Here is a 65571-nt window from a genome sequence, read left to right as displayed (position 1 = left end):
CATTTTCTCAGCATACTCCATCCTTTACTCTCGTCTAGATGCGATCAAACTTGAAATAAATGGCACAGCGACGCTTAGGAGCGGTAAAAGAAACCCACCGGTCTGATTAAAGACTTTTTTCTTAGCCGCTATGTTGATTTTTTTATTAGCAAGGAATTTTATCTCCTGCCTCTCTTCTTTTCAACTTTCTGTATTGCTGTCTGTTGATTGGGATGACTCCGTATAAGATGTTGAGAGCGAGTTCACACAACGCTAAAATGAGATCGTCAGACGCTGACTGTAGAATAAGTCGTCTTTGTTTTGGACTAGATTTATGTAACATTTTTAATACAGGTAGATGCTTACATAACCTCGCGGACATGGTTCGTTATTACGCTCTTCTTTTTTTCTGGAGATAGACCACCTGGCGATCTGAAAACAATCCTGTTCTGAGACGAAATTGCTCCGGAGTTTTGGCTTTATAGTCTATCATGAGATACCCGAAAGGACTCTTGACGGCATCTTGGTAGGATTCCATAAAATATTTTGTGTTACCAGGATACATCTGGCGACCCAACACCGCTACTTGATTTGCATCACGTGGATTTTTAAACAAAATTAAATAATTTGTGTTTAAACTGATGGTTCTGCTGGATTTGCCTTGAACAAACAAATTTTGTACGATAAGAATTGCAGAGAGATTACGATGGTGGACATATTGTGTGAAGACTTTTTCAATCTCTGAATTTCCACTAGCTTCTTTCATCATATCGTCGATAATTAACAAGTTTGTTTTATCACATGGTAGTAAATAATCATCATTCAGACTCTGAGGTATACCTTCAATAAATTTAATGTCATACAATTTCAGCAATTCATCATACAAAGGCTGCCAACAGTCATACAAAAAAAGAACATTATCAATTTTTTTAGAAACCGTATTTACAGCATTTTCCAAAAGCATTTTTACAAAAAAGGACTTTCCAGAATTGGATGGTCCGCTTATAACACATGAAAACGGATGTTGAAGCCTGAAATCAAAATCAACCGCTTCACGCATTCCTCTGTACGTTGAATTAAAAGCCATAAGGCAGAGTCGTGTAATCCGGTAAAAGTCTACGTTTGTTATACACCACCTTGAACTTTTTAACGACTGATTTGTTGTGCAGCGTGAGGTGTTTTTTATTCCTGACAATGTTGTCAGCTTGAGCTAAAATGTATTGGGTGTCATCACCGGATGTCACATACCCTTCAACCAGACCAATCAATGTGTCTAATCTTATTGCTTGGGAATTTTTAGCATTCAGAGTTATACCCTTAGCTTTCATGCAAACCTTACCGGCGGCGGTACGGTACCCGTATGATTTGGGACCGCTGGAACAAAACTCAGTAATATAATCACCGTCACCTATTTCATCCGTCAGCTCCCCCAAATGATCACCAAGAGGCGGCATCCAGTCGCCGTCCTTAGATACAAAAATAACGCTATCTGTGTCAGAGTATAACACACGATCGCCGAGTTTGTCCATCAGATTGTACAATTCCAACCTGGCAAACGTTGTTGTGAACGCCCCTATGAACACATTAATGTCGCGAGTAGTACTAGGAGTGTCTTGAGGTAGTTGATACTGGACGAGCGCTACATCATCCGAGACGAATGTGAAATATTTCAAATTATCGGTTGTACCAAAAACGATCCTGGTGAAATCTTCAGGGTCATACACAAGCCTTGTGCACGGCAGGTTCTCGCGCATGGAGAACCTCCCCCACAACGAATTTAACAACAGCTTGTTTATGGACCGCTGGGCGGGGTTATGACAAATCATTGTGGGGTCAAGTTGAATCCCCTCTTTCTCGTAGTACTCGCGGATATAAGACTCTTTTTCAGCATCGGTGACGACGTTTGAAGGGTAACCAGACGCTTGCTGTTTCAAACGTAAAAACGTTTTAACGTATTCGCTAAACAACATGTCCGTCCTCTCAGGAAAATTCCAAACTTCATCGACTTTGGCTACAACATAACCTTTCTCTATCGCTTTTAAAAGTTCAATACTGACCCAACACCCAGAAAGAGCCCTCTCATCATCCGTGTGACCACAGCTTGATGTCTGGTTTTCAGTATGTGCGCAGGTTCTGCATAAGGGGAACATGAGTTTACCGCCGCATCTGTAAGGGAGGACCGGATGTAGTAATTTACGTGGCGGATACACAGTGGCTTTGATAAGACCGTAATAATTTTCAATCGGTTGAAAATCATTGAAAATTATTTCCGGGTGTCCTATAGGGTAGCTCTTTTTTGATTGGCAGTACGGGTATAGAGATGTAAAATCAAGATAGCTAATTTTCTCCCCATCGGCCACTTTGTGATACAACTTGTAAGCATTCGTGCGACCACCAAAAAGAGCATCTCTTGGTTTCAGTCTCTCGGGAGCCGAATAAGTGTTCATAAATTCCATCACTGAAGCGTCTGTCTGTTTCATCTTAGTCCATTCACACTCCCAGATAACCTCTACTTTCATACCATAAACACTTTGTAGAATTTCAACCTTTTCGTCAGACCGAGTTCTGAGAACGCCATATGGGATAGCCGAGAGCGGGTTCAGTCTGTGGGGTTCATACTGGCAATGATGACCGTGGTGAAAACAACCGTTAAATTCGAGAGCATACCTGGATCCGGCCTGTTCATAGTACCCGTCTAAGAAAAATTTACCGATTTGCATTTCACCATGATTCAGAGCATGGTGGACGTCAACGTTTCTAGACTTTTTTACATATTCCAGCCATTCGATCGATACGCTTGAGAATGTCTTATTTTGGTGAATGTACGCATTATTATGGGTTAGAGCCACCGTGTCGTATCTGAGATAATGAGTTTTGAAGACACCCATACAACAACTTGCAAGAGTCGTGTAACTGAACGGATCAATTTGAGTACACTCTATGAAGGATTCTCGATATTTCATACACGCCTCGCGTAGTAAGATAACGTCATTTTCACCATAGTGGTACAACTGCTCCCTAAAGTTAAAGACTGATTGTGAAGCAGTGGTATACCATGCATCGAACTTTGCCTGATCTTTTTCAGATAGGTTGTCATAACCATAGAACTTTTTGTCTGGGATTGGACCGACATAGTTCTCGTTTTCTTCTCTATTGAAATGATGCGGAAAGTAACCTTTTTCTGTCGTGGTGAGATTTAATGCAGAGGGCATCTTAGACAGAGCCATCGGTATGAAGGATATGCTATCGATGTAACGATGTTTAAACGTATCATCGAACATGAATATTAATTTGCATCCTTGCATGATGATGTCCATTTGAAGTCCTGCCTTGCAGAAATATTCAAGAATTAGAAACGAATCAAATCTGGACGCATTATGAGCTATGAAACAGTAGCCTTTGTATTTGGGTTTTCTGAAATGTGTGATCATTTTTTCCACACAGTCAGTTCCTGCGGCTACAAATCGTGCACCGTGGAATGTCATCGCGCAGACAAAATTAGCCACGTGTCTCCCGTTTTCATAACGGGTCTCAAAATCGTAAAAAATATATTTATTCTGAGGGATTTTAATTATTTCAGGGTTAATGAAACAATTATGTATCCCAGCGTCGGTAAGTTCTTCATGACATGCATCGCATCGGATCGGGGCGCATTTGTGCTGAGACTTATACTTTTCGTAACGTCTACCACAATCCTTGCAGTATTTTATAACGTCACAAGGTACTTTTTCTCTTTCAAGCACAGGTTTCTTATGAGCATCGTAGCAGAAAGACTATTTGCAATAACGCAAACAATCGGGGCAATGGATGGTTTTTTTAGGATATTTGTAACATTCGCTGTCGAAACAGACGTTGCAGACGTAATCGCATTGATGGTGTCTAAGGTGCGCAAACCCTTTATAGCAGAATTCACATACATAGCTAGCGCCTATAAAAGACTTCAAATTAAGAATCATGTAGTAATGATCATCTTGTAAATAAAGGAACACCGTTTTAAGGTGTGGCTCTCTGTTATTTACGTAGGTTTGTAACACACCCGCATTAGTCCTATAAAAAACTACTATTTTTATATCAAACAGTCGTTCAAATCTAGCTATGTCGTGAAGGCCTACCTCGTCTTGGATAGTAAGACCAGCTTTATTGTGTATGATCGATGCACGGTTTTCTAATTCACACTCTGGTAATTGAGGATCTAGAAAATGTGCTAGACATATAGAGAAGCATAGTTTGTTTGATATGTTTGTAGGTATGAATAAACTCGTCTTTTTTCTTTTGATTACCTGATCAAATGCCAAATCAGTAAGTTTACGACGAGGTCGACCACCTCCTAGTCTGTTCATTACAACATCTGCTTCAATCTCAACAGCATCGTTAGCGGCTAACTGGTCATCGCTCTGTAGAATATTTACAATTTGGTCTGTAAAAAGATTGACGTCATAATTATTACTCTGTGTTAAAACAGCATTTACATCGGATTTCAGAGCCGGGGATCTAAGGCATAAATTGATAACACTACCATCACCACCAATATGTCTAGCGAATGACACTATGTCATCCATGGTTTCGTGTAAACGTATGTGGTACGTCGCTAAATCCTGAGATCTTATTTCTCTCATATTCAAAGACCTACGCAACGACACGCTGTTGAAACGAGGTCTTGGTAAAACATGATATTCGTTTACGTCACCACCCTCTCGCAACAATGTATCAATGTCGATATGTCGTTGACCTAAAGGATCAACAATATCGGATGTTGATGGTTGCAGATCATCGTCAACTGACGGATGCGTTGTTTTATCTATCACACTACTAGTCGTTGGTTGATCATAGTCAATCGGGATATCTGACGGCCTACTGCTAGCATCCTGAGTTAGTGCACCACCGCCCTGTTCGCTAGATAATATCAATCGGTCGTATTCTGTCAAATTTAATTCATTTTCCTGATCCATGACATCTATATTTGGACTTTGTAAAATAGGATTGATGTTAAACGCATCGTCTCTAGAATTCAACTGGAAATCGTCTAAGAATATAGTTGTAGGCGTCTCGATAGGTCTTGTGTTGTAACTGATAATGATTGATCTGGCTGGTTTTTGTGTGTATCATCCGTGGTATTTACGTTACCCATTACAGTTATTTTATTTACTTGATTCCTATTTTTGAATTTTTAATGATTATTTTACTTTTTTTTTTTTATAATTTAATGAATTCTTTTATTGAATATTTTACTTTACTATTTATTTAACCTTTCAGTTTATTTTTTAGTTTATTTTGAAAGTATTATTTATAGTTAAATTTGTTTTGGTTTTATTAATAATTTATTTCTAACTTTTATTTTTAATGAATACACTTATTTTTATTCTTTACTTTATTTTTAGATTTATTTTATTTATTTTTTATTTTGAAATTATTTCTTTTATTGATCATTTATAGTTAAATTTGTTTTGGTTTTATTAATAATTTATTTCTAACTTTTATTTTTAATGAATACACTTATTTTTATTCTTTACTTTATTTTTAGATTTATTTTATTTTAGTTATTTCTATATTAATCTTGTTTTATTATTTATTTATTGTTAAGTTTATTCTAGTTTTATTAATAATTTATTTCTAACTTTTATTTTTAATGAATACACTTATTTTTATTCTTTACTTTATTTTTTGATTTATTTTATTTATTTTTTATTTTGAAATTATTTCTTTTATTGATCATTTATAGTTAAATTTGTTTTGGTTTTATTAATAATTTATTTCTAACTTTTATTTTTAATGAATACACTTATTTTTATTCTTTACTTTATTTTTAGATTTATTTTATTTTAGTTATTTCTATATTAATCTTGTTTTATTATTTATTTATTGTTAAGTTTATTCTAGTTTTATTAATAATTTATTTCTAACTTTTATTTTTAATGAATACACTTATTTTTATTCTTTACTTTATTTTTTGATTTATTTTATTTTAGTTATTTCTATATTAATCTTGTTTTATTATTTATTTATTGTTTTATTTTTTCATATGAAAATAGAAACAAACTAGATCTATTTTATTAGAAATACATTAGCGACAATAACAGTAATGGAATAACATGATAATTGTACAGAAATACAAAGTATGAATGGACAGAAATACAAAGTATGAATGGACAGAATTAAACAATATTGAATAAATTTTTAAAAATGTATGACTCAAGCAGCATAAAATAATATTGAAGACAGTTTTAAAATGTAAAACACAAACAGAATTAAGCAAAATCACATAATTTTTTTAAATGTATAGGTGAAACAGTATTAAACATACCAAATACATTTTTCAATGTAAAAACTCAGATAGAAATATACAAAATTGAATACATCTTTTTAAAATGTAAAATCAAAAACAAATTAAACATAATTGAATACAAGTTTAATATGTAAAACTCTATCGGTAAACACGCAAGTGAATTGACAAGAAGAAATAAAAACTTAATAGGATTGATCAAAAATCTTTAACTAAATCACCAAACATAATGTTCTCATTTATCTAACATCTAAAAATCTAACAATGGGGAGATAAAACCAACCATTCTTATTCAGGAATCATTTATGTACCAGCGAATTTTTAATTGAACAAACCATAGAACTCAAGATGTGGCAATCGCGTTCACCCTTGCACAGTATATTCTGGACTTCAGTCAGTTTCTCAATGGTGGCCCTCTGCTGTTCATCTATAGATCGCAACTGATTTACAACATATTCGGATATCTGATTAATTTTTACCTCATTTCGGTCCAGATACTGTTGAATTAGATCATAACCAGCAGAGTGCTGGTTAAAACACCGGCTGTGTTTTCTTTGTTTACATCCGGGTCCTCTTCCAACACGTGTTCTTCTTCTTCTTCTTCTTCTAATGGTTGTTGAGGGGTATATGCAGGACTGCTATCGCCACCCAGCGTTGAGTCGTAGCCATCGGCGGATCCACCGTTATCACTCCAGAGTTCTGAGGTCATCTCTGAAACAGCATTAAAAAAGTAATGTTATTAATATATTGTTTAGAAACTAGTAGTAAGTAAAATATAAACAATACATTATATTATTTTTAAGTAAAACTGTTTAATGTAATTTTACATTGATAAAATAACACTCACGTTGATGAATCTCAAAAATAGTTTCATTAGGTCCAAGCGGGCTGGTAGCTGGCGACCGCGGAACTACAGAAGAAAACAGATATCAGTACATATTAGCAAATAAAAATTAAGCTAATAAATTAAGCATTCAGAGCGTTCGTGCACGAAACATACGTGTACGGCTGTGTACGCTTGGGACGGCCGCGTAGACGCACACACAAATCACCAGTAATAAACGACATAACTTTAAACCGTATAAAACAAGATGATACATTACCTAAATCCCGTTCGTCTTCATCGTCGCCGTCGTATTCAGTTTGCTGTTCCTGTACGCGTGTATAAATTATCCGTCTCTTGTTTAAAACAGGGGTGTATTCAATGCTTCTTTTTTCCGGCCGCGTGGAACTCACCGACGGCGCTTGAACCACCTCGGGCGCTTCTTGTTCATCCTCTAAGGTTAAATCAATAACCTCAATTAGATCTAAATCAGAAAAGTGAAAATAGTTTATTAATAACAGATTCAGGGCCCGTACGGCAGAGCCCTTCTACAGACATTAAAGAGCTCTGAATATACATCCGAATGCTGTGGCCTGTATGTAAAGCGCTCGTCTCCGAGCCACGTGCATTTTCAATACAGGTTCGAATCCACACACTGTAACAATGGACCATGATTAATTCATTTAAATAAAATATTTACCTTCTTGACTCAGGTTATCAGCAGTGGGCCGAGGATGCACTACGTGATAAAGCAGAAATGTATGAATTAAAAACAAACGATTATAAAACATGTAAAATATCCATATATAATAATATTTACTCACAGTATTGGTTGATGGCATTAAAAGCAGCAGTCTCTGTAGAATTTAATTCTGTAACATAAAAGCTGATAGATTGAAAATATTGCAGGATGCAGTTTGGTCGACGAAGTATTACAAAAATATTGAATTACATGATAATAGTATTTTACTTACGACAAGCCATAACTCCTAAAAAGAGTATTGTAGAGGAGTTGATCAAGGAGACGAGTTACTTCGACCGCGTGTTGTCCAGATGAATAGATTTTGTGGGGTGACCCTCGTAATGACCGTAGTATTTAAGTAAGAAAAGATGGGGGTTGAACCAGGTGTCAGAGAACGATAAGGGGCAATAAAAATGGCATGAAAGTCTTACTTTAAGAAACACACACAAATATATATATATATATATATATATATATATATATATATATATATATATATATATATATATATATAGAAAATAGTAGAAATATAGACAACCTTATATGACCAGGTAGATTATAATTATTTGATTTATTAATGAGTATCGTTAAAACCATGTATATCGTAATGAAATAAGCTGGATATATACATATCTTTAACGAAACATTTAACTATATATGCATGAAATATAAAAACATTGATAATATCTATTATTGTAACCGGAAAATATATAAATAAATATCCGGAAACAGTTTTAATTGTAATATTACTGTTTTAATGATGTTATAAATGTCTTGTAATTTTAATTAAAATATCAGTTGTGTTTGGATAAAAGATCTAATATGATTATTGTAACTAATACGGTGTTTTAGACTATTGAATGTACACTGATGTAATATAAACGTTTGTTATTCAGACCATGCTAAATATCATTCATTTCAATATCATTTAATAGGGTTAAACCAAATAAATATATAAAAATAGATAAATACATATTTGTCGAGTATCCACTAGATGGTGCTAGAGGTCTATGTTTGTGCTCAGAGATGTCAGGAGCGCAGGTCACTTTCAACTTCAAAAGGATATTGCGGAACAACCCGCTGTTTGTTTTCACAGATCTCTCTGGAAAATACCGTTGTTTATTACGGCGGACAAACACCTTTTACCTTATCACCGAGACCTGCTGGCGCTTCAAGCTGCGATGCGGAAATCTGACCGAGGTGTCGTGCGGGTGTTTGTTGATTCGCATAACAGACAGCCAAATTCACAGAAACGTATATTGGTGGTTAATGTTAATATCAAATAAAATTAAATAGACTAAAATAAGGCGGTCAATACAGATTTTCTGTCGTATACCATATTATTATTGTAAACATAATGTGTTCGGGACAATCATTAAAATAACGTTACTGGTGATCCTTTGCCTCTCTTAATATATATGTGAACTAATGTGAAAACCTATTAATGAGCAATAATAAAGGCAGATTCATTAAATACAATGTCGTGAATTCAAAATTTAAACAGTATGAACCAATATATTTATATTGTGTCAAAATAATATGTATGTGTAGGATTTTAAATTATTTGTGATTGAACATTTAACCGGGAATAATCATCAGGCTGTATCATAGATTAAAAAATTGTATGAGATATATTACATTAGAAATGGGTCATTCAACATAGCTGATCGTTTATTGTTTATTATAACCTTAAAATAAAGTTAAACATCCATGATATTCATGGTAATAAAATATTCGCCTATGTTGATCAATCAACCTCTCTCACACGCAAACAGAGACACACACACACACACACACACACACACACACACACACACACACACACACACACACACACACACACACACACACACTCACAGATGCCTAAACAGCCGGACAGAACCACACTGAACAATAGACCTGTAGCCGAACGTTTGCGTTTATTAAAGGCGCTTACTTCGAAGGCCGACATGGCTTTGACATAACAGTCACTGTGTTACTAGGTCTATATATATTTATATACACATAGAGCGATACCATCTACAGATGACACACCCCACGTTCTGGCAGTTGTATGTCGTGTCAGCAATTTCCTATCATTATTTAACATTAGGACAAAGATTGACTCATCATTCTATCGTTCTGAAGCATCTGACTGGTTGTGGTCTAACGACCAACAATTTTTCCTTATCTCCTAACACCATATAGAAAATATGATGTAACAGTCATCAGATATGCCTTCTATCTTTCACAAGCAGACTTCAAACGTCTTCAAATTACCAAGACCCAGCCCAACACCCATACCAGAGACACACACACACACACACACACACACACACACACACACACACACACACATCGAGCCAGTATGGTCATACCAGAGCGCAGGCAAGACCAGGTGGGAGATACTAATAGTTTATTAATTATATTAAAATATAATAAAATATATTAGTATAATATAATAGTGTATAATAGTATATAATTATAATACTTTATTGCAATAATTAAAATATAATGTATTACAATAATTAAAATATAATATAATGTAGTACAATAATTAAAATATAATATAATGTAGTACAATATTTAAAATATAATATAATGTAGTACAATAATTAAAATATGGTTTTAATAACGGTTGATATATTTTATTTCATTTGATTACAATCTAAATAATTATAATACTTTATTGCAATAATTAAAATATAATGTATTACAATAATTAAAATATAATATAATGTAGTACAATAATTAAAATATAATATAATGTAGTACAATATTTAAAATATAATATAATGTAGTACAATAATTAAAATATGGTTTTAATAACGGTTGATATATTTTATTTCATTTGATTACAATCTAATTAATAATATTATAATATCTATTTTTATAATTAATATTACAATTAAGATTTAATTACAGGAATTAATAATAATTTAATTAAACTGATAAGAATATAATTACCGGAATTATTGTTTAATTACCGGAATTATAATTTAATTACCGGAATTATAATTTAATTACCGGAATTATTCATTTAATTAAACTGATAAGAATCTATTTACCGGAATTATTATTTTAATTAAACTGATAAGAATCTAATTACCGGAATTATTAAATGTATATTAAAAAGGGGCGGGGCTTAAACCGGAAGTCCCGCCTAAAAGGGGCGTGGCCGTCATCAATCAAATTTCTTGACACAAGCCGCCCCATATTCCTCTCTCTCAGGCAAAATATCTGCTGGGCTTTAGGATAACTTCATCACACCCATTAACTCAATTAAATCATTTAGTGTAATGGGAAAAAGAGTCCAGAATTGGAGGGCTGTGATTTGAAACACTATAAGGGGCAGCTGATGGCACAATGCTTGCTCTGACAGTATTCACATTGTTGACAAAATGAAACAGAAAGCGATTACAATCCTCATTCGAAAACACTGGTATAACAGAAGTAGTAGGAAGTGACACAATATTGTTAATATTGAACCATAATATTAATATTAAATCATAAAAAAGGGGCAAACTATGTGCCCTTTAACAGCAAATCCATTTGCGCCACTTTGTAGACTCTTTGTAGACTAAAACAGACTGTGCAATAGGCCAGCTGAAAGCAGGTCTAAAGTCCAGCACAGATCGCGTCAGTTGTGCGCCTCGCTTACACATTGCTTAATACACACAGAATGTACAGCAATACACAAATATCTTTACAAATGAAAAACAATTAAAAGATAAAATATTACAAAATTATTATTTACATAAATATAAAACCACTGCCTCCATGCCATCTTCATCTCGGGAGCTTTTTTCAACTTATTCATGACAACTGGCTTTTGTATAATGTTATTTTTATTATTAGTAGTATTATTTATTATTAGCATATTTATATTTGCTTTATTACAAATAAGCTTAGATTTGTTCACCTGTCAGGTTTTGGACCATATGGGGCATTGCACGGGTGTTTGGATATAATTCAGTTTTTTTGACCACACTTCGTTATTATTGCTCATTTATTTGTTTGCCGGAAATTAGAACTGAATTTAGAAATAGTTTTGTGCGCTTAAACAAAATTAATTATGTAGGCTAATGGATGTCTTCAGTGGAGTGCCTTATCCACGAAAGAGAGAAAAAGAAAGTGGAAGTAAAGGCTGATTGGAGGAGGCTCATTCTTTATCCTTGCACTGCAGATGCTCTGCTTAACTGTTTTCTTGCTAGTGAAGCATTCAGTTTTTCCACTTACAAAGTCTGCCATGTAAATAGCAAATGCGCCATGGTGGGACACAACTGACTCTTAAAGGGAATGGGAGATGAGCCTCACCCATAACTTATTAATAGACTAAGAACAACCCTGTTAAATGCTAAATGCCCCTGATAGGGTCTCCAAAAGTAAAAAGGTTCAGTTGACAGGTCACACTAAGTGGGGTCCAAAAAACCTTATGAGTCTAATGAAATGAAGGACCATTACGTAGCCTGAGATGTTGCAGTACGGGCCCTACCCTGGAGTAAGGACTTGGATTTCTGTGCTAGTCATAGTTTGTCCATAACAAACACCATGTTTAAGCAGAAGGAGGTCCATCACTGCACATGACACCAGAACACCCTAGGCCGGAGGTTGATGATTGATTTTGTGGTTGTTTCATATAATCTCCAGCTGTATTTCTTGGACACTTGGACAAAAAAAAGAGGCAGAGCTGTCAACTGTTCACTACCTGGTGGTGAGTTGGATCTACTGGCAAAGGAGGAGGCCAGACAGACCAACAGGCCTAAACGCTTTGTGAGGGTTATCTGGGAACATCTTGCTGAACCAGATGTCAGAGGGCTTTCCAACTCTCACCTTCAGAAAAACTTTAAATAGATTCCGAGGGAGGCTAGAGACACTGAGTCTGAGTGGTCCATGTTCTCCAACTCCATTGTTGATGCAGCCATGAGGAACTGTCGATGCAAGGCCTGTGGTGCCTGTGGTGGTAAGGGATGCTGTCAAGCTAAAGAAGGTTTCCTACCAGGCATGGCTGGCTTGTGGGACTCCTGAGGCAACTGATGGGTACTGAGGAGTCAACGGTGCTGGAATCCAGGCGGTTGTGGAAGCAAAAACACAGGCACAGGAAGAGTTCAAGTAGACCATTGAGGAAGACTACTAGTGTGCTTATGATGTGCTTATGTGTGCTCCAGAGATGGATTTAACCTTCTTTCTTGATAATCTTAAGTGTTGTATTGGAGGCAAAAAAAAAAGGAAAAAAGAATTTTAGATTTTTGAAACTGGCTATGGCTGCTTCATACTGTCATGAGTCAGGTTTGATCATATCTTCTCTGTTGTTCACTTTAGTTGTTCCCTCTTACAATCAGCACTGATGCGCATGCATTACTCACCTGTTTCTATTTGATCCATTTCACCTCTCTACTTATACCTGCCCTGTCTTGTCACATTTGCCAAATTATTGTGTTCATTAAAGCTTACGGACATTCTCTCATTTGAAGAAGACCTTACTTTAATTCCAGTCTAGTCTAATCGAGTTACCTGATTTCTTATTTAACTTTATTTTTCTTTCCTGTGATCTGCGCAGTCTTCTCGCTGTTGAAACCGATTGAGCCGAGGCAGATTTTCCTTTGCTTATCTACCAGTCTGCGTTCTCCCATGGGTGGTTAAAGAACGGCATCTGCCTTTGTTCATCATTATACTGAATAAACTCTCTTTATTTGAACTGCAACCTCTCTGTTTTTCTGTCCGAGCCTGACAGAATAATCTGGCCACACATACCGGATGAAACAGTCTAGGGATTCTCCTATTCGCTCTGCTATGGAGTTGCAGGGCATTATGCTGGGCCGGCATGAGGAGGAGCTGGCAACTGCGAGACACGCAGTTGAGAGCTTATCCGCTCCAGTCACCGAGCTCACTGCTCAGCTAGAAAGCCTGCGTCACGAGTCCACTCCGCACCTGACTCCCATCCACCACCGGAGCCATAGATCAACAATCCCCCGCACTACTCAGGTCAGTCCACTGAGTATCGGTCCTTCTTGACTTAGTGCGAGGTGGCCAACCCAACACCTACTCTAATGATCGCGCCAGAGTGGCGTCTGTTATTTCCCTGCTAACCGGGCAAGCCAGAGACAGGGGAGATAGTGGGAGGCCAAGTCTGATTGTTGTTATCACTTCCCCAGTTTCAAGCAGGAGATGATAAAGGTGTTCGATCGATCAGTCCATGGATGCGAGGCTTCACGTCGCCTCTCCACTCTTCGCCAGGGAAGAAGATCAGCAGCCGACTATGCAATTGAGTTCCGCACTCTGGCAGCCACCTGCGACTCGAACGAGCCCGCTCTCGCAGCCCGTTGTCTGGATGGTCTCAACGTCGAGGTTAAGGACGAGCTGCTGGCTCACAATCTCCCCACCCATTTCGACCCATTAGTGGAATTGGCTCACTGAGTGGACAGACGCCTCGATCAACGCAAATGTTTCCACAGCTCATCTCCTACTTTTACTCTTCCTTGTCCGGGTCCTTCACCACTGATGTCTTTCTCCGACGCGAAGCCCATGCAACTGGGTGCTATGCGTCTCTCACACGCGGAGAGACAGCATCACGGCGAGATTATGTATGTACTGTGTAGGCGCTGGACATCTCGCCCAAAGACGCTCAGTAAAAGACCTGGCTCATCAGTAGATAGGGGAGTACTGGCGAGGGCATCAACTTCTTCCCCGTTCATCGCTGAACGTCACGTTACACACTATGGATTCATCCATTTTCTGCACGGCATTCGTCGATTCTGGTGCAGAGGGGAAATTTCTGGATGAGAAATGGGCCAAAGACATTAAGGTACCTTTTCAGATACTCAACCCTCCTCTCACCATGGACTCCCTCGATGGACGACCTCTCAACAGATCTTTCTGTGAATCTCACCGTCTCTGGCAATCACAAAGAGACAATTACATTCAAGTTATTTCACTGTCCTTTCACTCCCTTAGTATTGGGTCATCCCTGGCTTATCCAACATAACCCACACATAGACTGGTCCAAGGGGACAATATTATCATGGAGTGTACCTTGTCATGTCAAATGCCTCATTTCTGCTGTACCTACTGTGTCTGTTTCTGTGTTACAGGAGGAGCCCAGAGATTTATCTGGTGTTCCAGAGGAGTACCACGATCTGCAATTGGTGTTTAGCCGCTCCCGGGCCGCCTCTCTCCCTTCGCATGACTGCAGCATCGATCTCATTCTAGGGATTACTCCTCCCCATGGTAAGCTCTATTCTTTGTCTGCTCCTGAACGCAAAGCACCCAAGAAATATCTTACCGAATCACTCGCAGCAGGAACCACAGTCCCGTCTACCTCTCTGGCTGAAGCAGAGTTTTTCTTCGTAAAGAAGAAGGACGGATCCTTGCGCCCCTGCACAGATTATAGAGGGTTAAATAGCATTACCATCAAGAACCACTACCCATTACCACTCATGGCATCAGCCTTCGATGTCCTGGAGGGCGCTAAGGTTTTCACAAAGTTGGATTTATGTAACGCTTATCACTTAATCCGGAGGTCCAAGCAGCTTTTAGACGTCTTAAGGAGTTATTCTCCTCTGCTCCCATCCTTGTAAACCCTACATTCAATCGGCCAAACAACTTAATGCCAGACAAGTGCGATGGGCTCTTTTCTTTAGCCGTTGTGATTTCATGATCTCCTATAGAACCGGTAGCAAAAACGTTAAATTATTTATCTCGTCAATTTATTACCACAGAATACGAGCAGCCTACCGAAACTATTCTTCCCATGGGGAATACCGTTATTCTCACTGTGGTCGATCGGTTCTCTAAGGCTGCGCACTTCATCCCTCTACTCAAACTCCCGTCGGCGAAAGAGACAGCTTGAATCGTATTTGATAATGTATTCAAGATCCATGGCTTACCCTCTGATGTTGTTTCCGATCGTGGACCCCAGTTCGCATCTCAATTCTGGAAGGAATTCTGCCGCCAGATTGGAGCTATGGTTAGTTTATCTTCCGGGTTTCATCCCCAAATGAACGGGCAGGCCGAACTCATTAACCAGATTCTTGGCCATCTTCTCCGCACATTAGTCGCCCACAATCCAGCCTCCTGGTGCGAGCAGTTGGGATAGGCTGAATACGCTTATAACTCACTGCCCACATCAGCTACTGGTCTCTTCCCTTTCCACAGTTGCTTGGGTTATCAACCTTCCTTATTCCTATTACAAGAATTCAAAGCATCACTACCCTCAGTACAAGTTTTCATTAGATGCTGCCGACGTACTTGGCAGAGAGCGAGCAAATCATTACTCAAAACTAGCGAACGAACACGTCGCAGTGCAAATCAGCATTGTATCAAGGCTCCCCGTTGTGTCTGCGGTCAGAAGGTCTGGCTTTCTACTCGTAACCTTCCTTTACAGTCTCCCTCTCGTAAACTCACTCAGAGATTTATTGGTCCCTTTTCTATCACCAAGATAATCAATACAGCGGCTGTTCGCCTCTGATTACTCGCTCGATGCAGCGCGTTCACCCCGTTTTCCACGTCTCATGTATCAAACCCATTATTCGCGCACCCTCCAGACCTTCCCCCTCCTCCATCCCGCTCTTGTCGATAATGCCCCTATCTTTACAGTCAAGAAAAGTCTTGCCGCATGTCCCCGTGGCAGGGGTTTTCAGTCTATGGTCGATTGGGAGGGATACGTTCCGGAGGAGAGGAGCTGGGTGGCGGCCCGGAACATTTTAGACCGCTCGCTCATCGAGGACTTTTCTCGCTCTCGACAGTCTCTCTCTCTCTCTCTGGGAGCGCCAGGGGGTGCTCCTTGGGGGAGGGGTACTGTCATGAGTCAGGTTTGATCATATCTGCTCTGTTGTTCACTTCAGCTGTTCCCTTTTACAATCAGCGCTGGCGCGCATGCATTACCTGTTTCTATTTGATCCAATTCACCTCTTTACTAATACCTGCCCTGTCTTGTCACAGTTTTCCAGATTTTTGTGTTGATTAAAGCTTATGGACATTCTCTCATTTGAAGAAGACCTTACTTTAATACCAGTCTAATCTAGTCCAGTTACCTGATTTCTTATTTAACTTTATTTTCCTTACCTGTAATCTGTGCAGTCTTCTCGTCGGCTCCAGCCCTCGCGGCGGATTTTCTGTTGCTCGTCTACCAGTCTGCGTTCTCCTGCGGGTGGTTGAAGAACGGCAGCTGTCTTTGTTCATCATTATACTGAATAAACTCTCTTTATTTGAATTGCAACCTCTGTTTTTCTGTCCGAGCCGGACACATACCTTTCAAACAGCAACTCTTGCTCAGTGCCTGCGAACTGCTTTTATTTTTTATATATACTGTGATCTGGATGACACCTATGCATAAAGTGGCCAAAGAAAGACTGGTCTTACATACTGCCTCCCTTCCTTACCAAGAAATCACAGCAAGCTTATTATTCCATTGAGCCCCCAAACAATGATGACTATTATACCCTAAAAGGAGAAATATTTGAACTGGTGAGGCTGTATTCTGTATGGGCTGCCAAACAATTTACTATATTGACTTTTGATGACACAGCCCCACCTTAGCTCGCGATGCAGAAGAGAGAAAGAAGCTAATCTGCCCCGGAGGCTGATTAACCCATGGTGACCAGCAGAGGGCACCCCAAGACCAGTTAGCAGACCAGTGGTCCCCAGCCCAGCAGATGAACACATGCTGACTGAACCTGGTTGGCCAGCTGCATAGTGCATTGTACCATGCTTCCAGGCACCCCATCATGATAGGTCACAGTAGATGGAAAGATGGTGACAGCCACCCTGTATGCAGGAAGTTCCATCACTCTCATCCAGTCTGGCATGGTTTGCTTTAGAGCAGAGTACAGCCAGCATCCCAATAACATAATAACAAAGTGCTGCATAAAATAATCCTTAAAGGTGCAGTATGTAAGTTTGACACCCAGTGGTAGAACTAGGTATTGCACTCCTGGATCAAAACACATTTTTACTTGGCTCCTCCTCTGAGTCCACACAAGAGCAGGTTGCCAGATTGAGGTAAGTGGGTCTGACTATCAAGCCTAAAGTCTGATTTAAGGCTGATTTGAACCGTTTTCTAACTAAAAACAATGACACGCGATGGAAGAAATATTTTCCATACTAAAAAGGGTTTTTGTCCAAACCAACACCTGAAATTTCTATTTTAGAAACAACTTCTCACAACCCCACCCCCCTTGATTCTCATTTTTGTCAGCGACACCCCCCTTCCCCAACCTTCATTTTACAAAGGGTATGGCTATCTAAAAAAGATCTGAGATCTTTTCTAAAAACAATGGAAGAGTTTTGAAATGTTATGTATAATATTTGGCTAATTATTCATCAGATCTTTAAAAACAGGTGATCTTGTTAAAGTGAAACCATCAGCAATCCCCTGCTTTTCTGTTATTTTGTAGTATATAACGTTTTACTATTTATATATTATTAAATTATTTATATTGTTGTTCTATATTATAGGTGGAGTCATCGCCCTTCCGTTATTGGTGAGATCACTCGATGCACAATGGTCGACAAGTAAACAAATATAATAAATAAAAATACATGGTATCTGTGTATAGACAATTAAATGTTGTACAGCAACCTGTAATTTGTGTGCTTCAGTTGTTGTGTTCTTGACCATTTTAAGATGATGCGATGCTATTGGCCCTACAGTGAAAACGTGATATGATTTCAGCCTCATTGCTCAAGCTCCTGGGCTATTGGCCAGCCTGATGACAGCCCTGGCTCGCACTGGCCCGACAGTGACTAGTGCCTGCACTAAAATCTCTCTACAACAATGAATCAGTTTAAGTTCTGTCACTATACATCTGGATTATATATTTTTTCTTAATGCAATTTCAGTCTCTGTGCTTAATTAACAGAGACTACCAGTTAAAGAGAGTACCAAAAAAACACAACAAAACAGGAAACTGTGAGCTGAAAAGTTTACAGCGGCATACCCTAATAAAGTCCACAGGTCAAAGTGTGCTGTAAAAGTTCCAAAGCAATAGCCCACCAGTGTACTAAATACAGTCCCAAAATAGTGAGGGGTCCTGGAACTGCTATTGCCACCCGTGCTGGGCCAATGTTGGCCACATTTCAGGGCAAGTGTGGGCTTCCTGGGGGCTAGATCAGGGCTGTCCATGCAGGGGCAGTACTAAAAGGCCAATAATTTGCCAATAAGCAAACTCTCACGGGTCCTGCACTAGGTCTGAATGCACTGGACCACACCAGGCCTTTGTGGGAATCATGTGGGCTGTCTGCAATTCAGGGCTAATCACAATGAGTCGATAGTAAGCCCACTGCTGTGAGTCAGCCATAGCTCACAGTGCCTGCAAAAAGCTAGCAAGAGCCTGTAGGAGTATGTTTGCCGAGTACTCTGCTGGACTTCACAGCTAATCGCTACAAATTTATAGTGACCTCATATCATGTGACTTTGCATCAACTTTAGTTTCAAACTATAAAATTTAAATTGTTTAGAAAAATACTTAAACAATGTTTATTGCTGATAAAATTATGATTGATATTACTGTTTTTCAGCATTGTGTAATCCATATACACACATCTTACAATCTCAACAAAAAAATTTGTCTAAGCCACGGTCAGCTTCTCACCATTTCCATTTTTCAGTAAAGTAGTCCCAGTCTCTCTCAGTTTCAGTAACAGCGTATCCTGTAGACTGGACAAAGGTTTTTGCGACAGGACAAGCTTCCTCCAACAGACCCAGACCCCAGGTTGTGATTGGTCTGCGCTGGACTGCATAGGCAGTGAATAATGCTGACGCCACTGCTCCAAGGAAACCAATTGGATGAGAATGAGTCATTCTTCCAGTCTCCACAGCAACTCCAACTAGTGAGGACAGCTGACAAGGATGAGGATATCTGTGAAGCAAAAACAATTACATTTCCCTAACACTACTGATACTGTAAATATCTGCAAAAAAAAAAAAAAAAAGAAATATATTTGCTCCTCACCTAAGGCCTATGCACATGGACCTCATAGCTGCCCCACAACCTGTGGCTTCTGGGTTATAAGGTACTCTATAACCCCCTTCAGTGCCCGGCCGCAACTGTGAAATACCTTTAGGCATAAAAGAAAATTAAGATATACAACCTCAAAACAGAAAAATTTGAAACAGTATGAAAAACGCAAATTAAAAGAAAGAAAGAAGTGATTTCTAAATTTACTTTGACTTGTATTTCATTTCATACAATATAACAGCATATTATTTAATGTCCTCATGATTTTTTATAATTTTTTTTTAAATAAACACATTTTCCAATTTTGGTTCTTGTAACACATTAAAAAAAGTTTGAGCAGTAAAGCATTTACTGCTTTGTAATGTTGCCATTCCTTTTCACAACACTTAAAGATGTTTATGGACTGAAGATACCATATGTGGTATGATAACTGTATGTGAAAAGTTTTTTTTTATGAAAATGTCTCTTTAAAAAGTAACTAAATGTAATTTAAGTTGTTTCTGGATGTTGATCTAGGTGTTAGATGTAGAATTCTGCCATCTGTTGGTTGGTGAGGAGCCCAAAAAAAAATGTTTTGTCCAGCAGAGGGCCATAGAAAGCCATTCATTTCTCTGAATGTGGCCAACAGCTCATACCAAAACATGTGTAATACATTGTAGTGATTGTATGAATATATAAACATTAGAAAAGACATTTAGAATCATTCTTTTTTTTAAATGGTATATTTATTTGCTTTTATATCATGTCTGTTTTCACAAAATAATGGCACAGAAATTTGACAGATAGGGGGCCTGTTTATATGTGTGTTTTTGTATGTGCCTGCTTGGTTGTGTATGTATGTGCCTACCTGCTTGGTTGTGTGTGTGTGTGTGTGTGTGTAAGCATTAGATCTCATACCATTTTACTGTTGTTATGCAAATGAAACATTTTTTTTTGCATTTCCTATTCATTCCAATATGGCAGTCATGCATATGTGTACAGTACAGTGTGTGTGAGTGAGAATGAATTTTCTACATTACATTTGTGCTCTAGTAACAGGTCATAATTTCTCTTTTTTTTTTTTAGATTTATTGATTGTCTTTGACAAATGAAAATATATAAATACCCCCCCCCCCCCCACCCGATTTCATTTAGCTAACATTAGTTTGTCTGAAAACTAATGAGAAAAGTTATTTACAAGTCTCTCAAAACCATAACTAACATGATGTGGAGGATTAGTGAGTTTGTTAACCATAGCAAATAAAGATTTTGCACTGCACATATAATTATTTATATTGTAATTTATTTAATTTATTTAACAGGGACAATGCTCATTAATAAACAGTGAAACTGTAAATAAGCCAGAGTTAGCCACAAGGGCTAATTTTCATCTGTTGCCCCTGGCCAGATTTTAAACTTAAAAATTAAAAAACATAAAATCAAAAAACACATCATCACACATACAAAAACAGTTACATATGACAACAGGATAAAACATGTAATAAGAATTTCTTAAAATGTTAGACAAAATAATTACACATGATAACAAACTTGATTTGCTTTTAGCCATTTCTTTAACATATTTAAAAGTTGAATAATTTGTAACACCCCTTAAATCAATGGGAAGTGTGTTCCAAAAATGACTGGCTCTAACTGAGAAGACTGATTGTGCAAAAGTTGTACATCTGAACTGCACAACACAGTCTCCCCTGGTAACAGATCGTGTTGCTTGACCAATATTGTTCTTGTGTGTTACAAACTCACATAAAGGGGGTGGAGCATATCCATTTAAATTTTTAAAAATCATACAAGCATCAGCCAAATATTTCATATTATTAGAGCTCAATAAATAATGTTTTTGTATTATATTACAATGATGATACCTAACAGACTTCTGATCAAATACTTTAAGTGCCCTTTTATAAAGTGATTCAACTGATTTTAAAACTGTTTTACTTGCGTGTGACCAACTATTAAGACAATCTGAATATGAGAAAAAATCATGGAGTGCATAAAAAGTTTTGCTGCTTCATTAGTCAAGTAAGGTCATATATGCCTTAAGTTGGCCAGATTAAATGTAACAATTTTAGTGACTTTCTTGGCATGCTTTTGGAATATCAATTGTGAATTTAAAATTAGACCTAAATATTTCAAATCAGAGACAACCCTGAGCTTTTCTCCTTTAACGAATACATCAGGATGATGGGTAAATGTCAATGATTGTAAGAAAAACATACAAACCGTTTTACTTGTATTCAAATTAAGATATGATTCACACCAATCAGACACATGAACTAATGCCTCTGTTAAATAATTTGCTGCCAGTTGTTTGTTTTTCATGTGCACATATAGAACTGTGTCATCAGCATACATCTGAATATTAATATTAGGACAGACTTGTGGGAGGTCATTTATATACAGACTAAACAGAATAGGGCCCAGAATGGATCCTTGAGGAACTCCACAATTACTGATTCTGTATACTGATTGACTATTACCAAGTCACACACATTGTTTCCTATTTGTTAGATATGAAGTCATCCACATAATTGCCTCTGATGAAAAGTTAAAAAGAGTGAGCTTTGAAAGGAGTACCTCATGATTTACTGTGTCAAATGCTGTTTTTTAAATCTAAAAAAAACTGCTCCTATTACTCCACCTCTGTCAAGTTTGGATTTCATATTCTCTATAAGATAACAAGTAGCAGATTCGGTTGAGTGATTAGTTCTAAATCCAAACTGCATTGGATGTAAAGGGGTATGTCCCGCATTTAAGTAAGCAATCAATTGCTGTGCTACCCATTTCTCTGCTACTTTGGCAACTGTAGGCAATATACTAATTGGCCTATAGTTTTGTACATTTGTTTGCTCGCCAGCTTTAAAAATCGGTGTCACTATGGTTAATTTCCAAGCATCTGGGTATATACCTTGTGTAATTGAAAGCTTTATTAGATGGGTGATAGAGCCAGCTAGTATATCCTTTTATGTTTTTAAAAACATAGAATCTAATCCATAAGCGTCTTTTGCTTTTAAAGTTCTAAGTGAGTCTATAATGTTTAAAACCTCGGATTCAGATATATCATCTATTTTAAAAATTGGTTTATTATAATTTATTGGACTGCGTATCGTATTTTAGAAGACAGATATGAGCATCTTGCAGTATTTGGGTCTGTAAGATAATTTTTATAATTATTACTGCTTTGAATAGCACAAACTATAGCATAAAAATGTCTGTTAAATGTAACAGCCAATCAGAGGTGTTTAAGTTTGTCTGTTATGTATTTCTTCAATGCCTTTGTGTGCAGTCGCATACCTAAAATGCTTGATGGTCCTGGCTTCCTCCCTTCCATGTCCTTCATTCCCTCCACATAGCGGAAGGCAACCTCATGCAGCAACTCCTCACCATCTTTTGCTTCAAGGCAACAATGACAAATACTATTTATTGAATTTCAGAATTATCACTAACATTCTGTAAAGTTAAATTCAATTCACCCACTTCCTGGACCCACCTGTTGCTAGAGCCTCAGCAGTTGCCAAGTGAAGTACTGTATCATCACTAACTGGCCAATCAGGAAGCTCCACCTTGATGTTTTTCAGCCCTCCAAGCTCTTGTAGCTCCTAGTATGACATAATAAATTATGGTGCTTACCATGAACTGTAAACTTATAAAAAAAATTAAAAAAAAGTGGTATGATTCACAGCAGGGGTCACCAACTCTGTTTCTGGAGAGCTACCTTCCAGCAGAATTCAGGTCCAACCCTGATCAAACACACCTGAACCAATCAATAGAACCTGAAGCAGCACTTGATAATTACAGACAGGTGTGTTTGGTCAGGGTTGCAACTGAAATCCTCTGGAAGGTAGCTCTCCAGAAACTTGGTTGGTGCATGTATAGTGGTATAGTGTATGCCTGTTTCTTATTTCCAAGAACGCAGAGAATGGACTTGCGTTCTTGTGAAGACCGGTCTTGCTAGGTCACCTCGGAAGAACAAACTCGGGAGACCACGAGAACAGCGAACGTGTCCTGTGAGAAATGAGATGCTGCGTTCTTTCTGATGGTCACATGACCCTCGCGCATCTTTAACCAAAAGTTATTTAAACATAACAGCATTCATACAGTGACTGTTTTTACCCTTTTCACAAAATATACAATGCATAAAGACTTAACAAATATACGTTGCACAATACAAACAAAACAGATTTTAATACAAATCAGCAAATAAACACCCTTAATGTGTTTATGCCTTTATTAAGATTTTCATGATAATGTTTACTTACATCGTTTCATTTAGGGAAACTCCTGAGATAAATAAGTTATATCTCTGAACTTTTAATATTAAATCTATATAAAATGCTGCGCTTCCCACCTCCAGTCGCAATGACTTATGGAACTTCTAGAGCGATATCAAGAACACATCTGAGAAGTTTCACCCATTCTCCATTCTTGCAGTCTTGAGTATTGGAACTGAGCTTTGGCTATTGATGATGACATTACACGAGACCATGAGGACGCAAGATCGCTAAAGCACGTATATTGAGAAACAGCCCATGTCCTTGGACTGTGGGGGAAACTGGAGCACCCAGAGGAAATACACGCCAACATGGGGAGAACATGCAAACTCCACACAGAAATGCCAACTGGCCTAAATGGGACCAAAGGTTGGAAGCACTGTCTTATGCTAGAGAATCATTTAAATACTAGTTCTAAAGTGACTTTTGTGGATTAGTAACGGTTTCTGCTGTTTTGAAGTCTGCAGATGTGTAAGAATGGCAGAAGAAAGTAGTTCCTATTACAAAAGCGTTTTCGAGACTCTCCGTGTTTGATTTCTGACAGATTTCACACAGATATGTGTGACAGTGGTTTGCACACTGGAGGGTGGTATCGGGTTCGCTCTGTCATGTGAACATGAGAGCTCGCCCTCTGATGTTGCGATGGGTATCTGATCTCCAGTGAGCGGAAACGCAGGCACCACAGGGGATGAACCGCCACAAGTACTTGAAGCTTGTATAGGGTGCGGTGTGGAGGAGTGTGGGTCTGCGGGTCCAGAGGGGACAGATAAGCCCCCACCGTAATCCTTAGATCTGCCTGAGTGCTCATCGCTTTCGTGGGGAACAACAGGGGTGGCTCACACTTTTGCAAGTGCAAGCCGCGGTCTCAGCTGTGCAACAGTCATGGCCTCACAGTAAGCACACAGGGATCGAAGAATCACCCATCTCAACCACCGCTGTCTGCGTCATCACCTACATTGGGTGCATGAACCTTGATCTCTCTGCATTCAACTCAGTAGATGTTATCTATTCAGTCACGTGAGGCTTCCGAAGCAATAAGTCTGAAGCACTCTCCTACACATGCTGGTTATATACTCTGCTAATGATTAATGACCAGCACCTGTAGAGCTGTGCTCTGCCAACTCATAGTCCATGCTTTTATGACTTCTAGGCTGGACTACTGTAATGCACTGTTTGCTGGCTGCCCAGCATCCTCTATTAACAAACTTCAATTAGTACAAAATGCAGCTGCCAGAGTTCTTACCAGGTCTAAAAAATTTGATCACATCACCCCAATTTTATCCTCCTTACACTGGCTGCCTGTTAAGTTTCGTATTGAATTTAAAATATTGCTTCTTACCTATAAAGCTTTGAATAATCTAGCTCCTGTTTATCTAACCAATCTTCTGTCTCCTACAATCCAACTCGCTCTTTAAGGTCTCAAAACTCAGGGCTTCTGGTAGTACCTAGAATAGCAAAGTCGAGTAAAGGAGGTCGAGCCTTCTCATTTATAGCTCCTAAACTCTGGAATAGCCTTCCTGATAACGTCCGAGGCTCAGACACACTCTCCCCATTCAAAACTAGATTAAAGACCTATCTGTTCAGTAAAGCATACACTTAGTGCACCACTTAGGGGGCTTCCACACATGTTATGCATCTTGTTGATATACACTGTGAACATCAGCTACGCTAATTATTTTCTTTATTCTCCATTTCCACCTGGGGATACTCTTCCCGAGGCCCTCAGACTATGCAGAGTCACTGATTCGATCCAAGACCAATAACGAGATGATCCCAAGCTTTTTTTATATCCTGGACCTGGCCGAATCCTGAGCAGCTACTGTGATGGTCATGGAAGAGTGGAGAACATGAGACTGATTCCTGTGACGCTCCAGAGACAGACGAGTCTTCGCTGAGGCCAGCTTCCAGCCTCCGCCACTGAGACTGCAGCTCTGCACAAGAGGTTTGGCCAGCGGAGAAATTAAAATGGTCGTGCCCAACTGAGCCTGGTTTCTCTCAAGGTTTTTTCTTCACTTCCGCCTTTAGTGAAGTTTTTTTTCCCTCTCCGCTGTCGCCACTGGCTTGCATGGTTCGGGATCTGTGGAGCTGCGCATCGTTGGATTTGCTCTTCAGTATTTGGACTCTCAGTAGTGATTATTAAACCACACTGAACTGAGCTAAACTGAACTAAACTTAAACACTACAAACTGAACTACACTGTTCCTATTTACTGTTACCTTTTATGTGAAGCTGCTTTGACACAATCTACATTGTATAAGCGCTATACAAATAAAGGTGAATTGAATTGAATTGAACTCATAGGCATTCATTGGCCCATTTTCTTAATGTTCAGAGTGATTGGTCATCTAGCGATCTCCCAGAGTCTCGTCGAGGTTTCTAACCAGAAAAGGAAGCTATTACACTGCAGAACACACCGAAGGGGACAATAAAGTTTACAGTAACAGTAATTCAAACAACATGGTGCATAATGTGAAAATGATACCTGTGCCAATATCTGAAAATAGTAAAAACAAAATGGTGGATTGTGAAAAGCATACACTTCAGCAATCCAATAATGTCATTACATTTTAAAAGGAGGGGATAATCAATCCCTCCTCAAACAGGAAGGAATAAAAGCTTTCCCTATTTGGAACAAAAACAATAGCAAAAGTATTTGAATTTAAAAAAAGTTAAATTAATTTTGAAATTAAAAGCTTGTTAAATAGTACTGAAACAAAATGCATTCCATTAACAATTGATTGTATTTTAATGTCTTGAATTGAAATGGTTTGTATTTTAAGGTCCTGAAATTTTGTTGTTTATTTAAGGTGTGAATATTTAAACTAAAAATCACACAATTTCATGGCTAAATTCAATACTTCATATTCACCTTCCAAAATTCACTTCCAACAAATATTTAGTTCTGTGTAAAAGGCAGATTTTAGTCATTTATCTTTTTTCACATATTTACTTGATAAATAATCTTAAATTGGTACATCTCAGCATGCTTGAATGAATTAGCAGTTTCAACAACAGGTTGATATGCATGCAAGGTCAAAAAACATTTTCATGCTTATATGCATTTAATTCTACCTAATTATCCCAATGACTCCCATATGATTTGTTCAGTGACTCATTTGTTCCCTAACCCCTCCTCAGCACAAAGCTAATCTGCAATGATTGGTCCGATGACCCAGTCTGTTGTGTTTGGTCAACTGGGTTCACTGCAACATGGAGAGAAATGCCTACCACAGCTATAAAGTAGCACACAGAGTATGTATGAGTGGCAAAAGCTTAATTGTTTTAAAAATTGACCACGCATGTGTGAGGAACAGCTGATGGTGGCCATAGCAAAGGCAAAAGGCAGAGGATTGCGAGTTCAAAAATGCATTTAAATTGGTAAAGAAAGAAGCATAGTAGCATTTTCAATGTGGTTTTAGATGCAATATATGAATAGCGCTATGAAGGTTAAACCTTAGTTGACTATTTCTTTAAAGAATCAATAGTTTTAATCATGGTGCACTTTCAGATTTAAACCTCAGCTATGAAGGTATTTTTGGTGCAATACTCCCAAGCAGCTGTAAAAGTGTAATTTGTATTTGTAAAGAATAAATGTGTATCAGTAAATTTGTACTTGCAGAGTAAGTTTTGTCTCCAACCTACACAACGCAACATTTACACCTTTTCAAATCCTGCAATGCAGGTGCACAAATCTCATTGGATGAATGTTTTCAATAAAGGATAATACTTTCAATAATGTATGCATTTACATTGTTTGACAGAATTAAGAAAGTAAGATATATTGTCAGGTAACTATTCATGTAGATTTACTTATATAGTTAATTGTCTGCATTTATCATTATTTTTGAAAGTGTTGGGGTGAGCTAGCAATGCATTCTTGGCTAAAATATTTAGTAAAATCAGATTTTTTTTTGAGTGTAAAATTAATCATAAAACATGGTAGCATTGGTTATTAAGGTAAAGCTGGTTTTATATTTGCACATTTAAACATTTTAATGGTCCCTATATTGTTTACCATGGTACTTTAAATATTCGGTCTGAAATTGCATTTAAGTATGACTTCAAAACAACATTAGCACTTTTTAATTGAATGTGGACATTGCTGTATTTTGATAGTCATCAGCTGCTAATAGGATTTCCCTATGTAGAATTTGAAAATAATATTTTTCAAAATTATATTTTAAAGGAGAAAGTCAGAATGTGCAATTATAAAACCAACTTTACCTCAATGCATTGGTTTTGCTCACCTGCTGAGACGCACCCTGGTCTGCCATTTTTCTAAAAGAAATATATGAATTAAATTGTTTAAATTATAGGGTCGTATTATATGAGAAGACTGAATAGCGAACTTCACATAAGGGTAAGTTAGCCATATTACAAGAAAACAGGGTCAGCGATATCAGGCAAGTAATATATTTTTATTTTTTCAATGCACAACACGCGTAGCTCTGTGTGTGTGTGTGCTCTCTCTTCTCCCGGCTGCTCCTTCTGTTCTCCTTAAGAGGGGTGTCTTTCCGGCCCAATCATTAGAATAAACAGGTGTTATTTATTATTTCTGATTGGCCTGCTGATTAGCCGCCGGGCTCAAAGCATGCTCTCCCCCCTCATTGGGTGTTCGATCATGCTTACCTCTCCACAGTTGCATTGTGTAGGTTGGAGACAAAAAATACCTACACATTTGCAAATTTGCTTTGCAAGTACAAATTTTCTGATACACATTTGTGGCTATTCTTTACAACTACAAATTACACTTTTACAGCTGCTTGGGAGTTTTGCACTAAAAATACCTTCATACTCAGCTGGATGTTTTCATTCACTTAGTGCTATGTTACACATTGCATGGAAGGTAATTAAAGAAAAAAAAACATAATAGGGGTTCTTTAAGCATGAAAATGTGTATAAAATATTTTTAGCTGAAATATTCACAGCTTAAATAAACTACAAGATTTGGACAAGGAAACTGAACGCCTGATTTTTGACCACAAGAATGAATAAATATGGTGTAGGACCTCCTTCTGCGGCCAATACAACCGCCTGACTCGTTTCTCCAAAACACCCCAAAGTGACTCAATAATATTTGGATCTGGTTACTGTGCGGGTTATAAGAGATGTACACTGTCATGTTCACTAAACCACCACCCTGTCATCTGTCTTACTGTGGATATTGGTGCTTTATTGTCCTGATACACAGCACTGCCTTCAGGATACAATGTTTGAACCATTGGGGGCGCATGGTCTTCCAGAATGGTTCAGTAGTCCTTGGCAGTGACGTGCCTATCTAGCACAAGTATTGGGCCTAGGGAATACTATGATATTGCAGCCCAAACCATTACTAAGCCACCCCTATGCTTCACTGTCATGCAACAGCCTGGGTGGTACTGGCACTGCTGAAGAACAATGTACACCACTGCCGCTCAAAGCAACGCCTCCTGAAACACGAATCCGCGCACGACAGCAGACAACCCACTAGTTCATGTCATTTGGCAGTTAGAAATGTAGTTAGTGCTTGGCCGGCTGCATGCAGGAATTACACTTATTACTAAGCCATACTTACAGTACATACTATTTTAGACCTAATATTTAAAGTAATGTGGTAAACAATATAGAGAGCGCATTACAGGTTGTCATTGTTCAAAAATGAACCAATGTGAATATAAAAGCAACTCCAGCTCAGTAAAGCAGGCTAGGCGAAATAGCACTATTTACTTATGTTTTGTTTATAAACTAAATAAAAATCTACATTATCGATTATGTAAAATGTCCCTTATAAAACTGAAAATACTCACATCAATCTTTCGCTGGAAGATTTCAGTGGCTGAACAACACTTCTGTGCATATAACCCATTCATAACAACATCTATTTAAGCTTTGCGTGACCAAAATACTTTTAAAACATAACATTACCTGTCTAAAAGAAATACATCAGCCATGGAGTCATCCTTCCTCCAGCGTGTTGTAATGTTGCAGTGTGCATTTGAATATTGATGATTGATTTTACAGAGTTTGAGGTTTACTGTATCATTATTATTTACAGATGTTGCTCTACCTTAAAGAGCCCATGTTATGGGTTTTTGAAAATGCCCTTCCATGTTGTGTGTAACACAGCTCTAAGTGAAGTGAAATATCCAGCTAAGGCTTAAATCTGTAAGTGTACAGTGTTTAAAAATGTTGATTCATCTATAAAAGAGTCGACTCATAGTGCTTCAAACGAGTCGTCTTGATAAAGAGTCATTAGGTGTTTCATGATGACGCGGCTACGAAACACAAGTAGTTGCGCGCGCAAACCCGGGAGATTTGAAACCTGCGGCCCCGCCCACTAACAGAAAAAAAGTCACACACACACACATACACACAGACACCGGTCGAATGAAGTCAAGTTGTGCAGATGGATATTATTGACAGTCCACCCAAAGATGAAACCTCAGCAATATAGCCTAGCCTTGAGCAGTTAGAGTGCTTCTGGAAACTACATGCTTACAAAGAAGACTTCATCGGTTTGTTAAATGAAGGATCAGTAAAGACTGTCAGAACATGGATCAGTGCATCATGAATCAGTTTTTTCCTCCATTTCACAAGTGTAAGTATGTGCGATTAAAATTATTGCCTCGTTTACTCTAGCTTGCATATTATGTATTTAGTTGTGTTTTGTTACTTGTAACCACGTGTACTGTATCAGGTTAACTCTATATATTCTCATATCGCGTGTAAAGCCACGTTGAAAACGCGACGCGTGCCGCTTTGTTTACGGATCGTCAGCTTTTCCTACACACATGCAATGGTCAAGTTTCAAAATAATTCAGCTCAGGTTCGAGGTGAGGTGTCTAAATTGCACCCAGCAAGCTGAACTGGCGCTCTAGGCGTGTGTGTCGTGTCCTCGGGGAGGAGTGTAATTTGTGTGTGTCTCCTCTGAGGAGGGTAGTGTGTGTGTGTGTCTCCTCTGAGGAGGGTAACGCTCTAGGCAAAGGATGATCACGCCGCCCTCTACCCGATAGTGTAAACGAAAGTGACCCACTAGTAAAGTGAGGACCTGTGTGTGTTTAACTGAGGACGCGGGTGGTGAGGGAGGTGTCTCCGACGCCACCGCGACCTCTCTATTCTGCCGCCCTAGGTCTCCTCTATGGACGCGCCGGCCCTGTGTGTGTGTGTGAAAAGAGCAGGTAGACTGTGACGGGCTAGGAGATCTCCTCGCCAGTTCTTGGAATATTTGCTTAATAAAATAGTTACTCGTCTGTATTTTCTAGTGCATCGTCTGTATTTACATTCACCCACTGGCAGCCAAAATCCACTATAAAGTGTGTATGCGCTGTGACTACTTTTATATTGTTGATTAGCAGCTGGGCATTTCACTGTGTCTCGTGCTGAAGCCTTGTCCGTGTCGACCAATCGCAGCAGGCTATCATCGGTCCAATCAGCGCATATTAGCTTCGCGCTGAGGTGGGGTTTGGGAACAATTGAATCGCTGAACGATTCATATGGGAGACGCTGGAATAATTAGGTAAAACTAAATGCAGATTATAAGGCTATGAAAGTGTTTTTTGACCTTGCACGCATATTAGACTGTTGTTGGAGATCCTTACAACCAAAATATGACCCTATTTCATGTATAATATGGGCTCTTTAAAGTTTGCTTTGATTGTTCAATATTTACACTTTACCACTGCACACACTTTGTAAAATCTTTTAGGCCACATTGTTGAAGGTGATAATTGAAGACTTCAATAAAAAAAGCATGCTTTTTGAAGTACCTGATAAAGTTGTGCAATTTAAAAAGTGTACATTTCCAGAAAAAAAACATTTAAAGCAGGTTTCATCTCTTATTTCAAGAGTCAGTAAAATATACAAAACGTATGCAAAGCTTTTCTGACCTGGTGGATGGCAGGGCCAGATTGGTTGTATTCCCACAGCTGATTCCTGTATCCCAGAGCATCTCCTGCAGCACTGAGCAGCATGCCTGTTGTGTAATGATCCACAGTACTGCAACAAGATTCATTAGTTTTAACATTATTATAAACACAATTTAGATATCACATCAATGGCAAAATTCTAGACTCTATATTTTCGCATGATGTTTACCAATGATGGTAAATACCATGTATTTACTGAACTATGCATGATGATTTATTGCACCATGTAGGATGGTGAATACCATGTATTGCAGTGGATAATAGAGGATAATAGAAAATGCAATTTTTCTTATTTTGATTTGAAATCAAATTGTTGGTGGGAATGATTATGATACGATTGCAGCATCATTATATTTTTTATAAAGGTTCAGAACTAGGAGAGAAATATTATTTAAAGGTGCAGTAAGTGATCTGCCTAAATGCTAACCGGTTAGCAAAATATCTTTCAAATAGAAACCCTTCCCTGCCGCCGAAAAAAACGCCTCCTGAAATTACGAGCATGCATATTAAAGATGACAGAGACCCACTAGATCAGTGGTCCTCAACCTTTTTATCACCGTGGACCGGACAACGCTTGACAAATTTACCGCGGACCGTGGTGGGGGGAGGGGGGTGTAGTGGTCACGCCGCATGTGTGCGCAAGCTGCGCACCTCCATTGGAAACAACAAACTTGCGTAAACTTTAGAAAAGACGCAATATGCAAACGGCCCCTAAAAGGTCACCGTCATTTGCGATCTCCAGCAGTTGATCTTCTTGCACAGACATGGTGGATTCACCTGATTTGTTGACAAATGGGTTGCAGATCCATGACCTTTCAGTTCCTGGGTCTTTCACAAGACCTTTTCCCCTTGGCAAAGAAACTTTCCAAAGACGTCTGTTTCTTACTCATTTTGCTGCTTGAGAGTTAAATTTGGGCACTCAAGTGACTGAGATGTAACTATAAGAATGCAATCTTTTTCAAAATAAAAGATTTTTCAAAATAAAAGATCTTTCAGACTCAGATAATAAATAAAATGGAAATAATTACTGATTTCTTGTGTGGCCCGGTACCAATTGATCCATGGACCAGTCCCGGTCCGCAGCCTGGTGGTTGAGGACCACTGCACTAGATCATGTCATTCGCCAGTTAGAAAACTTAGAGAAAACTTGGTTAGAAAACTAAGCCATACTTACATGGTATTTCCGACCGAATATTAAAAGTAGCATGGTAAAAATACATAGGGAGCACGTCACAGGCTGTCAGTGTTCAAAAATGAACCAATGTGAATATTAAGCCAACATCACCTCAGTATAGCAGGCTAGGTGGAATAGCGCTATTTACTTACGTTTTGATGTTCAACTAATTTAAAATCTACATTATCGATGTTGTAAAATGCCCGTATGAAACTGAAAATAATCAAATTAATCTTTTGCAGGAGGATTTCAGTAGCTGAACAACACTTTTGTGCATATAGCCCATTTGGAGCAACAAAATCTACATAAGCTTTGTGTGACTAAACATAGATTTAAAACATAACATCACATGTCTAAAAGAAATACTTTAGCCATGGTGTAATTTGTTTTTACCACTGTCAATCATGTCCACATGATCACGGCCTGCGTGCACATGCAAATGGTGAATTTGTGTGAACAGAGGTACGCAGTGGTACATATCTACATTTGTTGACAGACAGTTTGGGCTACTCAAAATTATGGGATTATCGGCCCGACAATTTTTTATTAGATGAACGTTTTTTAGACTTATGCCTAACCCAGAATATAAAAACACATATAAATACATTTAGATCGATTACTTTAATCATTACCAGTGCTTCCCATATATAGACTTTACTTGGACGGGCTGCGCAGGTATATAAACCGTCACCCAAGTATATTTAGGGGTGACACATGAATAATACTATTATTATCATCCTTTTACACTTTTTTGTATCCATCCAAGAAAACCAAACATTTGCGATCGATTAACCAGTGGAAAATCTCTGGCACTGCACGTTTCCTGCTGGTTCTCTGTGTGCGAGAACTGTCACTCACACAGACAGTCACATGCTCTGCAGACCCCCAAAGATGTACACTTAAAGGTGTCTGACCGTAGTTTCTGAATCTCCTAAATGTCCGGGATTCAGGTTTTACTTTTGCTTTCTAAAGCTCTTAGCAAAAACTCAACTGATAAATGTTGTCTGTCAGCTCATGTTAATTTGTGGTTTATTTTATTTTTTTGTTTGTTTGTTCAGTGTAGGTTGCGCTGGACAGCGATCTTTGGACCTCCTTGATAATTTTGTTGAGAAAGTTGAGAAAACAACAGCTCTGTACTTTGTAGTATTTACATCATGTAAAAATGCTCAGATACACACACTTAAGCAGTATCATATATTGTAAAGGTGTCTTTACATCACATTTCTTAAAATCAAAATTATACATTTGTAATTCTTCTGTAAATGCATTTATACATCTATGAACAGCACTGGTAGTGTGTAAAGACACTAATGCCTCTTTCAAAAGTACTTCTGTGCCTTATTTGAGTGTGAATTTGGTATTAGACTGTGTATCAGGAATGAGGCCACAGGTAAGTAGAGATGACTGATATAGAGTCTAAGCACAGTTCAGAAATTTCAGAAGTTCACTCCTGGAACATTTGACCAAAAAAATTAAGAAGTCTGTATGAAACACCCATACACTCATTCAGCAGCAGAGGCTAATCCATCACGTCCTGGAGCTGCATCAGTTGGCATTGCTGTGTAGAGTTTGCATGTCCCTCACAGTCCAAACACATGCAGTATCGGTACATTAGAAAAAAATGAAGAAAAAAATGGTATGGAATTTCACTGTGGTCCAAGAATGGTTTAGTTACCTACTCCTCCATATGCCAAAAGATGTTAGCTCCAACCTTAAAACAGAAATTTTAAATTGTGGAAGACCACTGCGGGCCCGTCCGCTACGCCACTGTGTCCCATAGACTTCCATTCATAAGCACACGAATTCGACAGACTGAAACTTGTGCATCAAGTTTCGCAGTTCGCTGCATTGCAAAGTTTAAGCTTGGTAAACTCTGACCTGCGAAATCGCATCACGTTATTGCGTGAGACCAATCGAAGAGAAAAACCTGACCTCTCTGTACAGGAATTTAAAATAGGGACCAATCTCTCGCTTTTTTTTATGTTTAATCATCTTGTTTAATCCTGCCCCCTGCAGTGCCGTACAACACAATTTCACATATTCAAGCTCTAGTGTAACCGCAGCTTTACCTATAGGTTTCAAACAAGCCTAAAGGTCTCAATTAGTTTGATCAGGTGTGTTTAATAAGGATTGTAAATAATTATCTGTGCAGAGCTGTGGCCTTCCAGGAACTGAATTTGATACCTGTGCTACAGACCATGATATCCTCATGCTCAGATCATTTAAATTGTACAGGTGTCAGTGGACAGGATTTACGATGGGATAAGTCATAGTTAACTGACCATTACGAGTTTGTAAATATAAATAGACAACTTTCAATAGTCAAGTCATTATGTGAATTATCAATTTTAGGCCGTTTTCTATTCACAATATACATGCTGCTCCTGGGAGATATTAGAAGGCAATGGATTAGCTTTCATTGCTATGCAGATGATACTCTGTTTATTTCAACAAAACCTGATGAGATTTCTGAACTGTCTAAGACTGAACTGTCTGAAAATGCAGCGTTTCCCACAGGTTTGAAATACACTTGTGGTGGTAGTCAGATTGAAACAAACCTTAAACACCACAATATATATAATAACAGAATAATAACAGACAAATAAAACTAAAATGTTTAGCATTTAACACCTTTTACATGAAACTTTCTTTTTGATGGATTAAAGTAAAAAAACTGTTGAAATTTTAAAAAAAGAAAAGAAATTCATTATTTCATAATCATTTTTATGCTATTTTGAGCCATGAACACCTGCTGACAGGTAAATCTTAGAGATTGGCCAAAAGCATTGGCCAAAGTTTCTGTATATCCATGACCGACAAATTGTGGCATGAAACAAGCTGACCGCTTCTCAATCACTGTTTCATCATGAGCGTTACTCAGAGTCGCCTCCTGTTGTTATAAATAATAGTACAATGGTGAGCGTATCAAATATACGTTACAGCTGTGCACGCACAGTCAACTGCTGAGCCAAGTGAAAGTATGGAAAATCAGGCTGAAAAAACATAAAACCAAGCTGGGTCAGGCTTTAGTATAAGACATTTCTTTTCTGTTTGTCTCCAGGCTCTTCTCAAAGCTACTGACAGTCAGAACAGTTACAATTTTCTATAGTTCACACTCACGGATGTTAAAAAAAGTGTAAAACAATAATAGTAGTAAATAAGTAATAAATAAATTTTAAAAAAGTGTCAAACCAAGTATACTTGGCCGGCCGTCAATATAGCTGTGTGGCACTCCCAGGAAAATCATTCGATGCAAGTTTCCTCCAGCGCTTTATGCAACAACAGCTCATGTTCATCATGGCACCATATGTGATATTGGCTTTTCGTTTTTAATTTTGTGACAAGTTCAATTGCAGCTAATTTCTCACACTATGCATGCAAACAGACAACAGGGGATACAAATTTTCAAGCAACAATCCAACTCTGCCATTTCACTCATTAACTTTTCATTCATGTCACCCCCCCACAACAAACTCGGGGGTATGGGATGATAGTACGAGGTTCGGACTGGTGGGAGAATTTTCAGCATAGTCTTCATTTCCTGCTCGCATTAAAAAATGTGGTCTCTTGCTTGAAACCATTCTCATGTGTTTGTCGTAAAATGCCTGACAATTGTGCATGCTGTCGCAAAATGTAGCAAAAAGTACTACAAAAGGGTAATAATTTGATTAAGGTGTTTACATGTCTGTACTGCACATCTAGTCATATGAGATCTTGTCACACCCCTAGTATGAATGTATGTGCGTTTCTTTTGTTAAAGGAATTCAATCTTATTATTATAAATACGAAAAAAAAAATACTTATATTTTAATAAAATTAAATTTACATTATTATTAGCTACATTTACTAAATGTTATTATTTTGAAATGATGCCATGTAGCGCAAGCTCTGTGATTGGTCTGTTTGGTAGTGGTGACGAGTGTGGGCGATGCACAGAGCCGCGAGCCTGTTGGAGCAAGTGTTTACAAGTAAGCTTCATTGGAGCAAGCTTCATTTTTCTCTTCAAAAATTGAACACATCTATCAGCAAATTCTGTCCACTTCTGTTTTGAATCCATCTGACCAAGTCGTATTCACCCCCTCTCATTCATTCTCAGAATTTGTTCTACCCTCAGTAACTGAAATATGTAGTCTTATTCTTAAATCCAAACCATCTACCTGCAGGCTAGACCCCCTACCTACTACTCTTATAAAGGCCATACTCCCTTCCCTTTCTCCTCTCATCACTGACATAATTCACTCCTCTCTCACCACTGTTATTGTTCCTTCCTCTCTCAAAGTTGCTGCTGTTACTCCAATTTTAAAGAAACCTGATTTAGATCCCAATAACCTCAATAACTTTCGTCCTATTTCCAACCTTCCATTCATCTCCAAAATTCTTGAAAAAACTGTCGCTACTCAACTTCACACCCATCTTTCCTGTAATAACTTATATGAACAATTCCAGTCTGGTTTTCGCCCACTACATAGCACAGAAACAGCTCTACTCAAAATCACTAATGACCTTCTCCTAGCAGCTGACTCTGGTTCACTGTCCATTCTTCTTCTGCTTGATCTAAGTGCTGCTTTCGACACAATTTCACATAACATTCTTCTGGACAGGCTCGCTTCAATTGGCATTGGTAACACACCTCTCAGCTGGTTTCATTCATACCTCTCAGGTCGCACTCAGTTCATTCAATTAAAGCCTTTCACCTCGTCATCAGTCCCTGTCACTACTGGTGTGCCCCAGGGTTCAGTTTTGGGTCCGCTGCTATTTATCATCTATCTTCTTCCACTTGGTTATATTTTCCGTAAACACCAAATTCATTTTCATTGCTACACAGATGACACCCAGCTCTACCTATCAACCAAACCCAACCACAAACTCCCACCTTCATCCCTTACTAACTGCTTTGCAGACATCAAATCCTGGTTCACCTCAAACTTCCTGAAATTAAATGTCAATAAAACTGAACTTCTACTTATAGGTACACAATCCCCTTTAAATAAATCCCATAGCTTTTCCATTCCCACAGATGATTCTGTCATCACCCCCTCCCTTCAGGTTAAGAGTCTGGGGGTCATCTTCGACAGCACCCTTTCATTCACTGCACATGTTAATAATGTCACCCGGTCTGCTTATTTCCACCTTCAAAATATAAATCGTTTACGTCCTTCCCTCACACCTCATTCAGCTGCCATTTTTGTCCATAGTTTAGTCACATTCCATTTAGATTACTGTAATTCCCTTCTGTTTGGCCTCCCTAAAAAAAACTCTTCATAAATTACAACTGGTACAAAACGCTGCAGCCCGTATTATCTCAAAAAACCCCTCTATCTGTCACATTCTACAGCAGCTTCACTGGCTTCCCATATCTTTCAGAATGAATTATAAAATACTTCTTCTCACTTTTAAAGCAATCCACAATCTTGCTCCTCCATACCTTGCTAATCTTGTTCATATCACCACACCTTCTCGAACACTCAGGTCTTCTTCTTCCATTCACCTCACTGTTCCCTCTGTCCGCCTTGTCACCATAGGGAACAGAGCCTTCAGCCACTCTGCTCCTCAGCTTTGGAATTCACTTCCTCCTGATCTCAGTAATTTAGACTCTCTTTCACAATTTAAATCCAAACTCAAAACACATCTGTTTAGAACAGCTTATTCTCTTTAACCCGACTACATTTTTAAAAAAAAGTTTGTATTGTATTTTATTGATTTTATTGTGTTTTTATTTGAACTGATTGTTCAAGCTGTTCTGTATGGTGACCTTGAGTGTCATGAAAGGCGCCTTTAAATAAAATGCATTATTATTATTATTATTATTATTATTATTATTATCATTATTATTATAAGTGTCGAGTCCTGTGAAGGAGCTCCATATGGAAATTTTGTTTTGTGTTTACCTAATTATTAAAGTTGGTGCATGTCCAATGGTTTGCGCCTCTAAATTAGCTAGTTTTTGCTTCTTGTATATTGTTGTACATTTAGGTAGCATTCAGAAAAAAACAAAACCCCTGCCAAGAAACTCGACACAGAGGAACATAAAAACATGTGTCCAGCTAGCGTTTTGAAAGTTTCATTGCAGAGCAACACAAACAGCATGCAGAAGTATAAAGGCAAGGCAAGCGTCGTGGATCACAGCAATGACTCGACGCAGAGGAATAAATCAGCATTTAAAGGCTGAGGCAGATTTATACTTCTGTGGCCACTTTGCAGCCACATCTGATCTCTGGTTAAGTAGGATGATAGACCCATTCTTGAGCCTTACTTTGCACTACAGCACATTGACGATGATTGGAAGCTGTGCCAGAGATGCCTTGATATGGCATATTTTCCATTACATTAAAATTATTATTTACATTAAAATATTTGGGTACAGAAGATGCAAAAAATTGGCTGTTTAAAATATTTTTTACAGAATGTACAAGAGTTATTTCATTCAGAAGAGATACTGCTTGTTTTCTACTTTTAATATGAAAAATTATTGAAAATAATTTATTTTGTTTCCAAAAGTGAAAAATAAATAACTTTCACTTTTTTATAAGAGAAAAGTGACTGTTCATTTTAGGCAATGTGTGTTTTAATTTCAGTTGTTCAGCGTTGCTGTTTAATAAATAATCGATGATGTTCAATAAATAAACAGCTAGTAGATAGTGTGTTTCCTTCTAATTTTATAATCAGGTAATGCCATTCATTCAAAAATCTCTCACTTTGTAATATGCAATCAAATTTACTGTACTAAACTCATAAGTGAATGATGAGGGCAAAAAAATAAATAAAATAATTGTTTGTTAATTGTAATAGAGTTAAAATGTTCAATTAATCGAGATTTTAATTCTAGGCCAAATCGCCCAGCCTTAAGTTGAGCACAGCACAGCTTCAGATCTGATCATCATCACAAAAATAATAATTTAATAAGGTTGCATTTGCTAAATACTGTGGTTATATTTCCCAAAGAATGTGAAATAAAAAAAAATTATGAAATTACTCAATGAGTGTGAATAATGATCTTTGAGTTATTTTGTTTATAAGATTAACGTACCAAAATCAAACAGCGCAGGAGTGCAGTGCATACAGTACTTCACATTGTATTTGCTAAAATCTAACACAATTTTGCACTTAGGTGTTTAATGTTTTCTGATAAGAGAATTAGTTTAATTTTAGACACAGTATTGCCAACTTGCTGCAGCCATGGTTCTAATATTACATTTTTGACTGTAGGCCTACATATAAAAATTTTCACAGAGCTCAGTAAAACGTTCTTTAATTGGTTATTAATAATCTGTTCAATAATTCGTTAAAGCCAAAAACGAATGGTAAAACACAGGTTGTAATTAAATTAAATTTAAATAAATACAAAATATGTGTTTTATTAAATAAATATAACATATCCTTAGATTAAACAAATAGGCTATGTTCTGAACAATGCCCATGTCCAAGTTTATCATTCCATATAATTAAACACAAATAAGAAAATCATGTATGTTCTGCACAACCTATTTGACAAAGCAGTCATTGCATTGACTGAATTTTTTTTTATTTAGGATAGGTTAACTGCTGGCTTCACTATCTGGGCAAACTTAAAGGCTATTAATAATGGATATAAATGAAAGATAAACAGACCAACAGCGAATAGAATTAGGACACTAACATGCTCATCCATAGAATTAAGCCCAACTAAAGCAGAGAAGAAGACAGAGCAACACTTGCCTCACCTGCTGTATGTTCATGTTCTTTTAGAACATCAAACCAACATTCTACCCCAAATTTGAGCGCATTTACCCTGAATTCTCAGTTATTCACCTTATTCTTCACGTACGAGCGGGGGCAGCCATTGGAATCTTTTTGGCTCGAGACTTCCGGTCTCATTCACATCCATTCATTTTTAGACGTTAAAAACAGCTCGGTTTGCTGCTTGATGTTGCAAACTGACATTTTCTTATTATATTATTCTACTTTGTCTGTATAGTCATGAAAACACTTGCATGTAGAGCCAGTAGTTTGACCGTTTTCTGCCGTTTATTATTCCTAGTCATTTCTCCCATAGGCAGCGGAGTCGGAAGTTCTAAAACAATCGCAAAAACGAGCGCACTTCCGCATCGAAGAATAAGGTCAATACAATAACACATAATTTCAATATAAAACAATATTGTTGTTTTTTCCAAAAAAAGTGATTGTTATATATACTGTTAATTATTACTTTTTTATAACTAGAAATACTACTATGTCATTTGTTTTCATATGTTCTATTGTAAATATCACAATTGCTTTGTGTGTTAGCAGCTCAGTTTGTGCACTCCTGTCACCACCTGAGGAACCAACAATGACCCGCTCCACTGTCTCCAGCACACAACTTCTGGAACTTTTTACTTACTTTTGTGGACTTACTTTTGCTATTACTTTCATTATCTTTATCCTGTTTTATAAATTACCATTAATCTATTTGTATTTTTATTAATCAATTTTTATTAAAATTTTTCTTTATATCTGTTTTCTCTGTATTAGATTTTATGTTCATGTTGTTTGCACTACTGCCCTTTTTGCACTGTCTTGTTTGTACGTAGTGACGCTACACAGCTTTGGCAATCTGAATGTACAGTTAATTGTCATGCCAATAAAGCACCTAAAATATGAAAATGTAAAATGTGAGAGATCACCAAATGCAGACAACATCAGGACACTGACATGCTCATCCATAAAATTACAGCAAGCCCAACTAAATCATATGCAAAAAGAAAGTTATCTCATTTACTGAAATGAAGCAGAAAAAAATAAGAATGTTATTTAAATAAATTTGACATTTTGGGGTTAAATTTAGATATGTTACACACACAATTCTAAATTGCAATAAATGAATCCTAAAATGTTGATTGTTAAATATCCTGTTAGTTTTTTTAATAACTACTACTATGTCATTTGTTTTCATATGTTCCAATGTAAATAAATGCTTTGCCAATACATGTGTAGAATTTGTCATTCTAATAAAGCAAGTATAAATTGAACTGAGAGAGAGAGACATCAGTAAAAATGAGAAAACATCAGTGATGTGCTTACACACACACCTAAATTACTATAATTGAATCATTGTAAATATACTGATTATTATTGTTTTTATTACTGTTTTAGCTAAAATGTTGATTGTTAAATGTACAGTTTATTCTGATCTATTATTATTTATTGATTTGAATAAATAATATATGTTGAATAATTAAAAATATGATATATTGAATGATAATGTGATATATTGAATAATAATTTGATATATTGAATAGCATTATGATATATTGAATAATATGATATACCATTGATATTTTATTTTATTATATATAAATATCATCTTTTTTAACTACTACTATTTACTGTTTTTATAAAATATGTATATAACTTTTAATGTAAACTTTATAAATGCTTTGGCAATACATTTGTAATGCCAATAAAGAAATTACTGAAAACTGAAATTAAAACTGAAAATTGAGCGAGAGAGAGAGAGAGAGAGAGAGAGAGAGAGAGAAAGAGAGAGAGAGAGAGAGAGAGAGAAATGACTATTACATGTCTGTGTATTCAGCATTTGCATTCTGTAAAAATAGATGTTCTAAAGCAGAAGGCCAAAATGCCAAAGAAAACTCCAAACCAAATGCATGTTACAATACACGTAAAATTATATAATAACGAATAATGCAAACCTGATCAAGTTTGCCTTCTGATTTCTTTTAAAATATCGTGTTCCCGAAAAGACCAATTATCGCAAAATACTTTGTATACTCTGTACATACTTCGTATGAGGTGGCCAACGTACACCTAATATTAATCCCACATATCAAACTTGAAAATGCAGTGCATGCGACTCACCAGTCCATTGTAGAATCTGTCGAAAACTTCAGTTTAGTCAGAAGTGACTGGAAAACTCTTCAAGCCCTAGCCTACTTTAGACTATTTGCCGTTAAATAATGTTGGCAAGTTGTGTTTGTTTATTACAGTCAAGGGTAATGTTGTTTAAAGTCGCTCACTCTCGATACGGCGTTAGGAGCTATAAAAACTACTACAAAATCAGACATGCGCTCTGCGTATTTTTCCCAGATCTCAATAGCTGGTCACATGAAAGCTAGACGCCTCCCCCGCTGGATGGATGGTACGTCAACGCCGCCGCCATCTTAACCCGGTCACCTAGCGTTGCCAAATCGCTGTAATACATTCATAATCTTTACATTCTTATTAATATTAATACAACAAAATATATAAATACATATAAATATTATTTATATAAATATAAAGAAATAATACATATCTTGCTTTTTGACTTCATCTCTCTTTATGTCTTCAAATATATCACAAATTCTTCTAGTGTTAACACATTTATGAATCATGCAGTTATGAATATAAAATTGTAATAATATCAACAAATTATTCATTATTTAAGATTTTTTTTATCCTTACGTATTAAGCCAAACTTAATTATTTCCTATGAGAAGATAAGTCTTACAGATATTTTCTGTTGTATCCAAACTAATACTTCGTCCCGAAATGTTTGTACTTAATTACATTGGGAAAACAAGTGTTCAATTGTTTCAATATCTACAGTGCTCAGCATAATGGAGTACACCCCATTTTGAAAATGAATATTTTTATCCATTTCTCTGTGAATATAGGCAAAACAGATATATTTATTAAAATAATATTTTAGCCATCAAACATATTTAGAAATTGAAAGATAATACAATTAAATTCAAGCAAAATATTGCAAAACTTACAACCTACAAAATTTAAACTTTTTTTTAATTTTATTTTGTATTTAATACTTTTCTATAAAATGTACATTTGGGTGTACTAGTTTTTGGACCGTTATCGTAAGTTATAGATAAGCTCCAGATTTGGCTTCAGTACTGACTAATCTAATGTATATGCACAAATATAATATTGTATAGCTTCCGATTAAAAATATTAATTTAAAAGATAGATTTGTGAGAGGTGTACTTATATATGCTGAGCACTGTAAAGTCCTAAACTAGCATACATTTGAGTCATCAATATTAAATTTCAACCTTAGAAATTCTTTTGCAGGATAAATATAATTCATAATTTTAAAGTGCACTTCTTTACATTTAGGATTAACAGAATATGAAATAATTTTTCCCCCTAATATCATACACATTTTACTTACCATAATAAGACAAAATACACACATCGGCCACTTTATTAGGTACACCTGTCGAACTGCTCTTTAACGCACATTTCTAATCAGCCAATCACATGGCAGCAACTCAATGCATTTAGGCATGTAGATATGGTCAAGACGATCTGCTGCAGTTCAAACCAAGAATCAAAATGGGGAAGAAAGGTGATTTAAGTGACTTTGACTGTGACATGGTGGTTGGTGCCAGACAGGCTGGCCTGAGTATTTAAGAAACTGCTAATCTATTGGGATTTTCATGCCCAACCATCTCTGGGGTTTACTGAGAATGGTCAGAAAAAAAAACTATCCAGTAAGCTGCAGTATTGTGCAAATGTCTTGTTCATGCCAGAGGTCAAAGGAGAATGGCCAGACTGGTTCGAGCTGATAGAAATGCAACAGTAACTCAAATAACCACTCATTACAACCGAGGAATGCAGAAGAGCATCTCTGAACGCACGTTGAACCTTGAGGCGAATGGGCTACAGCAGCAGAAGACCACACCGAGTGCCACTCCTGACTGCTCAGAACAGGAAACTGAGGCTACATTTCGCACAGGCTCACGAAAATTGGACAATAGAAGATTGGAAAAAGACTGTCAGGTCGATTTCTGCTGCGACAGGGTCAGAATTTGGCATTAACAACATGAAAGCATGGATCCATCCTGCTTTGTATCAACAGTTCAGACTGGTGGTGGTGGTGTAATGGTGTAGGGTACACTTTCTTGGCACACCTTGGGCTCATTAGTACCAATTGAGCATCGTGTCAACACCACAGCCTACAAGTATTGTTGCTGACCATGTCCATACCTTTATAATCGCAGTGTATCCAACTTCCAAATTATATACTGTTTTAACCCAAAGAATGACCAGTCTGTCAGATGAAGAGCCGGAGTCCGAGATTGAAATAAATAAATAAAGTTTACTGAAGATACTTGGCAGTTTCATCAGCAGAAGCCAGCTTCAACACTCGCAATGAGTTCCTAGTCCGCTCTGCTTACGATCACAAATCAATAACAATTATACTCTCACAAAACGTCATTAACTGCGTCATACAAATAGGTGTTCTAACCTGATTGGTTAAAACACGGATAGAATAGAAAAATTTTTACGTGGGTGTGTGCGTACAATTCTGAACAATATCTTTAACATAAACATCAGATATCCACTGTTTAGAGCTGACGCCAGACCTGTGAAACGGATCCACAATCAAATAGAACACACACAGTAAAGTACAATCTGTTTCTTATCCAAGGCTGAGTGTACTCTCCGCCGTCTTTATCAAAACTGGTTAAAAACCAGTATAATCTACATTCTGGCAGTTATATCCTTACTACACAAAGTCTATCTTGTATAAAAAGTAGAATCACTTTAAAAGAATTAACTGTAAAAATAGCAAAACAGACATTTTAAATAGTATTAACTCATAGAAATAACAATAGAAACAGTTGCTTTCAGTCCTCAGCCCTTCAGTTTTACTCAAGGTCCCTCTGTGACCTCTGACCTAGTTTGGTGGCTCCTGAAAAAGTTACATAGACAGGCAAATGCACTGAATATTCGTACATAAAGCAGTGTGCTAACTTATTTATTAGTTAAAATCATTTCAAAGTTAAATACTCATTTAAATAATCAAATAATCATGTTTAATAAAAATAATGAGAAACAGGATGATGAAAAAAGGATAAATGTTGATTCATGCTGAGAGATTGGCAGGTAGAAATCCGAATCCTTCAGACCCCATTTTGACCTACGCAGAGTCCATACTCTGCTTCTGGTGAACAAGTGAGGTCACTAAGGAGAGTGGAAGTAATGACTCTTGCTCCCTTAATTAGGTCACAGAGTTTCTTCGCCCCTTCTTGGACAAGCCGGAACCTAAAAATTCCGGTCCCCAAGCTAAGGGCTCTTCCACCTTCCACTCACAAGAGGGGTTCATGTAGTCATCAAGCCATCCAGTTTTGAAAACGGTTCGTCAGTGTCAGCAAACGTTTCTCATCATTGGTGGGATTAAGGGTCCTGCAAGTAGAAATAAAAACATACGAAAAACAAAACAGCGGACCAAGATGCAGAATATGAACACAAATGCGCAAGCCCTAATAGTCCTCCAGAAGTAAAAAAAGCATACTTTATAACTTTCATCGATACATCCTGATGCATCTACATGTTGTTCCAACTCTTAATTCAAACATTCAGGCTAATTTTAAGACTCAGAGTTCCTCTAAACAGACAAAAAAGGTCATCAACTCAAGCTAACCCAGCAAGCAACTTTTGGTCTAAAAGACGTCTATTAGACATCTAAACATAGCCTAGACGTCTAGGCTAAATCACGGCTAAATTTGGGCTGTCAGTGAAAATCTAATAGATGTCTAACCATAGCCCAAGATTAGACTAGACATGATTTAGATGCCTTTTCAACAACTACTGTACATATATACGTCTAATAGCCAGTGAGTTTTGGTCTGGGCTAAATAATGGTTCAATTTGGGCTGTCAGTGAAATCTAATAGACGTCCAAGTCTACAACCCAAGCATAAACAAGTCATTAAAATTTCAGTTAATGAATGACTGTTTATACATTTAATAAACAACAAAAATACACATATACATATCAACATTTTTGATCAATAGGTTCTCAAAAATACAATCCATTCAAACTGATTAAACAAAGCTTTTATTAATAAAAGCAACATTAACAATATTAAAAACATTAAACAATACAAAATAAATATATATAAAAATGTCAAAGTTATGACAAAACAAATAAGATAAAAACTAAAGCTTTTATCCAGTTGAACACAGAAGAGATTTTAAAGAAAGCTGAAAACCTGTAAAAAACATACCATGGAAGTACAGGTTATATACCAATGGTTACAGGTATTCAGCTTTCTTCAAAATATCTTGTTCAACAGAATAAAGAAACTCAAAAGCTGTTATTTTTGCTTTATATGCACTCAAAATTATTCTTGTAGCTTAAAAATATTCTGATTGAACAACTGAAAGCATGTGGTCTGTTTTGAGGATGTTTTAGGTATTTATCTGGACTTTAAACAAGTTGGGACCATTGCTGTCTATAGAGATTGAGAGAGCTCTTAGATTTCACCTGAAGTATCTTAATTTGTACTTCGAAGACAAATCAATGTTTGGTACGACACAGATAATTAAACGCTTTTCATTTCTGGTAAAAAAAAAAAAAACCTTTAAGTGTACATGAACCCAAAAAGACAATCTAATCTATATGTGACACTCAGCAGGTTCTGCAAAACTTCTACACTAACATCTGTAGGTCAGTCCCCGGGACCAGCATCCTCAGCCCAAACGATAAAGATCTGCACTGTTGTGTGTGCATTTTGAGATTCAGCCACTGCACTTTCAGTCCTGCAAAAAAAGGAGAGAAAATACTGAGAAGTGTTCCAATCTCAGTCCTGTGACTGTGAGTTTTACAAATACATTTATGAAAGGAGGGTGGGTTGACACACTTACCACATATTCCTTTACAAGTCTTCATTGAGGTGCACAGACTCTTCAAATGAGGTAGGTCTTCAGGACACAATCACGCTTGATGGTTACGTATTAAAACTAGAAGAAAAAAAACACCTATTAACAAAAAAAAATTAGCCACAGGTTTACAACTTAAAGCTTTTTACTTATTTACACATTTAAATTCAATTATTTATTCACTTATTTTAACTATTTTAGTATCAATGTGTTATATTCAATATTTCTTTATGTCAACAGCAGTTATATGAATAATGCATAAATATTGTTTAATATTCATTCTGTGTGTTTGATGTGACTCGAAAGCTTCTTCCAGCTTGTAAATGCACATGGGCAATCTGCATATGGACAGGGAAACCAGCAAATGTGGTCATAGTGTAAATGTTTTAGTCTAAAGTGTTTAAGCAACTCATACCTGATAGACTGCTAATTTTACACAGCCACACTCAAATATCTGTGGAGAAAAACAAATAGTTACAAATATTAGAGAAGCATTATAATAATAACTATCGGCTTACTTTATACTAGATTTTACTGTGACAAGTCAAAATACAGTTACTCCTATTACTAAAAAAAAACATTTTCCATAACATAGTAAAGTTTGTTTATAAAATATAAATCAATAAAAAATCTGAAATTAACTTGAATTGATTCTCTAAAAACGAAATTAACTTGGGTGTTTGTGTTTAAAAGTCTCTTGTTATGAAATCACAAGCAAATATGATTTAAAAGCCAGAACTACAGAAGTTTCATCTCATGACTGACTTTTTTATTTGACTTCACATTACATTTACATTTACATTTAGTCATTTAGCAGACGCTTTTATCCAAAGCGACTTACAAATGAGGACAAGGAAGCAATTTACACAACTATAAGAGCAGCAGTGAACAAGCGCTATAGACAAGTTTCAGGTGTGTAAAAGTCTAAGAGCAAAACATTAGTAGAACATTTTTTTTTTTCTTTTTTTTCTTTTTTTTTTGAGAGAGAGAGAGAGAGAGAGAGAGAGAGAGAAAGAGGGCACAGTGGTATAGCCAGAGAGGCAGTTGCAGATTAGGAAGGAAAGTGGAGACTAAACAGTTGCGTTTTTAGTCGTTTCTTGAAGACAGCAAGTGAATCTGCTGTTCTGATGTAGTTAGGGAGTTCATTCCACCAACTGGGCAGATTGAATGTGAGAGTTCGGGAAAGTGATTTCTTCCCTCTTTGGGATGGAACAATGAGGCGACGTTCATTCACAGAACGCAAGTTTCTGGAGGGCACATATATCTGCAGAAGTGAGAGCAGATACGAAGGAGCACAGCTAGAGGTCACTTTGTAAGCAAACATCAGAGCTTTGAATTTGATGCGGGCAGCAACTGGCAGCCAGTGCAAACGGGTGAGTAGCGGAGTGACATGTGCTCTTTTGGGTTCATCAAAGACCACTCGTGCTGCTGCGTTCTGAAGCAGCTGAAGAGGTTTGATAGAACTAGCTGGTAGCCCGGCTAGCAGAGAGTTGCAATAGTCCAGTTTGGAGAGGACAAGAGCTTGAACAATGAGTTGAGCAGTATGTTCAGATAGGAAGGGTCGGACCTTTCTGATGTTGTAGAGTGCGAATCTGCAAGATCGAGCAGTTCTAGAAATGTGGTCAGAGAAGTTCAGTTGGTCATCAATCGTAACTCCAAGGCTTTTTACCATTTTGGATGCAGTGATGGTTGCTCCATCCATCTGGATTGAAAAGTTATGGTGAAGAGTCGGGTTGGCAGAAACTTCAAGCATTTCCGTTTTCATGAGGTTAAGCTGGAGATGATGATCTTTCATCCAGAGTGAAATGTCTGACAGGCAGGCTGAAATGCGAGCTGGAACCGAGGGATCATCAGGGTGAAAAGAGAGGTATAGCTGGGTGTCATCAGCATCGCAGTGGTAGGAAAAACCATGTTTCTGGATGACTGTTCCTAAAGATGCCATGTAGATAGAGAAGAGAAGTGGCCCAAGCACAGAGCCCTGAGGTACCCCAGTGTTTAGATGCTGTATGTTGGACACCTCTCCCCTCCACGACACCCTGAATGACCTGTCCGAGAGGTAGGAACTGAACCATTGAATAACAGTGCCTGCGACGCCCAGTGACTCAAGCGTAGATAGCAGGATCTGGTGGTTTACAGTGTCAAAAGCAGCTGATAAATCCAGCAAGATGAGGACAGATGATTTAGAGTCTGCTTTAGCCAGTCTGAGATCCTCCACGACCGAGAGCAGGGCAGTCTCAGTTGAGTGGCCTTTCTTAAAGCCAGATTGCTTGTTGTCCATGAGGTTGTTTTGAGTAAGAAAGTCTAGGACTTGATTGAACACTACTTTCTCCAAAATCTTGGCCATGAATGGAAGCAGGGATACCGGTCGGTAGTTTTCAAGTAGCGTTTGATCCAGGTTGGGTTTCTTTAGCAGAGGAGTTACCCTAGCCTGCTTAAATGAAGTAGGGAATAGACCAGAGTCAAGAGATGTGTTAATTATGTGAGTCAGTGTTGGTATGACTGCAGGAGAAATGACTTGCAGGAGATGAGAGGGAATGGGATCTAGCGGACAGGTGGTTGCATGGCTTGATAGCACGAGATTGGACACCTCAGACTCAGAGAGCTTGGAGAAAGAGGTGAGTGTGTGTGGTGTTGGTGGTGTATCTTGCGTGTTTGTTGTAGGTTCAGCAAATTGAGCACTGATTTTTGCAGTTTTGGTGCAAAAGAATGTAGCAAAGTCATCAGTAGTGAGTGTGGAGGATGCGGGTGGAGGAGGAGGATAGAGGAGGGAGGAAAATGTTTTAAAAAGCAAGCGAGGATTGGTGGCACTGTTGACTTTCTGACGGAAGTATGTCTGCTTTGCAGAAGTAACCTCAGTCGAGAAAGAAGACAGAAGAGTTTGGTATGCTATGAGCTGTTCAGGATTTTTAGTTTTTCGCCAACTTCTCTCAGCAGCCCGAAGTTTTGAGCGATGCTCACGGAGAACATCAGAGAGCCAGGGTGCAGGAGGATTGGCCCGGGTTGGTCTGGATGTAAGAGGGCATAGTCTGTCTAGACATGATGTTAGCGTGGAGCAGAGTGTATCAGTGGCACTGTTCGTATCAAGTGCAGAGAGTTTGCAAGATGGAGGAAGAGAGTTAGAAACAATGGTGGATAGTCTATTGGGTGAGAGAGAGAGCGTAGGTTTCTGCGAAAGGCAACTAGAGTTGGAGTGTGTGGCGGCTCAGGAGTAATGTGGATGTTGAGAGAGAGAAGGAAATGATCCGATGTTTGTAGTGGAGTAACTAGTGTTTGATCAGCGAGGCAATGTCGAGTGTAAATAAGGTCTAGTTGATTACCTGATTTGTGAGTAGCAGAAGTAGGTGCTCTTTTGAGGTCGAAAGATGCAAGCAGAGTCTGGAAGTCAGCAGCTTGAGGTCTTTCAATGTGGATGTTGAAGTCACCTAGCACCAACAAGGGAGTGTCATAATCAGAAAAAGATGAGAGAAGAACATCCAGTTCATCTAAGAAGTGACCTAATGTACCCGGTGGGCGGTAGATGACAACCACATTTATGCGAAAGGGGTGGATAATGGTGACTGCATGGAATTCAAAAGAGCTGATTTTTGGCAGGGACGGTCTCTGAGTGAATTTCCATTCTTTGGAAATCAGTAGTCCAGTCCCACCCCCTCTCCCTGTCTGACGAGGAGTGTGGGAAAGAGAGAAATTAGTAGAAAGAGCTGCATGTGTAGCAGTGTCCTCCGGTCTCAACCAGGTTTCAGTTAGAGCCATGAGACTAAAGTCAGAATGAGTGGCTATGGAGGTAATAAAATCTGCTTTGTTAACTTCATTGGGCAATTTAATGAAGACGACTCGCAATGTACGCAATAAATGCTCTTAATCACCTAACTTTAATTAATAAGCTTTTTATTTTGCTTGTTTAAAATGTTGTAACTCTCCCTCACACCGTTTTTGTTTGTCTAAGATTTTTAGAATAAATGGTGCCTGTCCATTGATATTAGCGTAATACTATATTAAAACTCGCACATATAATAAAAACATTGCCAAACATGGTATTAAAGCAGATTACACTTACCTTGCAGGCCACTCGCGCTTGCAATCCAACGCGCTACAAATTGCAAACCACAACAGCTTCTTCCTCTTGATTTGTTGGTCCATTTCAGCCGAGCCGACTCGACAAATGTGCAATACCGCCATCTATCGTGTGGAGTACGGAACTGCATTGATTTTTCTTAACTGATTAGATTTTACAGTCTATGGATCTGGCTTGTTTTACCGTAAGATATATGTAATATATTATAAATAAGATATATTATACCATATTCATTTTTAATTAAAAATAAAAAGGCAGTAAGTCTACAATTATTTTTTTAATGTCAATTTTGCGAGGTGGGTAAAGCCCATCTAATTCAAAGCTAAATTGGCTACAAATAGAACATGTCATAGAATTGGCTACAAATAGGACATGTCACGAAATTACACCTAAGTATTGCACATTTGTCGAGTCGGCTCGGCTGAAATGGACCAACAAATCAAGAGGAAGAAGCTGTTGTGGTTTGAAATTTGTAGGTTTGCGAGCGCGAGTGCCTTGCAAGGCAAGTGTAATCTGCTTTAATATTATGTTGTTTGGCAATGTTTTTTGTTATATGTGCGAGTTTTAATATAGTGTTACGCTAATATCAATGCACAGGCACCCTTTATTACAAAAATCGTAGACAGACAAAAACGGTGTGAGGGAGAGTTACAATCTTTTAAATACGCAAAATTAAACACTTATTAAGCAAAGTTCGGTGATTAAGAGAATTTATTGTGTACATTGCGAGTCGTCTTCATTAAATTGACCCATGAAGTCAAATAAAAAAAGTGAGTCATGAGATGAAACTTCTGCAGTTCTGGCTTTTAAATCATGTTTGCTTGTGATTTCATAACAAGAGACTTTTAGACACAAACACCAAGTTAATTCCATTTTTAGAGAAGCAATTCAAGTTAATTTCTGTTTATTAAATTGATTTATTTTTAAAAATAAACTTTACTATGTTATGTAAAATGTAATTTTTTTAGTAATATGAGTAACTGTATTTTGACTTGTCACAGTAAAATCTAGTATAAAGTAAGCTGATGGTAGTTATTATTATTATTATCATCATCATCATGCTTCTCTAATATTTGTAACTATTTGTTTTTCTCCACAGATATTTGAGTGTGTCCATGTAAAATGAGCAGTCTAGCAGGTATGAGTTGCTTAAATACTTTAGACTAAAACATTTACACTGACCACATTTGCAAATTGGCCATGTGCATTCACAAGCTGGATGAAGCTTTCGAGTCACATCTAACACACAGAATGAAAATTTGAATAAGTGAATAAATAATTTGATTTAAATGTGTAAATTAGTAATAAGCTTTAAGCTGTAAACCTGTGGCTAATTATTTTTTATGTTGATAGGTGTGTTTTTTTCTTCTAGTTTTAATACGTAACCTTAATCCGTGATCATCCTCATTTGATGACCTACCTCATTTGAAGAGTCTGTGCATCTACCTCAATAAAGACTTGTAAAAGAATATGTGGTAAGTGTGTCAACCCACTCTTCTTTCATAAATGTATTTGTAAAACTCACAGTCACAGGACTGAGTTTGGAACACATCTCAGTATTTTCTTTCCTTTTTCTGCTGGACTGAAAGTGCAGTGGCTGAATCTCAAAATGCACACACAACAGTGGAGATCTTTATTGTTTGGGCTGAGGATGCTGGTCTTGGGGACAGACCTACAGATGTTGGTCATCCTCAAAACAGACCACATGCTTTCAGTTGTTCAATCAGAATATTTGTAAGCTACAAGAATAATATTAAGTGCATATAAAGCAAAAATAACAGCCTTTGAGTTTCTTTATTCTGTTGAACACAAGATGTTTTGAAGAAAGCTGAATAACTGTAACATTGGTAAATAACCTGTACTTCCATGGTATATTTTTTTACAGGTTTTCAGCTTTCTTCAAAAATCTTCTGTGTTCAACTGGAAAAAAAATCTTAGTTTTTATGTTATTTGTTTTGTCATAACTTTTGTTTTGACATTTTATATATTTTTATTTTGTATTGTTTAATGATTTTAATAATTGTTAATGTTGCTTTTATTAATAAAAGCTTTGTTTAATCAGTTTGAATGGATTGCATTTTTGAGAACCTGTTGATCAAAAATGTTGATATGTATATGTGTATTTTTGTTGTTTATTAAATGTATAAACATAGTCATTCATTAACTGAAATTTTGATGACTTTTTTATGCTTGGGCTGTACTTAGACGTCTATTAGATTTTCACTGACAGCCCAAATTTAACCATTATTTAGCCTAGACCAAAATTCACCGGCTATTAGACGTATATATATAGTTGTTGAAAAGGCATCTAAATCACGTCTAGTCTAATCTTGGGCCACGGTTAGACGTCTATTAGATTTTCACTGACAGCCCAAATTTAGTCTTGATTTAGCCTAGACCAAATTTCACCCACTAATAGACGTATATATGTAGCCGTCTAAATGAAGACTAGTCTAAACTTAGGCTATGCTTAGACGTCTATCAGATTTTCACTTACAGCATAAATTTAGCCATGATTTAGCCTAGACGTCTAGGCTATGTTTAGTTTTTAAACCAAAAAAAGCTTGCTGGGAAGCCTCACAGGATTCAAATTCATGTCCTGCAACAACATCTTTATCTTCACCAGTCTCAAAACATTCATCAGCATGTTCTGTAATTTCAATTTAGGATAATGAAACATTTTTACATTAACACGCATTAAACATGACAACAGCACAATAGTCCAATTCAGCACCATTTCCATGATAAATTTCTTTCCAGAGAGGTCCTGTATTGATCCTCGATTGGTCTCACGCAGTCAAGTGATGGGATTTCGCAGTTCAGAGTTCACCAAGCTTGATTTTTGCACTGCAGCAAACTGCAAAACTTAACGCATGACCCTGCGTTTCCGGTCTGACGCATTCGCGTGTGTATGAATGGAAGTCTATGGGAGGAAAAGCCCAGTGTGACCGCAGCTTAAGACCAATCGAGGATCAAAACAGGACCTCTCTGGACAGAAATTTGAAATATGGACCAATCGCTCACTTTTTTTAATGTCTAATGATCTTGTTTAATCCCGCCCTTTTTCGCAGCGCCGCAGGACAGAATTTCGCACACACTGGTGTGACCGCAGCTTGAGTCGTGTTCATCACGTGAAAGACAGAAGCCAATCATATGCATTTAGAGCCGGAAAGAGATTTGATCCGTTCACCTCTCGAGTCCTCGGGTTTGAGTCATTCTATCACGTGATGAATGAACAACTCAAGAACCAGAAGACTCAAAAGGTGAACTAATCAAAAGGGAAACAGAATGTTGCAGTCATTGTGGAATAAATTAAACTATTGAACATGGAATAATTAAGTGTACAAAATATAGAAGAGAGAGGAACCAGTTTAAAATTAAATTAAGAGATCTGGGCATAACTGACATCTCAATCATAAACATTTTTCAAAATGCACAGAAAGACTCTAAAGTATATGATTTTCTTTTAAAATATTTGCGGAGTACAGGTTTAATTTACAGGATTTAATTTGAAAGGCCATTTTTTTTTTTTTTAAATAGAGAATATGTAGTCATCCTTCCGTTTCATTGAAGTCTCACACTCCAACACAGTAGGTGGCAGTAATGCACCTCAAGCTGGTTTTCCACCCGCCATTAAACGAAAAAGAAGAAGAAGAAGAAGGTGAACGTTACGGTTACTAAAGTAACCCTTCCCCGATGGGGGGAACGAAAATGCTATGTGGAAACTTCCACTATGGGGATTTCGTCAGAAACCAATCATCTGAAAGTATAAAAACGGGCCAATGAAATGCCAATGAGTTGGCGGCGTCAGCGTACACAGCTGGCATCAATGACAATCAGTCATGCTTTAAAGACGCAGCCAGTGCCATGCTCGACATCCTTTTCTAGCTGAAGAGACTTTCACGCTCAACAGCTAAGGGACAATCGTTGTGGCGAAGGAACATAGCATTTCCGTACCCCCCCTCGGGGAACGAAGGGTTACTTTAGTAACCGTAACGTTCCCCTTCGGATGAGGAACTCAAATGCTATGTGGAAACTTCCACTATGGGGAAATCTATGGAAAACGCCACAACGAAAGAACCTTACCGCGTCCCTGGCGAAGGGTGTGCGACGCAGTAGAGCGAGCGCACCTACAACACCCCGAGACACAGTCTTCCAACGTGTCCCCTGGCTCTTACTTACCTTACTTACATGTTCAGGAACAGTTATATTTTTCGGGGAGTCGCAATAACCCAGTAAAATAGGTTTTAAAACGACAGTACGTTGGGAAAGCGTTCAGTCCCGATAGGGAGGACGCTGCGGAGCTCACCTGCTACCCAGAGGAGAGACCTGGTGACAACCTATGGACTAGCCCAGAGATGGGGAGTCCTTGCATAAGGATGGTTAGCGGGGAGGGAAGACACGAGCCCGCTTAGAAGGGGGGACTATACCGTGGCTGAGTGAGCGTATGGGATCGCCAGCGGGGATCATGCATAGCAGGCACCTATACCCAGAACGCGGGCTGACCAGCGGGCATGCCAACAACGTAACGGGCCAACACCTGACTCCTGCGCTGAGTCAGGTGCTGGGGGCCTCGGAGGAACTCTGCAGGGTTCGCCAAAAATCGGGAACTAAACTAACAAAGCTGAAAAAGAACACGTAAGCGGTTAGGGAGAATGTCGCAGCAAGCGTGTTTCGACACCTCAACCGAATCGTTTCCTCAATCACCAAGGGTTACCTAATACCCTTAAGGAAACCGGCTCCACTCACAGAATGTAAACACTGCAAATGTATGGGGTGTACAAATGTACAATTTACAAATGTTTGTCAGAGCGGCGCCGTGTGCTAACGCCTAGAAGGATGCGACGCTCCGAGTGGAGTGCGCTCTCACCCCAGGGGGACACTTCTCACCCTAGCTCTGATAAGCGAGGGAGATGGCATCCACTATCCAGTGGGCCAACCTCTGTTTAGATATGGCAATTCCCTTCTGCCGACCACTGTAACAGACAAAGAGCTGGTCAGAGGATCTAAGCTCTGAGTGTGGTCCACATATATTAGCAAAGCGCAAACAGGACACAACAATGAAAGTGCTGGGTCTGCCTCCTCCGTGGGCAGCGCTTGCAGGCTCACTACCTGATCCTTAAACGGCGTGGTAGGAACCTTAGGCACATAGCCGAATTCTAGGCATGAGTCACTGACTGAAAACGCCTCCAGGTCCCCAACCCTCTTAAATCGATGCCAACGCGACCAGCAGAGCTGTCTTCAAGGACAGAAATCTCAAGGATACTCAGTCGAGTGGTTCGAAGGGATCCCCACGTAGGCTCGTGGCACTACCGCGAGATCACAAGAGGGCATGAGAGGGGGGCGGGGTGGAAACATCCGCCTCGCACCTCTGAGGAACCAGATGATGAGGTTATGCCTCCCCACGGTGCCGCCATCCATCGCATCATGATAAGCGGAGATGGTGGCCACGTAAACCTTCAGTGTGGAGGGCCTTCACTCCAACCTGTTATGAAGGAAAGAAAGCACAACACTGATCTGGCAAGATCGGGGGTCTTTTCGGCGAGAAGCGCACCACTCAGTGAATAGACTCCACTTCAGGGCATAGGCATGCTTGTAAAGGGTGCACTAGCCTGAGTGATGGGATTAACCACCGCCAATGGTCGGTTACCTAAGTCTTCCTCGTCGCGTCTATGGACCACACGTGGAGGTTCCACAGATCTGAGCGAGGGTGCCAGATGGTGCCGTGTCCCTGAGAGAGTAGGTCGTCTCTACAAGGGACCCGTTCGGGGGGGCCATCGCGAGGAGGGAGAGTTCTGATATCCAGGTCCGGTTGGGCCAGGAGGGGCAACTAGCAAGACCTGCTCCTCGTCCTCCCTGACCTTGCACAGAAACTGCGCAGGTAGGCTCACTGGGGGGAAACGCATACTTACGCATGCCCCGAGACTCGGGGTGGAGTGGCCATTCTCCCGGGGTAGGAGCTGCCATGAGAGCCGGTTGGCCGCACGGTTGAGCCTATCCGTGGTGTGAATAGCAAGCAGCGACTTCAGCCGCGTATGACTCCAGAGGAGCAGACGGCGAGCGAGCTGAGATGTGCAGTGGGAGCGTATACCCCCCATATGGATGGATTACGCTACCGCAGCCGTGCTGTCCGTCCTGACCAGCATGTGTTGCCCCCCTCAGCACTGGTAAAAAGTGGCGCAGAGCGAGAAACACTGCCAACACCTCTAGGCAGTTGATATGCCAATGCAGCTGGTTTCCCTTCCACAGGTCCGCAGCAGCATGCCCGCAACACACGGCCCCCCAACCCGTACTGGAGGCATCTGTCGAAACGACAACATGCCTGGACGCCTGACCTAAGGGCACTCCGGCCCGTAGGAAGGAGGGGTCCCTCCAGGGGGTGAGGGTGTGGCGACACAGCGCAGTGACTGTCACTCGGTGTGTGCCCATGTGCCATGCGCGTCTGGGGACCCGATCGTGAAGCCAACGCTGTAGTGGTCACATATGGAGCAATCCAAGCGCCGTGGCCACGGCTGCGGATGCCATATGCCCCAGGAGCCTCTGAAAAAGATTTCAGGGAGACCACCTTTTTCCTGTCAAACTCTTTTAGTTCAGCATTAGCTCGGCGCGTCCAACCCGAGAAAGGAGATGCTCTGCACGGGGGCGAGCTTGCTCTTTTCTCAGTTGACTTGAAACCCCAACAGGCGGAGGTGCCGGAGCACCTTGTCTCTGTGCATAATCAATTGCTCCCGAGAGTGGGCTAAAATCAGCCAGTAATCGAGATAATTGAGCATGCAGATGCCTGCGAGCTGAAGGGGCGTGAAGGCACCCTCCGCGAGCTTGGTGAAAACCCGTGGAGACAGAGAAAGCCCGAAGGGGAGCACCCGTACTGCCATGCTCGACCTTCGAACGCAAATCGGGTGATGCGCATCTGTGTAAGCATTCTGAAGCACAGCCTGTGAAGGCCTAGATCTAGGGTTGGCCATAGCCCACCGCTTTTTTTTGGGCACGATGAAGTACGGGCTGTTAAACCCGCACTCCATCTCGGCTGGAGGGACCAATTCGATTGCATCCTTCGCCAGGAGGACAACAATCTCCTCTTGCAAGACAGGGGTGGACGCAGGGCTGACCCTGGTGAAATACACGCCTGTGAAACTGGGAGGCCGTTTCGTGAACTGTATCGCATAGCCGAGTCTGATCGCATCGATGAGTCATTGCGATGGGCTGGTTCGCGCTAACCAGGCAGGCAGAGCCCCCGCAAGTGCTGGGGAGCGCTGGGGTCCCACGGGAGAGCAGGAGACGAGATGCTCTTGTCTTGCACCCAAAATCCAGAGGAGGGGCTGGGAGTGGGAGAGAAAGAAGACCGATCTCTCGCGCTCCGTGAGCCATTGGTGAAACGCACCGATCCTGCGAGCTGGAAGGCATATCGTCCCAGACTGGCAGTGTTCAGGCTGTCACATCTGGAGAAGGAGAAAAATTTCGTTTACCGAACTTAGGGCGGCCTGGGGCTGGGGACGCTGGTTGCTTGCGCGATGCTCGGCGCAGCCGCGTGGCCAGAGGCGAAAAGCAGTGTATGTGGATGGCTCGGCGGGGGGAGCGGTCATACAATCCCGCCGATAGAGATAACGCCCATCGCCTCCGACTGCTCTATCACCGGTGTGAATTCCTGGGCGAATTCACTGATGGTGTCGCTGAACAGGCCAGCCTGGGATATGGGTGAGTTAAGAAAGTGAACTTTGTCAACATTTGGTTTAGCCTGAGGTGGCATTCCTGGATCACGGATGTGATCATCGTCCTTCCCAGGGCACACACAGCTGACTTTTTTTTTTTTTTTAAAGAGCATAGTCGGTTGCGGTGCTTTTTAGATGCCAACGCCACGCTCTCCACCCCGGAGGGAGGGAGCGAGCGGGTTCGCATCCTCATCAGACAATGACAGCCCATCCTCTGATGCAGCGATGGACATCTGACCCTGGTGTCATCATGTGAGAGAGCGACCATCCAAGGACGGAGTGCTTCTCTTCACCTGAAGCTTGGATGGAGCGCGTGGAGGAGCGGGAGGTCCGCAGCCCGAGGGCGGCGGATTTACTCCCACTGAAACCCTCAGATCTGCCTGAGTGCCAACCGCAGTGCGGTAGACAACTGGGGAGGGTGGCTCTTTTGCAAGAGCGAGCCGCGATCTTAACTGCGCAGCAGACATGACATCACAGTGATGGCATGTACTGCCCGCGAGCACCGCATTAACATGCTGGACCCCCAGACATGAAACGCTGTGCTCGTGCCCATCATCCGGGGACAGGAAACCACCGCATCCAAAAACGCAAGGTCGGAGTGACGTCTTGAAAAACATGCGCTGCACGACCGTGTTGCTCTTTTAGGAAAGCTTTTTCCTGAGCGGTTTTCGCAGCGCAGCACAACAGAATTTCGCACACACAAACTCTGGTGTGACCGCAGCTTAACGTTAACGAACCACTGACATTTGAAGACATGAAGAGGTGAGCTGAGCAAAGAGACAAAAATACTTTCATAGACAAAAGAGCAGGTAAATATTGAATTATTATTTTCTCCTTCTTAAAGTATTCTACTTGTTTAATCCCGCCCCTTTTTGCAGCACCGCACGACAGAATTTTCGCACACACAAACTCTGGTGACACTGCAGCTTAACGTTAACAAACCACTGACATTTGAAGACATGAAGAGGTGAGCTGAGCAAAGAGACAAAAATACCTTCATAGACAAAAGAGCAGGTAAATATTGAATTATTATTTTCTCCTTCTTAAAGTATTCTATTTATGACTTATTTGTCGTGTGATCAATCTTTTGGGCTCGTTGTATATGTGTTTGGAAGCAATTTGTAACATTTTAATAATATTTTGTCAAATTGATTCGAAAAAAGATTCGTTCATCTTGACTCAAAGATCCGAGTCAGTAAAATGATCCGAACTTCCCATCACTAGAATGAAGCTGCAGTCACACTGGGCTTTTCCTGCCATAGACTTCCATTCATACGCACGCGAATGCATCAGACCAGAAACACAGGGTCATGCTTTAAGTTTCGCAGTTCACTGCGGTGCAAAGTTCAAGCTTGGTAAACTCTGACCTGCGAAATCGCATCACTTGACTGTGTCAGACCAATCGAAGATCAAAACATGACCTCTCTGGACAGAAATTTAAAACAATCGCTCGCTTTTTTTAAAATGTCTAATCATCTTGTTTAATCCCGCCCCTTTTCACAGCGCCGCACAACAGAATTTCGCACACACAAACTCTGGTGTGACACACTAGAACTTGAACTTTGCACTAGGAAGTAAAAAAATTTATTGGAACAACAAACCCTCATTTGGGGGATGGTGGGTCTTTGTAAGGTCCTGATGGCTGGTGGCGACAATGGCGACGCTCACCGGTGGAGTTGATTAGACCCAGGCCCCAGCCCGCCAAGCCATGCCCGACGGGAGACCGCCTTTCCGGGACGTCCTGGAGCTTTTGGGCCCGGCGCTTGCCCCGGAAAGGGCGTGAGTCCCTGGGAAGAGGGGGTGCCAGTCGTGGCTCTGGAGGTCAGGGCCTCCAGCCCCTCTAACGTTGGCGCTTGCCCCCAGGAGAAGGGCGTGGGTCCCCGGGGAGAGAGGGTGCCAGTCGTGGCTCTGGAAGTCAGGGTCTCCAGCCCCTCTAACGTGGGTGCTTGCCCCACAGGCGTGGTGCCTCGGGGAGAGGGGGTGCCAGTCGTGGCCCTGCCGGGGAAGCATCAGCGTTTAGGGTGATGGTGGGTCTTTGTAAGGGCTATCAGGAAGATGGGTGGTCTCCGGAACGGCCAGTGTCGACGGGACGACGCCTACCGGTGGAGATGATTAGACCCAGGCCTCAGCCCGCCAAGCCATGCTTGACGGGAGACCGCCTTTCCGGGACGTCCCGCGCCTGGAGGTACATGTCCGACGCTAATTGAAGAATTTGATTATTATGTGTGTGTATTTTACTGTTTTTACAGACTGTTTTTCTTGTTCTCTCTTCTGTGTCTTTACACTGCAGAAATGTGTGTGGGTATGCATATTCTGTTCATCTTATCTCGGTGTGGCTGGAACATTCCGTTCCTCTCTTGGGTGCGAAAACCGTCTCTGTCCGTACCTACACTGTACTGGTTGCTGTAAGCTGTCTCTGTATCGCTGTTTCCCTCCTTCTATGATAATATTCTTTTGTGTTAGGGCTCAGCTCCAGGCAAACCCTCAATGTGTATATAAGATTGCTCTTCCCTCCCTTGTGTCAGAATAAAATCATACTGGACCACTCAGCTGATTTTCTTCTCATCTTTCCAAGCTTGGACGGTCTTGATGCAGACACTCACTGGTGATACAAAAAACTAGAGTGAAGGGACCTGAGAAAAAACGGATTTTCCTACAGTCTTGGGGGCTCGTCCGGGATATATCTGGTCAGGTAAGAGAATTTTATTCACACTGCCTGATTAGGTATATCCTGTTTTATCTGTAGAATTTTGTAGATTTAGAGGTTATCCCACACAGGGATTGTGTGGATGTGTTATCCTGCACCACAACGGTGTAGATGATGGGTTATCCTACATAATTGTGCTCTTGAACCCAATTAAATTTGGGTTGCACAGTGTGTAGATGATGGGTTATCCTGCATAATTGTGTTCTTGTACCCGATTAAATTTGGGTTGCACAGTGTGTGGAAGATCACACGGTAGCTGCAAACCGTATGATAAAGCGCTTATAAATATAGACTAATAAAAAACTAGACAAAACAAATTATCACCAATGAGTCTTCTCATCATGGGCCAAACTTTCCCAAAGCCTAAGCCCAGTGAGACCCATGTGAATTGGATGAACAGATGTGGGTGGGGATTTTACACTGAACCATACATCTCAAATTTAGCAGGATGGACTGAGGGTCAATCCCAGTGGCGGAATTTCCCCCGAGAAGGGACATTCGACCCCAGTTATTTAAAATCTGCCTACAACCTGATTTATGGTGGTATGGGAGACCCTGAATGGGATATGAAATATATGACGGAGGCCTATGGCACATGGTATAAGATGAGTTCAATTTGGAATGATAAAAAGAATATCTATGTTCCTAAAGCCGTGTTAAAAACAGTTCCTAAGCCCCCGACAGGTAAAGATAGGGAAAGAGAGGGTGTGAAACGCGGCTTTAACAGCCTTCCACCCCCCTATGCGACCCCTACTGCCCCTGCTGAACTGGGCCCCAGCAAGGCATCAGCTGAAAAGCAGATATGTGCACCCTCAGCGCCAGTGAGCCCAGTCGCTCCAGTCGCGGGGAGTTATCCCTCATTAAAACAATGGCAGAGGGACAATGTGTGTGAAGACGATAATTGTAGTAGACCCAAGGATGCAGGTTCAGACGAAAGGTCCGTAATTGACCCACCAAAGAATGTAGCTGCTGTTTGGGTGGCCAAAGCCAAAGGCATTGACATTGTACCTCCCTCACCCAGCGCGCTGAAAGATTTGATTTCTCTGCTTTCTGGTGTTGACAACCCCATGGCTTTTGTCGATATGTTAATCAGGAGTTCACGACATTGCCAGTTGATAGGGGCGGATTACAGATTTGTATTGCAAGCTAAGATGGGCAAAGATTATGATGACGCTGAGATATCTGCCAAAATTCCCGCATTAAACCATGAGAATGATAAAGTCAGTCATGAAAAAGAAACAAAAGTAGAGGGCGAGGGTGGGGCTGTCACCAGGAGCAGAGTGCGCGCTTCACTGCCCTGGAGGGACGAGCAGGACAGACTACTCGCTGACTTTTGTGCACAATTAACTAAATATTTGGTGGAGAAAAGAACAGCCAACCGTGATCTGTCTCATGTCACTTCCTGTAAGCAGGAAAAGGGTGAGACGGTCCCCACTTTCTTTAGACGTTTTGCTGAGGTATGGGTCAGCGTGGGAGGATTGGATTTGAATGAGGGAGTGGCTAATCCAATTTTCCTGTCCACATTTCTGAATAATTGTCTGCCTGGCTGCAGAGATGTTCTTAAAACCCATCTCTGTGACAGATACAGCCTGACTATCAGGGCTGCTGGCGAAAAGATTAGAACATTAGAGGGTGATGGCATGTTTCCAGATGGCAGAAAAAATACTGCATGTGTATTTGTACAAGGACAGTTTGTACAAGAGTGATAACGCTAGAGGAGGGCAGCCCAATAAAGGGGACTGGCCTGAGCCAAAACCAGGGAATTGTAATTATTGTGGAAAACTCAGGCATTGGGTGAGGGATTGTAGAAAGAAACAGAGAGAGCAGCAAGAAAGTCAGCCATGGGCCAACAGTGCCCAGGGTGGTCGCCAGCAGCCCAATCATTATCAGCAGCCCAATCATTATCAGCAGACCAATTATTATCAGCAGCTGCCACAGCAGCACGGTGTGCCCCCGAACCCTAATCAGGGCCAAGGACAGGGCCCATCTGGGTGGCAGCCACCTCACAGGGACTAGGGGTGCCCACAGAGCCCCGCCCCTGTTGCCGCCATGCTCAGTCTTTCTTTTTCCTGCCCCCTAGTGTCTGACATGCCCATGATAGAATTACAGCTGGAAGGGAAGACGTACCTCTTCCTGCTCGACACAGGGGCAACTATGTCTTCCGTTGGGGAACGTTTTGAAGGACCCATTGCTGGGGGCAACATTAGCTCTGTAGGGATTGATGGGGTGCCCTTTAATAGCCCAATCACGCCCCCATTGAATATGACGATGGCAGGAGACCCTACCACCAGAATGACTCATCGTCTTGTCTTTATGCCCCAGTCTCCCTTTAATCTTTTGGGGAGAGATTTAATGTCTAAACTATGCATGTCTCTTTGCTTTGAAGGATCGAAACTTGTGGTTGACACCACTTCCTCATTCTCTCCTACTGTGGTTGCTCTAAATGGCAGTCCAGTTTCACATAATGTGGCTATGATACATTGTTTTGACTCTGCTCTGAACCTCTGTTTCAATGGCCTGCCTTCTGATTTGTGGGCCACCCACAAGGATGATGTGGGTTTGGTTTCATGTGCACCATATGAAGCACAATTGAAACATGGTGACCCAGTTTACAGAAAGCAATAACCTTTGACACAGGATAAGGTCAAACGGGTTGATGACATCCTCACTTCCCTTCTGAAACAAGGTGTTGTGGTGTCATGTCACAGCCCCTATAACACACCAGTAAACCCAGTGAAAAAGCCTGACGGCTCCTGGAGATTCACTCAGGATTTAAGGGCCATCAATGATGTTGTCCTCCCTGTGTCTCCTATTGTGCCAGATGTTCCCACCATTATGGCTTCCATCCCTGCCACACACACACATTTTTCTGTTGTTGATTTGTGTTCTGCTTTTTTCAGCATACCAGTAGAAGCAGAGACTCAGCCCCTGTTTGCCTTCACTCACAGGGGTCGCCAGTATACCTGGACCAGACTGCCACAGGGGTTCATTGACTCACCTGCTGTCTTCACTCAGGCTGTAAGGCAATGTCTAGCTGACCTAGATATGCCACAGGGCTCTTGTTTTCTTCAATATGCTGATGACCTACTGGTCACTGGCAGTGATGAGGCCACCTGTCAGGATGCCACTGTACGTCTGCTGACATGCCTGGCAGAGTGTGGGTTCAAGGTTTCTTGCACCAAATTACAGTTTTGTTTGACTACTGTTAATTATTATCTTGTTTCACAGGGTCAAAAACAACTGACTAAAGACAGAATATCGATTATTATTAACCGCAAGAAACCTGGCACACAACAGGCCCTTATGGCGTTTTTGGGCCTGATGAATTACTGCAG

At 39.6% G+C, this 65571-nt stretch overlaps 1 protein-coding gene across 1 annotated transcript; it reads right to left on the bottom strand.

Moving 5' to 3' along the window:
* Window positions 1-10819: 10819 nt before the first annotated feature.
* Window positions 10820-43156, bottom strand: adprh (ADP-ribosylarginine hydrolase). Its single transcript, XM_056468924.1, has 8 exons — window positions 42941-43156; window positions 31894-32002; window positions 23248-23356; window positions 23052-23150; window positions 19755-19860; window positions 19395-19661; window positions 16867-16945; window positions 10820-15178 (listed from the first exon to the last, which is right to left on the bottom strand). Exons 1-8 carry the CDS (start codon window positions 42946-42948, stop codon window positions 15038-15040), a joined length of 918 nt encoding a protein of 305 aa, XP_056324899.1. The 5' UTR covers window positions 42949-43156; the 3' UTR covers window positions 10820-15037.
* Window positions 43157-65571: the final 22415 nt, after the last annotated feature.

Source organism: Danio aesculapii, chromosome 12 (genome assembly GCF_903798145.1).
Source record: "Danio aesculapii chromosome 12, fDanAes4.1, whole genome shotgun sequence".
NCBI lineage: Eukaryota > Metazoa > Chordata > Actinopteri > Cypriniformes > Danionidae > Danio > Danio aesculapii.
The sequence above is the reverse complement of the archived record's forward strand: the minus strand, read 5'-3'. Positions and strand labels throughout refer to the sequence as shown.

Bases quoted from the DNA above. Each gene is read 5' to 3' on its own strand.
- adprh (XM_056468924.1), bottom strand. The intron at 19,861-23,051 runs GTATGCGACTGC...TTATGCCTAAAG, and splicing joins AGGACCATCAAGCATTTTAG to GTATTTCACAGTTGCGGCCG. The intron at 16,946-19,394 runs GTGAGAAGCTGA...AACCACCCGCAG, and splicing joins TTTACTGAAAAATGGAAATG to GAGAACGCAGACTGGTAGAC.